The sequence below is a fragment of the Oryctolagus cuniculus genome, chromosome 6 (genome assembly GCF_964237555.1).
Source record: "Oryctolagus cuniculus chromosome 6, mOryCun1.1, whole genome shotgun sequence".
NCBI classification, from domain to species: Eukaryota; Metazoa; Chordata; class Mammalia; order Lagomorpha; family Leporidae; genus Oryctolagus; species Oryctolagus cuniculus.
The window spans coordinates 114,100,929-114,173,017 of NC_091437.1; the positions used below are offsets into that span (position 1 = coordinate 114,100,929).

A 72,089-nucleotide genomic window follows, 5' to 3' on the forward strand; every position below is an offset into this window, starting at 1 on the left:
GAAATTCTAATACATTTCAAAATGTTCTATACATTTAATACATCTAATACATAAAATTCTAATGAATTTCAAAATTCTTCACAGTCTATCAAAATCTAAGTTTCCTATTTTTACAGAATAAGCTGAACATAAAATTCCTTTAGAAATAAAATGGATCTAGAATTGCCAAGTCAATTTTGAGAAAAAAAGTACAAAGCTGGAGAATTCATACTTCTTAATTTAAAAAATTAGCCAAAAATCTATAATTATCAAGCACTATGGTAATGGAATAAAGATAGACATGAAGGTTAATTGGATATAACTGAGATTCCAGAATTGATTGTTGTTACTTAATAGGTTCTCTCCAAACTTCAGGTTTTGAAACACAATGGCTAATGTGATGGTATTAAAGATGGGACCCACAAGATTCAGATTAATGCTTTTATAATACAAGCTTTGTGAAATATTCAGCTTGTCTCTGCCTACCTCCACCATGTGAGGACCTACTATTCCTTTTCACCTGAGGATGCAGCTGTAAGACAGAACCTTGAAAGCAGAAAACAGGCTTCACCAGTCATGAAACCTAGTGTCAACCTGATGTTGAAATTCATAACCTGCAGAGTTGTGAGAAAATAAACTTCTATTGTTTATAACTTATTCAATCTGTGGTATTTTGTTGATACCAAAGCAAATGGGCTGATAGATTGATCAAATAATTTTCCACAATACTGTCAATAAATCTTAATGAGAAAGAACAGAAATGGCATTTGGATAATTAGATAGCTTCATGCAGAAGAACAAAGTAGGACCTCTACCTCACACTGTACTCAAAGTTAACTCAAACAGACCAAATATCTAACTGCAAATATTGAAACTATAAAATTTTTAGGGGTCCAGCACTGTGGAATAGTGGGTAAAGCCGCTTCCTGCAGTGCCGTCCTCCCATATGGGTGCCAGTGCAAGTTCCGGATGCTCCACTTAAGATCCAACTCTCTGCTATGGCCTGGGAAATCAATGCAGATGGCCCAAGTCCTTGGGCCCCGGCACCCATGTGGAGACCCTGAACAAGCCCCTGGCTTCGGGTCTGTGCAGTTCTGGCCATTGCGGCCAATTGGGAAGTCAACCAGCCGTTAGAAGTCCTCTCTTGTGTAACTCTGACTATCAAATAAATAAATAAATCTTTAAAAAAATTCTTAGAAGAAAATTCAGAGACAAATCTAGAGATAAATCTTTGTAAGAAGGTATTTGGGAATGGTTTCTTAGGCATGTCAATGAAAATAAAAGTAACCAAGGTAATATAAATTAGAAATCATCAAAATTAAACCAATTCTGCACTCATACTATAAAAAGTGAAGACATCAGAAAGAATGGAGGAAGTATTTTCTATTAAATATCTGATAAAAGATTTGTATCCGTACTACATAAAGAACATTTTAACAGTAAAAATACAAATAAATAATTTACAAAATGAGCAAAGGACATTTCTTTGCCAGTAGTCCATGGAAAGCTGCTCAAAATCATTAATATCATGGGAATGCAAATCAAAGTCATAATGAGATACTACTTCATATCCACTAAGATGATGGTTACCAGAGGTCACGGAGGGAAGGATAGAGAGAAAGATGAGGAAATGTTAATTAACAGGGAATAAGTTATGCTAAGACAGGAGTAAGAAGTCCTAGGGTTCTATTCAACAGTATGGTAAATACAGATAATGTTAATAAACTGTATTTTTTAAAATTCAAAACCCTGTAATATAAGACTTTGAATGTTTTCCCCATAAAGAAATACTAAATGGTTGAGATCTGGTTTATCCAGATCTGACATTAAAAAGTGTACATACACATGGAAATATCATGATACCCCATAACTATGAATAATTTTAATTTCTGTTAAAAAAATAAAAATAAATGAATATACTGAAAAATATAGAAAATAAGAGTGGAAAGGATGTGGAAATAGGAAATCTCTCACAAGTAAAATTGGAATGTAAAATTGGGCAGGCATTTTGGAAAACAGTTTGATGGTTTCTCAAAAAGGTAAAAATTGTTTTGCCATTTGACCCAGCAATTCTACTTTCATTCTCTACACAGGAGTACTGAAAGCATATCCAGACAAATTCATATTCACAAATGTTCCTAACAGCTTTATTCATAATAAGCAAAAAGTGCAAACAATCCAAATGTACATCAGTTGATGAATGTGTGAACATATTATGAATTATCTATGCCATGAATTACTATTCAAAGAAAGAAATGCTACACTGAAATGTGCAACAACAAAAATACATTTTGAAAGCATCATAATGTGTGAACAAAGCAAACTCAAAGGACTACATGTTGTAAGATCTCAGGATAGGTAAACATATGTCCATATGGACAGAAAGTAGAGTTGTGGCTTCCAGGAGATGAAAGTTTTAGAAAATGAGATAGGGACATGGAGTTTCTTCATGAGGTAATAAAACATTTTGGAATAAGATAATGGAATGGTTATACTTGTTTCTTAATATACTAATCCATTAAACTATAGATTTTAAAAAAGACACATTAGATGGTCTCAAAACTATGAGACTGCCACAGGCTTTAACAAAAATCTTTAACTGAACTTGAACTATTTAGTATTCTAGGACATATGATAGACAGTAGTGCAATGGAAACTGAAAATGTGAATTAAGGTTACCTTTTGAAGTATCCTCAATTACATGATAATTAATTCATGTCTTACGCTGTGTAAATGATGAATTTTTAAGAATTTTTAATTGAAAAATTTCTTATAATAGATTTATATGTTAACCTAACAATTTTCTCTAGCATTCAGCATGGGTTAAAAAAGAAGAGATAGCAGGAACACTAAAACTGTTCATACAGTAGTAGTTAACTGTACATTGCTATTTTAATTATTACTGATTAATAGAGAATGTTTTCAAGAGTTGTTCCCTTAACAAGAGTCAAAAAGAAAATGGACAGTTTTTGGCTAGAAGAAAGTTAAATATATCTGACAAGGCCAGGGGTCAAGCTTTTTTAAGAGCTGTAGCTAAAGGTGGAAGCACTGATTACTTGCATAAAAATAATGGTCCCACAGAGGGGAACCTTTGTAGAGTCACTAAAACTTCTTAACTCAATTTTTTTTTCAGAATGATGGAAGTAATATTTATTTTTTATAATGAAGTTTACTTTTTCATGTCAATGTAATATTAATAAAAAGAAAACAGATTTGATGTATTCCACATATACAATTCTAAGAATATAACAATATTCCCTTTCTCCTCCCACTCACTTCCCCTCCCTCCTTTCTTGCTCTCCTTCTCCTTTCCTTTCTTCTTCCCTCCTTTTTTTTTGAGTTAACATGTATTTAATTAACATTACAGTCAAGAGTTTAACGTGCTAAATACAACTGCAGAGAATCACTGCTATGAGAAGTGCACCCTTCCACGATTATCTGCCTGAACCAGAAAGAAAATATCAGGAGTCGACATTTTTACACAGTGGGTTAAGCTGCTGCTCTCCAGGCTGACACCCCATTTCAGGGTGCCAGTTCATGACCCAGCTGTTCTGCTTCTGATCCAGTTCTTAAATAATGTGCCTGGAAAGGCAGTGGAAAAAGGCCCAAATACCCAGACTCCTGTCACCCACATCGGATACCAACATGAGTTCCTGGCTCCTGACTTCAACCTGTTCCATTCCTGGTTGTTGCAGCCATTTGGAGAGTGAAACAGTGGATGTACAATCTTTGTGTCTGTCTGTCTCTCTCTGCCACTCCCTCCCTGTCCCTTCCTCTTTCATTCTGCTTTTCAAAATAATAGTTTAAAAATGAAAAAAAAAATGTTATAACAAAACAGTGCTATACCAACACATTACTTAGGATTCTGTGAATCTATTCAATCATTATTTCAAGTACTTCTCATCTTTGGCACTGTGTTAGCTATGTAAAATAGTAATTGAAACCAGGTAGAGGCCGGTGCCGCGTCTCACTAGGCTAATCCTCCACTTTGTGGCGCCAGCACACTGGGTTCTAGTCCCAGTCGGGGCTCCAGATTCTGTCCTGGTTGCCCCTCTTCCAGGCCAGCTCTCTGCTGTGGCCAGGGAGTGCAGTGGAGGATGGCCCAGGTCCTTGGGCCCTGCACCCCATGGGAGACCAGGATAAGTACCTGGCTCCTGCCATTGTGGAGCGCTGGCCACAGCACGCCGGCCGCGGCGGGCCATTGGAGGGTGAACCAAGGGCAAAGGAAGACCTTTCTCTCTGTCTCTATATCTCACTGTCCATTCTGCCTGTCAAAAAATAAAAAGAATAAAAATTTAAAAAAAAGAAACCAGGTAGAGATTATTCTTTTTTTTTAACTTATTTAATGAATATAAATTTCCAAAGTACAGAATATGGATTACAATGACTCCCCCCCATAACGTCCCTCCAACCCGCAACCCTCCCCTTTCCCTCTCCCTCTCCCCTTCCATTCACATCAAGATTCATTTTTGATTCTCTTCATATACAGAAGATCAGTTTAGCATACATTAAGTAAACATTTCAACAGTTTGCTCCCACACAGAAACAGAAAGTGAAAAATACTGTTTGAGTACTAGTTATAGCATTAAATTTCAATGTACAGCACACTAAGGACAAAGATCCTACATGAGGAGTAAGTGCACAGTGACTCCTGTTGTTGACTTAACAAATTGACACTCTTGTTTATGGCCTCAGTAATCACCCTAGGCTCTTGTCATGAGTTGCCAAGGCTATGGAAGCCCCCTGAGTTCACCGACTCTGATCATTTTTAGACAAGGCCATGGTCAAAGTGGAAGTTCTCTCCTCCCTTCAGAGAAAGGTACCTCCTTCTTTGATGACCCATTCATTCCACTGGGATCTCACTCATGGAGATCTTTCATTTAGGTTTTTTTTTTCCCCCCAGAGTGTCTTAGCTTTCCATGCGTGAAATACTCTCATGGGCATTTCAGCCGGATCCGCATGCCTTAAGGGCTGATTATGAGGCCACAGTGCTGTTAGGACATTTGCCATTCTATGGGTCTGCTGTGTATCTCACTTCCCATGTTGGATCATTCTCTCCCTTTTTGATTCTATCAGCTAGTATTTGCAGACACTATTCTTGTTTATGTGATCCCTTTGGCTCTTAGTCCTATCATTACGATCAATTGTGAACAGAAATTGATCACTGGGACTAGTGAGATGGCATTGGTACATGCCACCTTGATGGGATTGAATTGGAATCCCCTGGTATGTTTCTAACTCTACCATTTGAGGTAAGTCAGCTTGAGCATGGCCTGAATTGCACATCTCTTCCCTCTCTTATTCCCACTCTTATATTTAACAGCAATCACTTTTCAGTTAAGTTTCAGCACTTAAGAATTGTGTATTCATTACAGTATTCAACCAATAGTATTAAGTAGAACAAACAAACAAAAAAAAATACTAAGAGGGATAACATATTAAGCTGCTCATCAACAGTCAGGGTGAGGGCTGATCAAGTCACCGTTTCTCATAGTGTTCATTTCACTTTAACAGGTTTCCTTTTTGGTGCTCAGTTAGTTGTCACCTATGAAGGAGAACAAGTGGTATTTGTCCCTTTGGGATTGGCTTATTTCACTCAACATAATGTTTTCCAAATTCCTAACAGGGATCACTTTTCAGTTAAAATTTAAACACCTAAGAATAATTGTGTGTTAATTACAGAGTTCAATCTATAGTACTAGAACAAAAAAAATACTAAAATGGATAAAGTATTACATTGTACATCAACCATCAGGACAAGAGCTGATCAAGGCACTGTTTCTCATAGTGTCCATTTCACTTCAACACTTTCCCCTTTGGTGCTCATTTAGTTGTCGCCAATCAGGGAGAACATATGATATTTGTCCCTTTGGGACTGGCTTAATTCACTCAGCATGATGTTTTCCAAATTTCTCCATCTTGTTGCAAATAACTGTGTTTCGTTGTTTTTGACTGCTGTAGAGATTATTCTTTCAAAGACCTTACTGTTCTATTGGACAGACAGGGGATGATGAATGAGAATTCGATAATTATGACATTCAATATGTAGTTGCAAACTCAGATATATATTCTCAAGGGCAAACAGATGGTTCTCTGAGAAGATATAAGAATCTAATATATTACAACTTATCAGCAAATATCATCTGAAGAACTGTGGACTGAACAGAGATTTGAGGAAGGTCCAGGAATCTTGTGTTTACATTAAAAACAAAGGTACAGAGGAAATGATAACCAATTCATCATGGTCTTCATTTACTATGTGATTAACTTGGGATTGTTTTACCTTAAAATAATGATTAAGAAAATAGTTTGCAAATGTGAGAGAGATAGAGAGGCTGTGAGGGAGGAGAGAGACAGCGTGTTTGGGGGATGGAACAGTTAAGATGTAAAATAGATTGAGGGGGCCAGAACAGCTGCAGGTGGCCCTTAGAGAGTTGACATTGGCAACACAAATATGGATGGTAGCAGTGCAGCTACCACAAGGTCTCCATTCCTGTCTTTTTTATGGCCAACACTGAAAACACAGAATCTTCCCTCCTATATTCTTTTATACATTCTGCCTCATTTTGTCCTCCCATTGTCAATACCTAGAATTCTTTGCTTTGTGTCCACAATCCACTCTAAAACACATTTTTATACAGTATTTAATATTTCCTTGAAATATTAATTTAAATTTCCACCCTCTTTTTCACAAACATTCCTTTTTCTCCACACTTTTTTTTAAATAAAATTTATATTTTATTTTAGAGGACAGATTTATATTAACACTGATCTAATTTCTTTTTTTTAACTTTTATTTAATGAATATAAATTTCCAAAGTACAGAATATTGATTACAATGGCTTCCTCCCAATAATGTTCCTCCCACCCACAACCCTCCCCTTTCCCACTCCCTCTCCCCTTCCATTCACATCAAGATTCATTTTCGATTCTCTTCATATACAGAAGATCAGTTTAGCATACATTAAGTAAACATTTCAACAGTTTGCTCCCACACAGAAACAGAAAGTGAAAAATACTGTTTGAGTACTAGTTATAGTATTAAATCTCAATGTATAGCACGCTAAGGACAAAGATCCTACATGAGGAGTAAGTGCACAGTGACTCCTGTTGTTGACTTAACTAAATGACACTCTTTTTTATGGGTTCAGTAATCACCCTAGGCTCTTGTCATGAGCTGCCAAGGCTATGGAAGCCCCCTGAGTTCACTGACTCTGATCATATTTAGACAAGGCCATGGTCAAAGTGGAAGTTCTCTCCTCCCTTCAGAGTAAGGTACCTCCTTCTTTGATGACCTGTTCTTTCCACTAGGATCTCACTTGCGGAGATCTTTCATTTAGGTGTTTGTGTGTGTTTGTTTTTTTTTTTTTTTTTTTTTCCCCAGAGTGTCTTGGCTTCCCATGCCTTGTCGCTCCCCCTCTTTGTGGAGGAACGACACAGGACCCTGCGCTGTTCTTTCGTCTGCTCGGCCCTCCCCGGGTTTGCTGATGGTTCTTCCCGGGTTGGCTACCGACCCTTCCACCTCCGTGGAAGGGCGGTTCCCCCTAGCCACTTTCCCCACTTCCGCGGGGGAGCGGCACACCGCCGGCCGGCTCTCTCCGGGGCTGCACAGGTGTTCCTTCAGATAGATGTTCCCGGTGCATGTTGTCTCTCTCTTCCTTTATAGTCCTTTTCCACCAATCCCAACTCTGCTACCCACACGCCGAGTACGCTGCTCTCCTCCAATCAGGAGTAGGTCCTACAGTTTATTGGTTGAACTGGAGGCAGCTGTGTAGAAGCTGTTTCTCCCTTCTCAGTGCCATATTGTGGGAGAGCAGATGCATAGAATAAGTCTTAATTCCAGTAACAGTCTAGTATGAGTTGCTCCCCACAGATCCCCCTTTCTTTTTATTTTTGGCGTTGATACGCGCCTATCTTCAGTGCCCCGCGGCACACACTCTGCTCTGCTTGCTAGAGTTGCCCACAGGTGCTTAGAAGCCCTATCAATCAGGCAAACCGAATCCGGGTCCTCTCTTCGCCATGTTGTGAGGAGGTTTTTAGGCGCTGATGCGTGCCTGTGTTCGGTGCCCTGCAGCGCATGCTCTGCTCTGCTAGAACTGCCTACAGGTGCTTACAAGCCCTACCAATCAGGCAAACCAAATCCAAGCCCTCTCATTGCCGTCTTGTGGGGAGACTTATTGGTGTTGATAACGTGCTTGTCTTCGGTGACCTGCAGCCGGTAAGCTGCTAGCCACCAGCAGGTGCTTATCGTCTTGCTAATCAGGCAGACCGAATCCAAGCTCTCTCATTGCTGTGTTGTGGGGAGGCCTTATTTTTCCCTATTTCTCTACCTCCGGGCATTCCTATTTCTCCTATTTTACTTCTATCTGCCAGCATTCCTATTTCTCTCATTTTACTTCTAAACTTCTGTTTCTCTTATCCCTGCGGCATCCCGGCGCCCGCCCCGAGGCTGCTTCTCGGCACCTCGCCCTGCGGCAGCTTCACGGCTCTGTGCGCTCCGCGGTCTCCGTGCCCTTAGCGCCCGCACCACGGCCTTCGTGCCAGCCCCGCGTTCCCTATCTATTAGCGCCCCGTGCGCTCTCCCCATTCGTGCCCCGCGCGCTCTCTCTGCGCGCGGCAGCTTCCGCGAATCACACAGCCCAGCTTAAGTCTCCGCCACTGGTATTCACTCTAAGTTCCCCGGGCTAACCTGGCGAAATCAACCTAGCTCACGTCTGCGCCCTTTGGATTGGCTTCCCGTCCTTTGCTCCCTGGGCTAATCTGACGGATTCCAACCTAGCTCATACTTCTCCGCCTCTAGTTTTAGATTTTCGCCTTTTGCTCCCCGGGTTGACTTGACGAATTGCAACATAGCTTACGTTTCTGCCTCGGCCTGCCCCCGCAGCTTCAATTTCCCTAACATTTTTCTCTACCCGGTATGTTTCCCTAAGTTTTCTTCCAACAATATTCCTCCCTCATTTCTCCTGGCTTCTCCCCACAATCCGTATCCAAATCTGTTTGTTCTAGCTTTCACTTTCGCTTTCGACCTTAGAGATTTCTCCCAGCTTCCCCCCGTAGTCCGTATCTGAGTCTATGCCTAGGCTTTTGATAGCTTCTTCCGGCACCTTTTCCGCCCGGCTTTTCCCTAGGCTCTTTGCTAGTATCTCTCTCTGGTATTTTCCCACTTCTTCCCGTTTCTTCCCTCCTAAGTTTCCTATCCGAGTCACGGTACTATCATGTCGCTCCCCCTCTTCGTGGAGGAACGACACTAAACCCTGCCTAGGCTTCATATCCGAGTCACAGCACCATTATGTCGCTCCCCCTCTTCGTGGAGGAACGACACTAAACCCTGTCTAGGCTTCATATCCGAGTCACGGCACCATTATGTCGCTCCCCCTCTTCGTGGAGGAACGACACAGGACCCTGTGCTGTTCTTTCGTCTGCTCGGCCCTCCCCAGGTTTGCTGCTGGTTTTTCCCGGGTTGGCTACCAACACTTCCACCTCCGTGGAAGGGCGGTTCCCCCTAGCCACTTTCCCCACTTCCGCGGGGGAGCGGCACACCGCCGGCCGGCTCTCTCCGGGGCTGCACAGGTGTTCCTTCAGATAGATGTTCCCGGTGCATGTTGTCTCTCTCTTCCTTTATAGTCCTTTTCCACCAATCCCAACTCTGCTACCCACACGCCGAGTACGCTGCTCTCCTCCAATCAGGAGTAGGTCCTACAGTTTATTGGTTGAACTGGAGGCAGCTGTGTAGAAGCTGTTTCTCCCTTCTCAGCGCCATATTGTGGGAGAGCAGATGCATAGAATAAGTCTTAATTCCAGTAACAGTCTAGTCCGAGTTGCTCCCCACAATGCCTGAAATACTCTCATGGACTTTTCAGCCGGATCCACATGCCTTAATGGCTGATCCTGAGGCCATACTGCTGTTTAGGACATCTGCCATTCTATGGGTCTGCTGTGGATCTCACTTCCCATGTTGAATCATTCTCTCCCTTTTTGATTCTATCAGTTAGTATTTGCAGACACTATTCTTGTTTATGTGATCCCTTTGGTTCTTAGTCCTATCATTATGATCAGTTGTGAACAGAAATTGATCACTTGGACTAGTGAAGTGGCATTGGTACATGCCACCTTGATGGGACTGAATTCGAATCCCCTGGTATGTTTCTAACTCTACCGTTTGAGGTAAGTCAGCTTGAGCATGGCCCGAATTGCACATCTCTTCCCTCTCTTATTCCCACTCCTATATTTAACAGTGATCACTTTTCAGTTAAGTTTCAGCACTTAAGAATAATTGTGTATTGATTACAGTATTCAACCAAAAGTATTAAGTAGAACAAACAAAAAAAATACTAAGAGGGATAACATATTAAGTCACTCTTAAGAATAGGTTGTACCTTCTCTCCTAACCAAAAGTGTCAGCAGATTTAAATTCTTCTCCAACCCTATCTCCAGTACATGGTCATGTTTTCCTTCTTGATTGCATGGTCTTTCCTCCATCTTCAATGTCTATTTTCCCCTTTCCTTTCCTTACAGACACCAGTCATAATGGATTAGGACCACTAGTGACCACATTTTACCTCAATTACCCCTTAAAAGTTCAAATTTCCAAATAGAGTTATATTAAGACACTGCCTATTAGAACTTTAAAAATTTTAGAAGGCACAGAGTTCAGCCCAGAACACCAAGGTTGGATTATATATACAATGCTAGCAATGGTAGCTCACTTCATATATCTTATCTGAGACTGAAGATTCTGTCCTGGGCAGTGACTGACACTCTTGAATTACTCATTTCCGGCACATAAAACTACCATATCAGTTGAGTAGCTCAATGAATCAGGTCCATGTTAGTAAAAAACTGAGCCTTTTGTTATCATCTTTATATACTTTGCCATTCACATCAGATAAGTCCCGAACAACTTGTTTAAAGTCTCCTGAGACACCCTGAGCTACAGCCATAGCTAAGCTACTTCTAAATTCTTAATTCAGAGATTCGGTGAGATAAAACAGGGGTTTGCTAAAGGTTTTTTTTTTGGGGGGGGGGTAAGATGCAATATATTACAGGTAATTTATTATAAAAGTAATAGAAAACTCATACAGATTTTGATACCTGGAAGTGGGATTCTGTAATAAATATCTAAAATGTGAGAATGACTCTGGAATCAGGCAATAGAGAAGAGTGTTAGTGACAGCCTAGAATGCCTTGAAGTGGCTTTACTGCCTTTTATTAGACTTTAGTAAGTTATTAGGAAGGACTTACAGGAAATTGAAGTAAGAGTTAAGGAAACCTGAAAGAAAGGGGAGCTTTGTCGTATAATGACAGAAATTTATCAAGCTTCTCATTTACAGTTCTGTAAGTAGAAAATATACCATCAAAAGTAGGAAATATTCCACATTAACTAGTTAGTATTACTAAGGGCAGTTTCAGCTCGAATCTTAAATGTGCCATCTGGTTTCTTCATGCAGCTAAAACTAAAATATGAGAAAATAGAGATAAAGTAAAAGGAAAGCCCTTTAAAATTAAAGTAAGCCAGGACTCATGGTCTTGAAAATGTTCAGCCTCTGCAGGTGAGAAAGGGTAGAAAAATTAAGAAATGACTTCTCAGCAAATATCCAGTCCAGGTCACTGCCAGAAAAATACGGTTCAAAGATGAGGTAAAGGGTGTAACTATAAAATGTCTTGCTACTACCTCAAAAAGACAAAAATCAGTCAGAATGATTTTCTTGATGTGCCTCTGAAATTCTCCCAGTTTAATGATGGGGCTTCCAGGAAGCTTAAGTGCATTGCCACTCAGACATTTTAGCAGGAGCCCAAGAAAGACAGGCTAATCTCAAGGTGATTTGTGGCTGTTGCTTCTGTCTGATGGATTATGCCCTAGTAAGATTCATAGAAGACCCAAAATGATGGTTTTTTTTTTTAATGGCTTGTGAGGATTATTACCAGCTTGGACTGAAAAGCACGAGAGTAAATATTAACAATTAACAAGAAAAGCAGGGGCCAGTGTTGTGTAGAAGATGAAGTCACTGCCTGCAATGCCAGCATTCCCCAAGGATGCTGTTTCATGTTTCAGCTGCCCCACTTCTGATCCAGTTCCCTGTTAATGGCCTGGAAAAGCAATGGAAGATGGCCCAAGTGTTTGGGCCCCTGCACCCATGTGGGAGACATGGATGGATCTCCTGACTCTTGACTTTGGCCTGGTCCAGCCCTGGCCATTGTAGCCCTCTGGAGAGTCAAAAAGCAGATGGAAGATTGAACAGTCTTTCTGTTTATCTCTCTCATAAATCTTACTTTCAACATTTATTTGAAAGTCAGAATCAAGAGACGGAGAGACAGAGAGAAAGAGAGAGGGAAAGAGTTTTTTCATCCACTGGTTCACTCCCCCAAATGACTGCAGAGGCAGAAGCTTCTTCCAAGTCTCTTATGTGGGTGCAGGGGCTAAAGGATTTGGGCCATCCTCTGCTGCTTTCCTGGGCACATCAGCAGGGGCCTAGATCTGAAGTGGAGCAGCAAGAACTCGAACTGGCACACACATGGTATGCTGGAGCCACTGTTGGCAGATTAACCTGCTATGCCACCCTTGATAAATCTGAAAAACAAACAAACAAACAAACAAACAAAAAAAAACAAAAATTATGCCTTTGCCCCTCTACATTTTAATGGTAGAAAAATGGCTGCTAAAAATATAAACACATCCTTAACCACATGTTTTCATTTATGAAAAAAAAAAAATAAAGAGATTGGAATCAAGATCCCAGAGGGCAAAGCTAAAGAGACAAGAAGAATTTTTCCCAGCACTTAAGTCTTAATCAATAAACATCCCAGTTGAATTTGATAATGGCTATGGATCAATGATTCTTTGTACTTCCGATCCAGTTGTCCTCATTTTTGAACACAAAAGTCTGTATTATCCCAGCTTGCTCCACCATTTTGTATCAATTGCATTGTTTTGTATTATAAGGAAATGCAGATATATTATCTCTTTATTTCCAAGGCCAATTAGTCTATGAGCTTTTCTTCAGAAACTACACCCTAGCCATCTTTTCTGCAACTGATCCTGATTTAGGTAACAGGATTTTGGATTTTGGGCTAATGCTCTAATGGGATGAGACTGGGGATCTTAAGAGCAGGTGAGTATATTTTACATGTGGAAGGAATATGCATCACGAGAAACCAGAGAGGAAACTGTACTAGTGGATTATTTGGGGGTGATTTGTTATGCATTAGCAGGTAAAATTAATTCTTTTCTTCACATTTTTTTTTTTTTTTTTTTTTTGACAGGCAGAGTGGATAGTGAGAGAGAGAGACGCAGAGAGAAAGGTCTTCCTTTGCCGTTGGTTCACCCTCCAATGGCCGCCGCTGCAGCCGGCGCACCGCGCTGATCCTGGCAGGAGCCAGGAGCCAGGTGCTTTTCCTGGTCTCCCATGGGGTGCAGGGCCCAAGCACCTGGGCCATCCTCCACTGCACTCCCTGGCCATAGCAGAGAGCTGGCCTGGAAGAGGGGCAACCGGGACAGAATCCGGCGCCCCAACCGGGACTAGAACCCGGTGTGCCGGCGCCGCAAGGTGGAGGATTAGCCTATTGAGCCACGGCGCCGGCTTCTTCACATTTTTGTTTAGTAATTTTTCTGAAATACAAATTGAGTGAAAGATAATTGCCCATCAGTAAAGATGCTGTTTGGGATACCTGCATCCCATATCAGAGTAACTGGGTGCAAGTCCAGCTCTGCTCCTAATTTCAGCTTCCTTCTTCTACGCAGCTTAGTAGGCAGGGTGATGTCTTAGGTAGATAGGTTCCTGCCACCCATGTGGGAGACTTGGATTGAGTTTCTGATTCCTGAATTTAGGCTGGTTCAGATCCAGCTGTTGTGGGCATTTGGGGAGTGAACCAGCAGATAGAAGCTCAGTCTGTAAAATAATTAAAAAAAAAATTAAAAACAGGGGCCAGCACTGTGGCATAGCAGGTAAAGCTGCTGCCTGCTGTGCCGGTATCCAATATGGGTGCTGGTTTGAGACCCGGCTGCTCCATTTCCAATCCAGCTCTCTGCTATAGCCTGGGAAAGTAGTAGGAGATGGTCCAAGTCCTTGGGCCATTGCACCCGCATGGAAGACCTGGAAGAAGCTCCTGGCTCTTGGCTTTGGATCAGCAGAGCTCCGGCTGTTGCGGTCATCTGGGGAGTGAACCAGCAGATGGAAGAAATCTCTCTTTCTCTTTCTCTGCCTCTCCTTCTCTGTGTAACTCTGATTTTCAAATAAATATAAATAAATCTTTAAAAAATTAAAAACAAATAAAATATAAATTGGATATTAATGCTACCTAAGTTTACTCTAAAAAAAAGTTCACATTTTTTAGCCTTATTGTATATTATTTACTGAACTTTCCCTGTGTGACCTTGATATAGCTTCTAGCTGTATCCTTAAATCTCCTTTATAAATCCTGTATGAGAGCCATACAAAACTTATTATTCAAAGAATAATCTCATTCCCCCATGTCAATACAAATATCCCCTCAACCCAGAATTTCTTACTCTATTTCTATTTATTTAACTGGAAAACATTAAAATTGAACCTTCATATACCAACTGTATAATCTCTTCTCTTTGAAGTCTCCCCTAAATGTCCTTTTGTTTACTTCTTAGATGCTCCTCCAGCACCTCTCTTAATCTTAGTGATAGAATTTATCACACACAAGATAATTCCCCTCAATTAAATACAGACCAGGAACTGTCAGAGGACTAAAAATCTCATCTTCACTCTGAAAACAAAAGAATACACAGTTCTAGGCTTAGAGAGGACCTCTATGAATTAACATCAGTCATAACAGCATCCACATGAAGACAAACTCCATGCACTCAGCTTTTCAAAAAAATTTGCAAATGATTCATGAAGGAAAAGTAGAATTATTTGTTGTCTTTGATCTAAGCCTTCTGACAAATGATAAAATCCAGAGTAAAACTGTTTTTTAAGCTTAATACAAGAAAAAGCATTTGGTTGTTCTCTTTCTTTTTCCTTTCAAACCCTGAGAAAACAGAGATAAAAATCTGGGTCCAGAAGTCATTACATTTCAAGTACAAGAGATATGACAAAAAATCATACAAACTATGAGTGATATTTCCTTTTTGTAAAGACTATAAATTTCAATACCATGAATACAAAATGACTTTTTATAGAATGAAACAGAATTTTTCTTAATATTATTGTTCCACCTTCAGTCTAGACAAGGTGACAATATAATCTACTACCACTGTGCCAAACAATAATTGAAAAATTATTCTAATAAATTTGATATAAGCATATTGAAGTTTTTAAAAAATAATATCTATCAAAAATCATTGGCCATGATACTTTAAGATACACTGATATTGATTAGTATCTCCTTCCTTCTACCTGAAAAAGAAATGTTTTGAAAATCTGTTTTAGAAAAAGTGATGCTGCAAAAGCTTCCCTTTGACATGAAAATTGCTATTTTCAATTATATTTCTAGAATATTAAGATTTTTGAGGAATAGGAGTTTTTGAAGAGAAGGAAAAACTTATAAAGTGACTTTGTCTAAGATCTTTGTTAGCATGTTCAACAAGTCAGGTCCTAGCGTTGCATCAAAAATCAGAAACTTTGTTTACATGTAGTTATATGTTTTCCATGGACTAAGTTGGTAAGTACAAAAGGAAGGATATGATTCATTGCATTTTGGATGCAAGTGCTTGGATCTTATATGTACAAAAGGAGGGTGAGAACTGAAGAGTGAGTTTAACATAGTTTTTAGGGCCTCAGAGAGAAGAGGAAGGAAAAGAAGCCACAGTTACTCCAATGCATTCAATACTCCATGAATAGAGAGCAGTTTTATCCCAGAGAGGGCTGTTAGAGTCTGTCTTGAGGTCAAGGTGAAGGACTACCCTGTCCCAGAACACTAGGCCACGGGAAAGAGTGCTCACTTTCATCAGAATTATATCCCCATTGATTTTATTAACAAGTACTCACTGAGCTTCTTCTTTGCACCCACCATTTTTGTAGGTGCTGAGAAAACAGCAGTAAGCAAAACAGAATATTTTCCCTCATGAGATACACTTGATCTATTAGAAAAGATCAACTGGCCAAAGAGGAGCAACATCATCAGATTTGTTGCTCAGAAAACCCTTTCTAATTGAATGAAACCTGCCAGAGATCGGAATAATCTGAGGATTCAAAACAGCATCCACATGTATTAGGTTCTTGATAAATGCTGGAAATTAATGAATGATGAATGAATGAATATGACTGCAGATAAATACAAGATCGCAAACAGCACTAGTCGTAGGTTTAATGTCAACTGCAAATAGCAACATATATTAGGATTTTGTTTTATTGTGAATCAATATTTTAGTTTATTAAACTCCTAGGTGACTTGACACATTTGTTGGTGTACTGAGGCTAAATATTAGAGGGTTGTCAAGCAGTTTATGGGCACTATTAAAATAATTATTAAAAGAAAGTTATACCCATTTAGTGTTTACTATGTACATTGTGCCAGGTATCTCATGGATTTTGTTAATTAATCTTATGGCAAAAGAAATATTAGTTTGAAAGAAAAGAAGTGGTTTTTCCATTTATGTAGGAAATGAAGACTTTGGACTGGCTTAGTGACTTGCAAATATACATTTGGTTTAAAAGTCACAGAATCAAGGCTGGAACTCAGATATTTCCAATTGTAATGTTGTGTTACTAAAGAAAAAAAGCTATCTGTATTTTCTAAACAAATATTTTCATTGTGAAGTACAAAAATATTTATAGTGAAAAAATCTATTAGTAAACTAAAAGCTAATGGTATACAAGAAACAGTAGAGAAGAATCTAAGAAGTATGCTAAATGAAAGGGGTCATAAAGTATCGAGAAAAGAAAGTACCACCAGAACCTGTCTTTTAGTTACCTAAGAGAAGGGTAAGTTCTGGGGTTCACGACAGAGTTGTATTACCAATATATTTGTTGAATCACTTACTCATTCAAAAATCAAAGCTCCAAAAAGAAAATGAGTAAAATACGTGGCTTTTCCCTTTACTGTATGATTTGCATCAATTTAGGAAGCATTTCTAAAGTCATCAAACCTCAAGCAACTCACCTAATATCAATCTAATGAAAAGCTTTCTTGGAAATATTAGTATTAATATAAAATGTTCTTATACTTTTGCAAAAAAACATTAAGCTAGGTCTTGAAAAGACAGTGTTGGCTACACTCATATTTTTAGTAATGCTTGTCTGGCCTTTGTGCCTAAGGGGAAGTGAATCACAAGATAAAGAGACAGCATTGGATTTGGTTTCACTGTCTAAGCAGACAAAAATTCATTTGGCTCTAATATATCTCAATATCATACACTTCAGTAATGACCACATCTTTTATTACATGCGAGGCTAATTCTTTTTCCTGTGGAATATAAGTCCTACAGAAATCAGGTCATCATTTTTTTGTAATCACTATTGTTATGCACCTGACATATAAAAGTTGAATTGAGTTCAGAATAAGAAATAGTTGCTACCTTTTTTTTTCTGAAGAGGGAAGACCCCTTAATTATCTGATAGGTAGAGTTACATGCAAGTATAAACTTGAATGGTGAATTTTGATTCGTTAGGCTGCTTAATGATGCTGATTATCACCTAATTTTTATTCCCTCTGAGTGCCTCAGATCTGGCAATAGGAACACGAAAAATTCCAGAGGGAAAATATTTATCTAAAAGTAGGTGAAAAAAGAAAAAGCTTAATATGGAAGAATAAAGATCTTATTTTAAGTGCCACTGGTGTTCACTTGCAGTTGTGAAACCCTTCAATTTAACGAGAAATATTTTATTTGTCTTAATGTTTCTCATTTAAAATTATACATGAAATTCTGGTCTGAAATGATACTAGATACAAATCATCCAAACAATCCTGTGATGTGTTCACTTTAATTTCCTGTATGGATTTAAGGTAAATACTGTTATTAATTTTGGCCAGATTCTGCATTTCCAAAATATAGCAGAAATCATAGCACATTTGCGAGCATTCACTCCAGCTCCATACTGTGAGATGAGAAAGAATATCTATGAAACGGAATTGTCTTGCTTATCAGATTTAAAAAACATCCTCTTAGAAGCTTCCACAATAACTAAATTAGTTTGGCAAAGGCCTTATAAACAAGAGTAAGAGATAGACGCCACAGAAATGATTTTGTGAGAGGTGATGTTTTTCATTGCACATCATGTTCTTTTCTCCTTCTCCAAACTTCCACTAGAAATATTGCTTTTCTTCTTTTTTTTTTTTAAAGAAATATTGCTTTTCTAATCTGATTACCAGTACCAGTATTGACCTAATTCATAGTCAAAGGAATATTGTTTTAAATGTGGTAATGAATTCAACAAATAGCATTAGGTAGAACAAACAAACAAACAAAAAAATACTAAGAGGAATACCAGATTAAGTTGTTCATCAACAGTAAGGGCAAGGGCTGATCAAGTCACTGTTTCTCATAGTGTTCATTTCACTTTAACAGGTTTCCTTTTTGGTGCTTGGTTAGTTGTCACCGATCAGAGAGAACATATGATATGTACAGTTATTCTTAAGTGTTGAAACTTAACTGAAAAGTGATCCCTGTTAAATATAAGAGTGGGAATAAGAGAGGGAAGAGATGTACGATTTGGGACATGCTCAAGCTGACTTGCCCCAAACGGTAGATAGAAACATACCAGGGGATTCCAATTCAATCCCATCAAGGTGGCATGTACCAATGCCATCTCACTAGCCCCAGTGATCAATTTCTGTTCACAATTGATCATAATGCTAGGACTAAGAGTCAAAGTGATCACATAAACAAGACTAGTGTCTGCAAATACTAGCTGATAGAATCAAAAAGGGAGAGAGTGATCCAACATGGGAAATGAGATACACAGCAGACCCATAGAATGGCAGATGTCCTAAACAGCACTCTGGTGGCCTCAGAATCAGCCCTTAAGGCATGTGGATCTGGCTGAAAAGCCCATGAGAGTATTTCAGGCATGGGAAGCCAAGACACTCTGGCAAAACAAAACAAAACAAAACAAAACAAAACAAAACACCTAAATGAAAGATCTCCACGAGTGAGGTCCCAGTGCAAAGAACAGGTCATCAAAGAAGGAGGTACCTTTCTCTGAAGGGAGGAGAGAACTTCCACTTTGACTACGACCTTGTCTAAATATGATCAGAGTCGGTGAACTCAGGGGGCTTCCATAGCCTTGGCAGCTCATGACAAGAGCTTAGGGTGATTACTGATGCCGTAAACAAGAGTGTCAATTTGTTAAGTCAACAACAGGAGTCACTGTGCACTTACTCCTCATGTAGGATCTCTGTACTTAGTGTGCTGTACATTGAGATTTAATACTATAACTAGTACTCAAACAGTATTTTTCACTTTCTGTTTCTGTGTGGGAGCAAACTGTTGAAATCTTTACTTAATGTATACTAAAGTGATCTTCTGTATATAAAGAGAAATGAAAATGAATCTTGATGTGAATGGAAGGGGAGAGGGAGTGGGAAAGGGGAGGGTTGCGGATGGGAGGGAAGTTATGGGGGGAAGTCATTGTAATCCATAAGCTGTACTTTGGAAATTTATATTCATTAAATAAAAGTTAAAAAAACTAAATAAATGTGGTAATGAGTGTTTTGTATATTTGACTTTCCATCAACTTCTGGTTTTATGGTTGGGAAATTTATACTTTGTACCTTCTTCTTGTGGCACAAAGCATGCAAAGTAAGATCTAGCTGGCAGGGTGAACGCAGCATTCTTGATAGCTAGGCGGGTTTTCTTGAGAAGTAATGGAATTTTTTTACATATATTGAGAAAAATGAAGGAGATGAACTATTATAATCTTTTTTTATAAAGATTTTATTTATTTATTTGACAGGCACAGTTACAGAGGCAGAGGCAAAGAGAGAGAGGTCTTCCATCTGCTGGTTCACTCCTCAAATGGCACAAGAGCCAGAGCTGGGCAGATCCAAAGCCAGGAGCCCGGAGCATCTTCCAGGTCTCCCACGTGGGTGCAGGGACCCAAGGAACTGGGCCAATATTATTGCCTTCCCAGGCCATGGCAGAGAGCTGAATCAGAAGTGGAGCAGGGGCCGTTGCTGTGGCGCAGTGGGTTTACACCACGGCCTGAAGTGCCAGCATCCCATATGGGCACCGGTTCGAGACCTGGCTGCTCTACTTCACATCCCGCTCTCTGCTATAGCCTGGAAAAGCAGTAGAAGATGGCCCAAGTCCTTGGACCCCTGCACATGCATGGAAGAACTGGAGGAAGCTCCTGGCTCCTGGCTTCGGATCAGCGCAGCTCTGGCTCTTGTGGCCAATTGGGAAGTGAACCATCGGGAGGAAGACCTCTCTCTCTCTCTCTCTCTCTCTCTCTCTCTCTGCCTCTCCTTTTGCTGTGTAACTCTGACTTTCAAATAAATAAATAAATCTTTAAAAAAAAAAGAAGTGGAGCAGCCAGGACTTGAACTGGCACCCCTATGGGATGTTGGCACTGCAGCTGGCGGCTTTAGCTGCTACGCCACAATGCTGGCTCCAAACTAGCATAACTTAAAAATACATTTTTTCTATTCACCATTCCTAGTAATCATAATGAAATTCATCATTTTCTTAGTAATTTATAAATGGTAGTATTTCTATTATAGAGTAGTCATAACAGAGCTAATCTTTATATTCTCATAAAGGACAGAAATTTGCTTTATATAATCTTTTCAAACATAAGCAGAATTTCTCACAGTGTGCCTTAGAAAAACAGAACATAGTTATGTCAGGAAATAAAGTAAATAAATTTACAGTGTAGTGTAGTTTATTTATTGCTGAAAATCAAATAAGCATTTTAAGGAGAAAATAAGTTTAGGTTTTTATTATCAGTGGATAATCAATTAATTTGGATAACTATTAATTGTTCAGTTAATTCTAATGCCTTCAAGAGATGTACCAACCATTGCTTAGTTCCTAAATCAGTTATACTAAATTCAGGAAATGCATTTAATATCAGCTTCCTCATTTTGAATCTAAAAGTAGATGGTATAGAAATGTATCTTTGAAAAAAAAGCAAAATTTTGAAGGACTTGCACAACCTAATTTTCAAGCACTATATAGTGATGAAGATATCATATTAATGGAGCTGGCATTGTGGCATAGCTGGGAAAGCGGCTCCCTGTGACTCTGGCATCCCATATATGTGCTGGCTCATATCCCTGGTGATCCACTTAGCCATTTCCCTGATAATGGCCTGAGAAAAGCAGCAGGAGATGGCCCAAGGGCTTGGGCCCCTGCATGCAGGTGAGAGACCCGGAAGAAACTCCTGGCTGCTAGTCTTCAGCCTGAATAAGCCCTGGCCATTCTGACTATTTGGGGAAATGATTCAGTGGATAGCAGATCTCTGTCTCTCCCTCTCTTTGTAAGTCTGATTTTCAAATAAATCTTTAGAAACAAGATATCTCAATATTATAAGAATAGAAAATGTACATCAGTGGAATAGAATGTTTGAAGAATAGACATACATATATTTATATATATATATATCATAATCGATTGGTTTTCAACAAAATGTCAAAACATGGTGAAAAATACACTATTTTCAAGAACATTTCTGAAACACTTGGATGTGCAAAAGAGAAAAAAGATCTTTGGTCCTTATGTAATACTCTACAAAAATTAAATAGAAGTAAATGCTAGCACAAATATATGTTAAAAATCTAGAAGAATAAATAATAAATTCTTTCTAGTTTTGGATGAGCCAAAAATTTCTTCTATAGGGCAAATACAGAAAAAGTGACTGTTAACTTCATCAAACGACAACCATTTGTTCTACAAAAGACAACATGAAGGAAAGAAAAGAAGTGGTAGCAATTGTGAGGCAACAAGTTAATCTGCCTATATCCCATATCCAAATGTCTGACTCCAGTTTCAGCTACGCTGCTTCTGATCCAGCTTTGTGTTAGTGTGAACCTTGTAGTCCATAAGTGATCAAGTGCTCAAGTCCATTCTAACCACCTGGGAGACCCAGATGGCGCTCCAGGCTCCTAGCTTTCACCCGGCTGAGCCCTGGAGAATGCAGGTATTCAGAGATTGAAGTAGCAGATGAAAGATCTTCTCCCCCTCTCCCACTAATATATCTATACCTATCTATATCATTATATATACAATTAACTTCCACAATTTCAAAAAATAAACTATTTTTAAAACACAAAAAAGCACTGACCAAATAGATACTTATGAATGATTTATCTAGAATATATAGAAATCATTTACTACATGCAATAGGAAAGCACAGCAAAACAAACAAACAAACAAAAAAAAACAAAAAACAAAACAAAACCTACAACTCACATGTTATGAAACTGGTATAAATAAGAAAAGATTTTATTCGACATTTCCCAAAGAATATATAATCAAATGGCTATAAAACTGTGAAAAAAATTTCATCATTAATTATAAGGGAAAAATCAAAATAAAACATATAGCACAAACACAAGCATGGGTAATGTTATAAAAAATAGCACTAAGCATTGGTGAGTATGGGAGGAACTAGAAAAACAGATGAGAATATAAAAAGGCATAAATGCTTCACTTGTCGCTTGATAATCAAGGCAACAGAGCCTATATAGGAGTGACTGGGGATTGATGGATATAGGAAAGAAGGAACTATATAGGGAGATGGCGATTTTGCCGATCATGACTGTAATGGAAATTCCAAGTACATATTTTTAAAAATTATAATGAACATCTATTAGAAGTCAAACTCAATAACTGATTTTATATAAATTTATTTCTAAATTACAAGAATTACTATTTAATATCTATAAATTAAATATCTGAGGACTAAATAAAACATCAAAGTTAGAAGGGAACTTAAAAGTCAACCGATGAAATTATGTCCTCAGTAGCAGAATTTTAATCAGCAACTATAAAATAGCTTCTTGTAATTATTAATATCTCAAACATGTGATGAGAAGAATGTAAGTTATTATACCAACAATGAGACTTTCCACAGAATCTTACATGTTTTGACAGAGGATTTATATTCTATTATTTTTTTTTTTTTTTTTGACAGGCAGAGTTAGACAGTGAGAGAGAGAGAGAGAGAGAGAGAAAGGTCTTCCATTTTCTGTTGGTTCACCCCCCAAGTGGCCACTATGGCCAGCACATTGCAGTCAGCGTGCTGAGCCGATCCGAAGCCAGGAGCCAGGTACTTCCTCCTGGTCTCCCACACAGGTGCAGGGCCCAAGCACTTGGGCCATCCTCCACTGCCTTTCCGGGCCACAGCAGAGAGTTGGACTGGAAGAGGAGCAACCGGGAGAGAATCCGGCGCCCCAACCGGCACTACAACCCGGATTGCCTGTGCTGCAGGTGGAGGATTAGCCTAGTGAGCCGCAGCACCAGCCTCTACTATTTTCTTGACTGAGTGAAAATGTTAGTTGAGAGAAAATAATAAAATATATTTTAAAATGATATCTCACTAGCCTCCTAAGGCTGAAATAACTTTTAGACCAAAAACTGAGTTTATATGTGAAATTTTGAAATATAAATGATAACCATATCAATACTTTTCCACATCATATTCTGAATTATCAAGGAAAGCTCAATGTGTTATAAATGTCCTCTAATTCTAGATTTTTCAGTAAGTTTTTTTTTTGCACATTGAACTGAACCATTTAAGTTTGTATATATTTATGGGTCCTGTGTGATGTTTTGTTATATGTGTGCATTATATAATATCAAACCAGAGTAAATATGTCAATAGCTTTGAACATTTAACATCTGCTATGGTAAAAAGTCAAATCCTTTCTTCTGGTTTTATCACCATTTTGTTGTTTTTTGAGACAGAAATCCATGGTATATTATCATTATCTATAGTCACTCTACTATGCAATAAAACACTGTAACTTCTTATATCTATCTAAATATCACTTAGTTCCCATTCATCAATCTTTTCTGATCATTCTCTCTCCTCTACGTTCTCCAGTTTCTGGTTACATTCTTAATTCCATGAGATCATTTTTTTTTCAGATTCCACATATAAGTATTAAGATCATGGAGTACTTGTCTTTCTATGCCTGGCTAATTTCACTTTGCATAATGACTTCTAGTATCCATGTTGCTGCAAATTATGTTTGTATCTTTTTTATAGGTGAATGGTATTTCATTCTGCACATGTGTACATTTAATATACACATCAGTTCATGGATGTTAAATACTTTAATCCATAAATCATAATTTCCAAAGTGCTAGAAACAGCACAGGCACTTAGCATAGTAATTATGATACCCCTGGTGATGTCCACTTCCTAAATCAAGAGTGACTGGCTTCAAGCCCTGACTTCACTTTTCAATTTCAGTCCTGCTAATGTCACCCTTGGGAGGCAACAGTGATAGCTCAAGTAGTTTGGTCCCTGACATACAAGTGGGAGACCCAGATTGAGTTTCAGGCTCTTGGCTTCAGCTTGGCCCAGCCATGCCCGTTGTAGGCATATGGAAAGTAAACCAGCAGTTAGAGGTCTTTATCTTTTTTCTCTTCTCTCTTTCCTTTCCTGCTTACCTCCCCCCCCCCTCCTCAACACTGGATAACCATCATTATATTTTTAATTTCTGATAAGATTACCTATATTTTTAGACTCCTCATAAGATGTTTGATATTTATCTTTCTGTATTTATTTTATTTAATATAGTAGCCTCAGGTTTCATCTGTGTTGTTTCTAATGACAGCATTTTATCTATTTTAATGACTGAAAGTTTGCCTGTTTTACTGTTGCAAGTTTGAGGGTCTTTTCTTATCATGTCTATTAGTAGTACTATGTGCTTCCTGTACTTGGGTGCTCCTATCTTTCTCCAAATTAGGGAAGTGTTTTGCCATTATTTCCCTTTATAGGCTTTCTAATCCATTGTCTCTTTCCATACCTTCAGGAACTCCTAAAACACATATATTTTGTCATTTGATGTTATCTCATAAATCTCAAACACTATTTTCAAGTTTGTAAATATTTCTTTTTTATCTGTTTCCAACGATTTTCTTCTAATGTCGATGTTCTTTCTACTGCTCACAAAGTCTGCTATTAAAACTTTCCACTCTATTTTCTATTTGACATGCTGAATTCTTCATTTCTAACTTCGGTTAGATTTCTCTTCAATATCTCTATCACCTGGCAGAATTTTTCATCCATATTGTGTATGTATTTCCCTAACTCATTGCTTCTCTGTTTTTCAGTAATCTTATGATCATTTTTGAATTCATTTTCATATATTTCATCAATCTCTGTCTTTACCTTTTAATAGTGAATTTGGTGTTTAATTTGGGGAGTCATGCTGTCTTCCCTGTTCATGTTTCTCATATTTCACATTGATTTATACACATTTGTGGAAACACTTGGTTTTCTCCTCTCATGGCTTTTATCTGAAATATACCTCTGTGGCTTAGTGGAGTATCTGCTCCTTCAGTGGATACCCAGAGGTATGTGCTGGGTGAGGCCAGAGAGCTCTTGTCAGTGCTCAAGGGTGGGGCAAGAGTCCAGAGTGACACCCAAATTGGTCGTGGTACATTTCTTCTATTAACAGCAGTGGAGAGGATATAATCATACTGACTGGTGTGATCACAACCTAACCTATCTGCCGAGGTGATCAATGCCCAGAGTTAGCCCACAATGGCTACACACCTCATGTACAGTGGAGCATAAACCACACAGAGCCTGTGTGCAGTCCTCCATGTGAGCATGGCACTCTCTGCAATGAACCATACCAGGCACTCGGGGAACTCAGCATTTGGAGCCAGACATCAATTTCCCAGAGACCCGGGTATATCCTATGCCCTATCACACAGTCACAGAAACCAAACAGTCATAGCACAGGACTCCCACAGTCATAAGGAGAAGATTCACTCTCAGCCATGGGAGCCTGCCCCATCCACACAGATAGCATGAGCACTCCTGGAGCTAGCCCCTTGTTGGTACTCTACCTTGGCAGTTTGACTCCAGGCACCAGTGATAGAGTAGGGTAGGTGAAATCTCATGGGTCTGAGTGGGTACCCCAACTCTGCCAACTCTCCAGGCCATACTCAAAGTCAGTTGGGACCATGGATTCATCCTTCTGATAAAGCCCCCCTTGTTGCACACTTGTGTGAGCTGCTGCAGCCAGTACTCACATTGAGATGTTGTTTTCTCCCTGCTAATGCCCTTGTTGGGGGATGGAGAGAAAGACATGTGTTCTCCCTTCACAGGATTAGTGCTCCAGGCTGGACTACAAGTCAGTGTGGTCAGCAAGATTCTCCCTCAGGCAATATCACCTGTGACATGGGGTGCCACAGTTTTCTCTCACCTAGCTTCAAGAAGATGGCATCTCCTCCAGCCCATTGTGGGCATCACCTGTGTTGGCCTTGCTCACTGTTGCATGTTTGAACTGTCCACGCTGCTCCACGGCATCTCTCTTGATTCTGTAGAATTTCCACTACAAACTTATCTCCAACTCTCTCCTGGGAATGGAGTTACTCTGCTTTTACTCTGTTATTTTCAATGGTCAAATCAGCACATATTTTCTCTATTAAGCCATGTTGGATTCTCCCTCCATGTCACTTCTTCAAATGACTCCAAGTTTTGAATACCACTTCTCAACTCCATAAAGGGGATATGCAATATGAGATAATGTTTATTTCTAAAGTTCATTATTTGTAAGTACTTATATAATACTTGTGTACACAGTTAATGATTGAGAAATGTAGTCACAATATTTAATAAATTTCATTTATATTGCTGCAACTGACTTAAATATTATAACCTTTGATTTGCAAAGTGATAAAAAAGTTTAAATGATGACAATTAAATTACTTTAATTCTGTTTTTGACTTTGTCAAGAACCTTCAATGCAATGAAAGATTATTAAATTTTTAGAACTTTACCTCATTCATTTGAAATATGATAATAATGATTGAGGGTGAATGTTATGCAAAGAAGTAGGAAAGGCATCTCTATGTATATTTCCATCTGTGAGAGATTCTTGATAACCTCTGTAGTGAAGAGGGTGTGGATGCCTTTGTCATTAGGAGGGCTATCTATTCTTTTCAGCTTGAATGGACCAATGAATGTCAAGTTGGACAGGCACAGATATTTCAGATTTTTTTTTTTGCATGAATTCAAGATGTGATAACTCACATTTTAGATTTCCTAAGACATTTCAGTTACTATAATGTTCACCAGTTTCCTAAAAGGTTTTCAGCTCAAGTTCCTGAAATGGAGAATTACTTAGTCACTAGTCAGTCCTGTCCATTCATCCCATCTCTGCTTCTTTGCTGCTGTCCATTTTCATTGTACCATGGAACAATATGACTAATTTTACCTCAATGCAGTAGTATCAAGATTTAAGTGGACATAATTTCATAAGCTTTCAAACAGCATAAAATATCATTTTTTATGGAGGGCTGAATAAGGAATTTGAAATTTACAAATGATGTACAAAACAGATTTTGTCTGCCTGCAATCTATATGCTGTAGAAAGCAGTGTACAATTATCCAATCAGGTTTTCAAAGATAAATATATGTTTTCCAAGTGCATTCTGGAATTCAACTACCAAATTCAGTTTCATAGGAGCCCACTTGAATCTTGTCTTTAGTATTATTTAGATGTCCTAGAAAGTTATTATTTTAGCACATTTTAATCTTAAGCTACAGAATTTAATGCTGTTGCCATACACAAAGTTATTTGATCTGGGAAGCATTAAAAAGATACTGAGGTTTCCAATATGAAAATTACCAAAATGTGTTCAGGGAAATGGATAAGCAAACATCTGATTATTCATTCTCTGAGATGCTAACATGGATTCTGAGATGTAGACAGTTGCATTAGCACAGTTAGTATCAGAGAAACACATTCCTCATTTCATCACATTTAAACTTTTCCATGTCTTAATCTATCAATAAATGATACATCTGATCTTCAACGAACTGAATTTGAAATTATATGACTTTACATAAGCTTCAAAACTTATCTTGGTATTTCAAATAAAATGTGCCCAAGTCATTTTTTAGTATGAAATATTTGTTATCATATTTGTCACTCGAGGTAAATATGTAGATATAAATATCTAAATGTATTGTAGTGTTTCAGCTAAAAAACCACAAGTTATTCCATAATTTTTATATGGAATGTTTATGTATATATTAATTGCAGAGATTTTATCATGTGATTTCTGCTAACAGCTTAAATAGCCTTTCCCTGAGACACTCAAGAGACCTAAATGACAATGTATTTAAAAATGAAGGACAGACCATTACTGGTGAATATGTATAAAGTTCTTGCATAATTACAACTGAAGTATCCATTAGAAATATGCCTCAAATGACCTATGTCCTCTCAACACTAGCTGTCAAGGGGAAGGTCATGGCCTTTGATATCAAGGTGCATGTGGACAAGAACAAGTTTAACTTCTCCAAAATGTTCTTGATAAAAACTGGTAACTTCCAAAAATGGAGGCAACAAATGCCTGTGATAAATATTTCCTCTAGGTGTGTGAAAATGAAGAGAATCTATCCATTTCTAATTTAACTGGTGGATGATACTAGTTTTTATCCCCAACTTGAACAGATCTTCAAGAGAATGCTGCAAAACATACTCCATAAGAAAAGCATTTCTTCTGTATAGCTTTGAGTTTAAGGCTTGTCTCCCCCTTTATCCTGATGATTTTGTTTTAGCAACACAAAGAGAAATCTGTAGAAATCTATTTTGCTTAAAGCCAGGTGTGGTAACAAGAAATCAGCCATCCCTATCTCCCCTTGGATGTTCCTACTCTTAGTTCTTTAAAGATAATATTTTCTCTGGAAAAGGCAAAAACTAATGCAAAATTCGGAAGGAAAATGGACATGAAAAGAAAATCTGGCCACATTTTCTAGCTCTTAGGTTATATTATCTCTATACTTTGATTGCTCCCACTGCTCAAATCTTCCGATGCCCTGGGATACGGAAATGGAAGGTGATATCAGCCTTTTTCTCCTCAAGATTAACTAACTATATCCTTTTCTTTTCTTCAATCTCCATTTTCCCTTATTTTACCCCTATTGACTCTTGCCCAATAGAATGAGATTCTTAGGATAGTTTTCTCTATGGTAACTCCAAGTCCTTGTTTCTGAGCAAGCTGGGCTGATGAAATAAGATGAGAGACTCATCGCCATAATAGCATATAAAGAACACCTTCCAAAATGATATAAAGAAAAGGCACATGGAAGTTTTTCTTATTCAAAAAGTTACAAAGAAAATCAAAATCCTCAGGATATACAATTGAAACATTGGCAACACTCTCCAAGAATGCAGAGGTGTATTTACTTCTCCCAAATATGGATTCTCATTTTATGTAAAACAGGTTAAAAAAAGAAAAGTTAACTACAACGTTCCCATGTTGAAGAAGTTCCACACATAGGCTGGAAACAAATATATCTAACCAGAAGTGTCATCATTCCTCATATTGTCATGTGCATTCTGATCAAAGAGGTTTACTAAAATACTGTATACTCATACCCAAGAATTTTTCACACTGAACATGTCTCAGCAGTCCTGGTTAAAGGAACCTGAACTAAATATTTCTTGAATTTACAGGGGTTTATATCTATAGGACAAGATTTAGTTTTCCAGTTTTCTTTATGAGTCATGCTAATAGTTTGTAATACCAGCTACAGGTTATTAGATTTTCTTGCACTTGAAGTCATTCTATTTTTAATATATTTTCTTCAATCACCTACAAATTTATATATGAGGAAATCTTTATTATATGTACTTCATTTTAGTCAAGAGACCTTATATACTACCTGGGATATACCACATCATGAGTATACATGAGTGTACTTCAAAAAGTACATGAGAACTTGGAATAATGAAAAGATAAGTTTATTTTGGTGTAAAAGCATTTTGAAATCTTTGCATAGTTTTTAAATAATGAACATTTTCTATGATCTTTTGAAGACCCTCATATATGTGATATGCATGTATATAACTATATAATTTATATTATATATTAAAATACAGGTAATGATATAGGTAATGAATGTTTAATCTATTAATTTTAAGCAAAGTCTTATATGTAGCAAATATATTATAAAATTATGTCTATAGCATACATAACATTAATATATAATTTAATATAATAAATATATATTATATGTAGGTATCTAACTATAGGTGTAATTTTCCTCAATCTTGCAGTTGCTGAATTATTCTATTAAATCATAATTCAAATTACTGGAAAGTAGTGCTGTGGCCTGTCTCCAAAACCCTGAACTCTGAATATACATCCAAGGACATTTGATATATCTCTATATACATTAAGAAATAACAAGATCATGAAAACATATAATTCTTGTTCATTTTGTTTAAATTTTAATATTTTGGTATAATATAAATTATTTTTCATTGTAGAATTCTATGATTGTTAAAATATGTATACACACAGATATACACACACAATCATTACAACTTGGCTAAAAAGTAGTTCCATTACCCCAAAAATATTCCCTGTACTGGAACTTTTTAGTCAAGTACTCACTCCAAGTGTAAGCCCCTAATTTAATCTGTCATAATAGTTTTGTCCTTTAGAGACTTCTAGATAAATGGAATCCTGTAAACTTTTGAAGTTGATTTCATTAAATTAGCATAACCATGATATTCATTTAACCAAACTACTTACTGCTTTTTATTATTGACTAGTACTACATATGCCTACATTTCATCGAATTTTAAAAACGTTTAAACCTTTACTTGTTTATTTTTCATGTAATTTCAAGCACATGAGAGAGGGAGACAGACAGACAGAATCTTCCCCCCACTGATTCACTCCCCAAATGCTCACAACAACCAGAGATGGGTCAGGCTGAAAATAGAAGTCTGAATCTCCATCTGAGTCTCGCATGTGAATGGCAGGGGCCCAGGCATCTGAACCATCAATGCAGCCTCCCACGGTGCAGCAGCAGGCAGCCTGATGGAAAGCAGAGTACTGGCGATTCCAACCAGCACGCTAGACAACAGCTTAAGCCCCTGCACCACAACACCCTCCCCTCTTTGCCCATTTTTTATCAGGTTACTTAATTTCTTAGTTTAATAGGTCATCACATATTTTGGATAGCAAACCCTTATCAGATGTTTGGTTTTTAAAGCTTTCTCTCAATCACACCGTTATCTGTTGACTACTTATTTTGCTGTGCAGGAGCTTTTCATTTTGATTCCATCCACTTGTCTATTTTCACTTCTGATACTTGTACATTGAGGGTCATATGAGAAAAAAATCCTTGTCCAGAGTAATGTCATGTATAGTTTTTCCCAGTTTGATTCTCATAGTTTGAAAATTTGGGGTCTTACCTTTAAATCTTTAATATGTATTGAGTTGTATTTTTTATATAATGTGAGAAAATGGCCCGATTTCATTCTTTTGTATGTGTATATCCAGTTTTATTAAGACCATGTGTTGAAGACACCATCCTTTCCCCTCTGCATGCTCCTGGCATCTTAGAAATCACAAATGCAAAGATGTATTTGTGGCCTTTCTACTCTATTTATTAGTCTATGTGTCTGTGTTTATCCCAGTATGTTTATTACTCTTGAGAGTTGGACTTTATTTAAGCCTCTCTGATGAACTCTTAATACCACTGTGACTATATCTTTGGGCCATTGGCAAGAGGGCCTAAATATAAAAAAGAAAAAAAAAAACTGTTCTGATCAAGGATATTCTCCTTTCTTTAGAATTTTAGCTGACTAAGAGTTCTTGTTTCATCAGCTGTTACTATCTGAAATCCTCTTTCCCACTCCACAAATTAGATGTAGTGGAGTTCTCTTGAAGCTTTCTCTTTCTGCTTTGATATGCACACGCCATTTCTAGTTGCTGGGAGACCAGGTTGGAAAATACTATGAAGGTAAAATTAAATGGCAAATTGACTGTTATTTCAGTGGCACTTCATAATATGACCCCTCCCAATCCATCAGGTAGTATTTAATTTTTGTAGTCTTCTAATACTTGTCTAGTGCTTTTGTCAAGGTTTTATATTACTATTTGGTAAAATAATAAGATAGAGTGCTCACTTTATCTCGCTCAAAAAAATTCCCATGATTTTTTTAAAAATATAAGATTTAATATTGTCTCATGGAATGTCCTGCATATAGTAGGTGTTTACTGCATATTACTTAAATAAAATTGACCTAAGTTATAGAGCTGAAACCATTAAATTGTTACTCAAGATATTAAAGCAATTCTGCAATGCACATCTTAATTTAATGTAACTGTAGCCCAAGAATACAATAATTTTGGTGTATTCCATCTGGTGGACCTCATTTTACAATGTAGCATCAGTGTCACATAAGATTGAAACACAGTGTTCATAACTGAATGAGGCAATGGCAGCACAAAAAAAATAGGCAAATAATAGAGCAGTCTCACTTTCTGCCACACTCATTCAGATGTCAGATACTGTACTTATCACCTTGACTGAAGAAAAGGAATGAGGATGTAGCGGAGCTCTTTCTGCTTAATTTGTCAATACAAAATTGTGTCTTCTTTTCTCCAAGGAAACATCTAAGATTTTACATTTCTTGGATTGTTGACAAGAGTTACCAAACTCAGAGTTAACAATGTGCATCTCACATGACGACCAGAATCCACGCCCAGGTATTGATGTGCTCAAAATGCTGCCAGTGCACCGCTGAAAATGTACACACCTCTATTAAGCACCGGGAGCTGCCAGGAACAAATGAGTCTGAGAGAAAAATGCTAACCACAAACCTATTTAGCTTTTATTTAAAGGGGCCATTTGAGCAAGACGTATGAAAAGGTCATAAAATATGCAGAAGTTCTCAGAGTCCAAGTTTTCGAGGTATTCTATTTATTTTTCTGTGGTTCTAATCACAGTTTTCAATTATTCTCTAAGGTAGATTGATATTTAAAGACATGTCAGAATGATGCATTATTCTTTTCCATTTTTAAAGATTTATTTATTTATTTTGAAAGTCAGAAGTACAAAGAGAGGGAGTGGCAGGGACAGGGACAGGGAGAGAGGGAGAGGGTGAGGGAGAGGAAGAGGGAGAGGGAGAATATGAATGAATGAATCTATCTTCCACCTGGTAGTTCATTCCCCACATGGCCTCAGCAGCCAGCACTGCACCAGGCAAAGCCAGGAGGCAGGAACATTATCTGGATCTTCTGCATTACTGGCAGGGATCCAAATACCTATGCGATCTTCCACTGCTTTTCCCAGGCCATTAACATGGAGCTGGATCAGAAGTGGAACAGCTGAGACATGAACTAGTACCCAAATGGGATGCTGGGACCATATGCAGCAACTTCAGCTGCTGTGCACAACGTGGGTCCCTAGTGCATCATTTTGAAATAACAATCCTTTAAAAATGGCAAATAGCACATCATAGGACATTCCAAAGAAACTACCATGAATCTGTCCACAGGAAAAATAAGTTGGAATTATCAATTCATATGCTTTTACTCATATTAGGGTTTTTCAGATAAACCAACATTTTTCTTCTTATACTTGTGGTTATAAGAACACTGGATTACAGTGGCTTTTCCCCCCAAAGCTGTACTTTGGAAATTTATATTTATTAAATAAAAGTTAAAAAAATAAATAAAAAAAGAACAATGGAGCTGGGTATATGTGTGAGAAAGAGAAACAACAAACAAAAAAATTTTATGATCATTCTCATTTACATAAGACTTGTGTAAATATTTTAGAAATTTATGTATATTTCCTTGATATTTAGATTTCTGTACAATTAATTCTTGATAATTTTATTCTCTCTCTGAATATGTCTATGTATTTATATTTGCATATATATTCAGTTATAAATAACATATATGTGTGTCTATGTGAGTCTATGTATGTATATATACATGCTCACAAACAATGAAAAAATTTAAGGGACATCCTTTATAAACATCTTTCTATACTCATCCTTGTTTGCATTGTACTTCTCAGTTCATCTAAATAGTTTCATTTTTTTAAGTTTAGAAGGAGCAATATTTAAATCCTAATACTCCCAGGGTATTCTGAGTCAGTTTTAATGTTTATTCACTGGTATATAAAAATATTACTATCAGAAAAATATTAGCCCCCTCATTGATACTCTTAAATATGTGAACGTGTCCTTACAAGTAGTTAGTGTAGACAGTCCTGTAGCTGGAAATATTTGAAAGACAGAGAGAGGGATTCCATCTTCAAAAGTGCTATGCAAGTGTTTAGACACAGCTTATGATGTGCTTTCATTAATAATTCATGGCTTTAATTTGAGGCATTTATTCTAGGCATTTGTTATTAACATGAAATCACCACTGGAAGGCTAATGTCTGGAGCTATTTATCATCTTGACCCTCTTTGATCTGTCAGGATTCCTTTTCTCTGAAAAGCAAAGAACAGGTTTTTAAAAGACTAGGAATTGTGGAGTCAGGTCAGTTTTGCTGAGGAGAAAAGAGTTGTAGCCAACATGCTACCGGGAACTTTACAATTTGCCAAATGCTACTTTGATTCTGGATTCAGTTGGATAGACTGTGCCAGCAACAAATGTGAGTTAATTTCAAGATTTTCTTAGGTCTCTCCCCACTGCGGAAGACCTGAAATGACCACTAAGTCAAATTGATATGATGCTTGCCAAACACACAAAACAACGTCAAGTTATGGATCTCATTTGTTGAGATACATATGGCACTGACAGTGAACGTTTTCTTCTTCTCCCAAAAGCTTCCATTAAAATTGGCTGCGAGCCCCAGTAAGACCTAGAAAAATCAGGCATCATGCTGATGAACGAATCCTGGAACCATACACATAAGAAAAGATATACGACTCTATTATGGATCCTTTTGCAGAGTCAGCAATGTGTTACAGTTTATAGCCGGCTTAAAAAGGATTAAAGACATCCATTAGTCTGCTACAGAAAAACTTGAATCATCCAGGAAAAATCTTAGTGGAAGTATACATTTGAGGCCTGTCACTAAATAGCACTATCTGGCAGCACCTTTCAAAGGATTCAGTTCACTTATCAGCTAGGAATTAGGAAGCTGCCAATGAATCTACCAATCCTGTTTTACAACGCATAGTAAGGTGTGTCTATGAGACCAAGATTATGGTTATATTTTCATAGAAAACTGTACTACATTGTCACTGTCAAATGCATGACTCTAGAATCAAGCCCCCAACTAGATTTTTTTTTTAATTCAAAATATTTGTCACCAATAAGTAGATTGTCAATTATGGAAACAAGGGGATTATTATCACTAATTCATGTCTAACCACCACTACATTTTTGCCATTAAGATCCACCTGTACAGCCAGTTCTGCTACACAGCCAGTTAAATTCGGGTATCTCTTACTTGGGCTGAACCTGACATGCAGCGTATTTCCACATTAAGATCCCCTTAGAGACCTTACTATTAACTGGTGTCCCAGCATGGAAGGTTGATGGAGTGGATCAGCAGTTTTCTGAAAGGTCACTCTTTCCTCTGATGTCAAGTCAATTCTTCTAATGAAGCCTCAAATATATGTCTTCATCTGGCACACCATCATCGAAGCAACTCCAAGTTGCATATAACCAATGTTTTACTTCTATTGGTTATGGGTTATTCAGGAAGACTTCTCAGATTTTTCTAGATTGGCAAGCACTTCCTCAAGAAATACTTCAAATAGTGCAAAGACATGCGAGATGTTATTAAAACAATACACAAACATACAGCCTATCTTCCTGCAGGGTTCCTATCCATCGCTCCGTCATGTAAAACCTGGAGAGTCTCATGACACTTCAAGGTGAGCCCTAATTATTTTTTAATCTAATAGCAGATCCGCTACCTGTCATTTGAGCTAAGTGCCAGCCTGTAAAAGCTGGATATTTCCCAGATTCTGCTCACCACCATCTGTTAAAACTTTCTCACATTTGTGCTTCAGGAATGCAGTCATGAATGGCATCTTTTGATAATGCAGAGAATCTAACAAGCCTGAGTCACCTACTTCATATGCATGTGACAACACCTATCATGTGTGATGGCATTTGTGCTGGTGCTCCATTTTCCCACAAATGACAAGATTCCTCGATATTAAGGACCTTGCATTGCAAATGTACTGTGAGAATCAATATTAAATCCTTAACAAATATAAATATACATGAACCTACTTTAGGAACAACATACTACCTGCCAGTTTTGTGTTGCGATTTTGATCCTGTTGTCTTATCACCTGGTTCTACTCAGGGATCCATCAACAAACGTTTATCCCCCAAACTCACAGGCACAACGCATGCTTCATCCAGAACATAAGCTATACATGATTCACTTCATCCAACAATACATGAAAGTAGAGGAAAGGAGGGAACAGGTATGAGTTCCAAATTTAAATTTGTTCTAAATTTAATTTGGTACTGATACTTGTTTATTTACACAAAGAATATGGTTAGTTTTTAAATCAATGAACAATACAATTCTGCTTATTGTATCATTTATATTAATACCGTATCACTTCTCTCAAGGGCATTTTGTGATAACAGCATGAAATGCATTTCATTAAGTTAAAGTGTGCTAGTATTAATGTAATGGCTGATGGCATCTCTAATTTGAGAGCCCTGCAGAGTTGTTTTTATGGTGGCATTTTCCTTAGCAACCAAACCAGGGCTATAGATATCTGTGGGATACTGCTTCTCCTCAGGCAAGATTCATCCCCTTGGCCTAGTAGATTTTTTATAGGCTATAGAAGTACTAAACGCAACATAGCCCCCTTGCCACTTCTCCCCGGGAAATAACACTATATTGTTTTCCATTGTACAAAGGCATCTTCCAGGATTTTATTGCTAATTAGATTAATAGTGGAAAGAGGATGCTGGGGGCAGATGTGCCTTGATACATTTGTACATGAAATAAAGAATTAGATGTCTCAAAATTTAAAAGGAAGAAAAAATTTCCTAGAAAATATTAGAATGAAAATAGATAATATTCTATTGCTTTCTATACATAAAATTTATAAAAATTAACAAGCTATAGAATCAGCTTTCTTTGGTGTGTACCAATCTCAAAATTGCCCAATGCTGGCAATGCTGGGGCTGGATCTGTATCATTCTTTGATACATGATATAGTATAGAATCATATACAATTGGGGCTCAGAAAAACAATTGTGAAAAACATGTAAAAGAGCCCAAAGCAGCAGTGTATTTCTGTGAATGTACCTATTATGTTTATCTAAGAAATTTCTAAGGCTTATAGATTTTTACTCAGTATAAAAATATACAATACTGGATTACATTTGCAATTTATTCTAAAGGGCAATGAGCTCCAAGGCTATTGAAGCTGCCTTTCTCTTTGTTTCAAAATAAACCAGAAAGAAAGAAATTGTACAGCTTTTTATTTCAACAAAAATATGAAAAGCTATGTTATTGAGCCTTTTACAACTACCTTGACCAATAATTACTTGAGAACATTTATTATGCAAGACTAGGTTAGGCTTGGTGAGGGGCATGGGCCAATGAGAAGTATTTTCCCTGTCTTTAAAGACTTCACAGTCTTAAAAAGAACCATATGATAAAAAGGAATTAGTAGTGTATGTAATTATGGAAGATTATATGGGAGAAGACCAGAGCTAGTTTTCTGTGTTCCGAGAAGTTTACTTATACAGAAGTTACAGAATATTTAATACATGGTATTTTCTTAAAGAGTTCCAAATATTATATTAGACTAAGAGAAAAAAAGAATCCATGTGAGTAACCTCACATAGCAGAATGTAGAGGGGAGACTAATTATAATATACTATCCTTTTTATAGGGTTTTAAATATAAAATATGTCTATACTTATTGATACTTTTGGCTTTCACTTAGGAGAGGACAAATGTATGTATATATCAGTAATAGTAATATTACTATTACTAATATTAGTAATTCATGTGTTAATATTAGTAATATTAATACATGAATTCACACATGTATCTGCCTGCATGCATATATACAGGGATACTTCAAAAGGTTTATGGAGAAATGGAATGGATACACAAGTTTATTTTGTAAAAATGAAAACTTTTTCATAATTTCCAATGTATTTTTATTTCCCTCAGATATATGATCATTTTATAGATAGAAAGTTTCTCAGTAGTAAGAAGAAAGGGAAAGATTGTATTCTAAAGGCATAATACCCTGTAATCTGAGTTCCATTGTTCACTGGTTGTCTCTGCATGGCCACATCATTATTTGTCCTTTAGCTTCACTTTTATCATGTGCAAAAAGTATACAGCAATAAGTAAAATCAACCCATGAAATTTTGAAAGGATCAAGCAAGGAAGCTAAAAATTAAATCAAAATGCCAATAGAAAAGCATAGACCAAGAAGAAATTTTCTTCATTGTGATTTTTGGCATTGATAGCTTCATAAATTAATTCACTATTCAATTAATCACAAACTCATTCACTTATGAAATATTTACTACTTGATTTAGATGTGCCACATGTTGTTCTAAGAATTAAAAATTTAAAATCACGAGGCTGGTTTTAGTCAGCAGTTCCTTCGTCTCCTGAAATTATTCAAAATCTGAGCCACACAAGTTCTCACTCTTAAAAAAAAGTAAAGATACTGTACTTTTGTAATTTTGTCCACGTACTCCAGACCTTGCTTCTTCCCATTCTGGGTGTGTAGTTCCAGCCTCAGATTTGGTTTAGTAACCAGTGAATCCACGTGCCTAGTCACACAGGGATACTACATGTTTGCTGTGATGAGAAGTGATCACCTTCTCGAGACAAAAAGTTTCACAGGCTTCAGTTTTTACAAGATCACTTCTTCTTGGCCAGAGATCAGGACACTCAATCAGCTTCAGTGTCCAAAAGAGACAAAAATCAATGTCAATATATCCTGGTGACTTAAAACTTATTTTATAAACTTAAATGGTTTTATTAAAAGTTGCTTAACAGAAAATGAAAAACTGTTACATAGAAGCAAAAATAATGACAGCTCATGACTTCTCAGAAATAAAATTTAGGTAACTCAAATTAGAAAACACAGCCAAAATGAATACAGGTAGCCAGAGGTTACTGGAGAATAAGGTAATCATGTGCAATCTTCACTAGTTGTTCCATATATATAGCTAATAGGATATCAGCCCTACAAGGCTCTATCAACTTATTTTTAATAATATAAATAACCATAAATAATTAAGAAATTTAAGCTAATCAGATATTCAACCTGCCCTCTGATACTTCACGAACTCCTGTTCCTGATTCCTGTAAATCTAGCCTACCTGCCTCACTTTTGGTTTCTCTCTGCTTCACTAAAATCAGATATAATCTGAGTGACATCACACTATACACATTAAAATAATTTCCTTTCCTTGAGTTGTATCAGAAGTAGCTTGCAAAGCAATAAATTAAATTACCACATGTATTACTTATTTTCTATCTTTAATTTGTATATTTGTCAGGACCAACTTCCTGAAATGTACTTCTCAGAAATTAAATTTTCTGTGGAAATAAAATAAGCTCCAATAGTTATCTATCATTTAGTTTCTGTACTTTTATGGGAATCTGATACCAAGCAGCAGCCAGGATGTTTAGATATGATAAGAAAATATATCATTTGGTCTCCTAATTTTTAATAAAACCATGTCTGCTTGCTGATGAACTCTGATAACCTAAAGTAGACATTTTCCATCACAAGTATGAGTTTTCAGAGATTGGCTTAGAAGGGTTAGTTCATTTCCTCTTATGCAGTTTGCTAGTCAACAGATGCACAGAAGTGATTTCTTTATAGCCTGACTCACGGCCCATGTATTCAAGCTTCCTACAGATTTGGTTGGGGGTGGGGGGTGGGGAGGAAAAACGTTTCAGTACTCTCAACAACTATATATTAGAAATATTTATTATTTTGTTTGAGGATCTTAACCAAAGTGAAATTTGCTAATGTGTTTTACAATTAGAATAGACATTCAGTTTAAATTCAGATTATGCTCTCCTAGAATGTATCTCGATGCACAATGGCAAGTGCACCTGAAAGGAATGAGTTCTCAAAACCTTACTCAGAAATTTTAAAATCTATGGGGGTATTCTTCACAACGTGCTACATTGTTCTGTTGGATTGGTCAGGATACAGAAACAGAAAGCTAGCAGAAATGTTTGGAAGAGTGAGATTTTCATCCAATGAAATAAATGTATGTTTTTATGTGACAGTTTGTGGTTTGCGTGAGTATGTGTGTCTCAGGGTATATTTGAGTCTTCTAATACATCATGCAAAACTCTTTGCAATTTATTTGTTGCATATTCACACATGCTCTACTGTCTTGACGTATAGAAAATTTCTGTCTTGCCAAGCCATCTTTTAATCTTATTTTATTTGTCTCTTTCTGTTATAAAGCATTTCTCTTTGAGGATTCATTTAAACATTAAGCCTTAATAGTGTGCCATATTATAATAACTAATTCTTTCAAAAATTATAAGAAAATTACTATAGAATTATTGCTGAAAAATTAATACATAAAATTTAAGTCATCAATCAATTGGTTTAGACTAAATTTTATTATTCTGAATCAACTAGCATTGTATCTGAATAATCTAATTGTATGTTCAAAGTTGCAAATCAACTTGATAGTATCTTATATTAATTTTATCATATGAAACCTCAGTGTGGTTTTGATTTGCATTTCCCTGATTGCTAGTGATCTGGAACATTTTTTCATGTGTCTGTTGCATTTGGATTTCCTCTTTTGTAAAATGTCTATTGAGGTCCTTGGCCCATCTCTTAATGGGTTTTTTGTTCTGAAGTTGTGGAGTTTCTTGATTTCTTTGTAGATTCTGGTTATCAACCCTTTACGAGTTGCATAGTTTGCAAATATATTTTCCCATTCTGTCGGTTGCCTCTTCACTTTCCTGACTGTTTCTTTGCAGTACAGAAACTTCTCAATTTGATGCAATCCCAAATGTTAATTTTGGCTTTGGCTGCCTGTGCTTCTGGGGTGTTTTCCAAGAAGTCATTGCCGGTACCTATATCTTGCAGGGTTTTTCCAATGATCTCTAACAAATTAATGGTGTCAGGTCGTAGATTTAAGTCTTTAATCCATGTTGAGTGGATTTTTGTGTAAGGTGAAAGGTAGGGGTCTTGCTTCATGATTCTGCACGTGGTAATACAATTTTCCCAGCAGCATTTATTGAACAGACTGTCCTTACTCCAGGGATTGTTTTTGGATCCTTGATCAAGTATGAGTTGGCTGTAGATGTTTGGATTGATTTCTGGTGTTTCAATTCTGTTCCATTGGTCTATCCATCTGTTTCTGTACCAGTACCATGCTGTTTTGATCACAACTGCCCTGTAGTATGTCCTGAAATCTGGTATTGTGATGCCTCCAGCTTTGTTTTTGTTGTACAAGATTGCTTTGGCTATTCGAGGTCTCTTGTGTCTCCATATAAATTTCAGCATCATTTTTTCCAGATCTGAGAAGAAGGTCTTCGGATTCTTGATTGGTATTGCATTGAATCTATAAATTGCTTTTGGGAGAATGGACACCCCAGTTAGAATGGCTCACATTCAGAAACCTACCAACAATCGATGCTGGAGACGATGTGGGGAAAAAGGGACACTAACCCACTGTTGGTGGGAATGCAAATTGGTTAAGCCATAATGGAAGTCATTTTGGAGATTCCTCAGAAACCTGAATATAACCCTACCATTCAACCCAGCCATCCCACTCCTTGGAATTTACCCAAAGGAAATTAAATTGGCAAACAAACAAGCTGTCTGCATATTAATGTTTATTGTAGCTCAATTCACAATAGCTAAGACCTGGAAACAAACCAAATGCCCATCAACAGTAGATTGGATAAAGAAATTATGGGACATGTACTCTATAGAATACTATACAGCAGTCAAAAACAACGAAACCCGGTCATTTGCAACAAGATGGAGGAATTTGGAAAACATCATGCTGAGTGAATTAAGCCAGTCCCAAAGGGACAAATATCATATGTTCTCCCTGATTGGCAACAACTATCTGAGCACCAAAGGGGAAACTTGTTGAAATGAAATGGACACTATGAGAAACAGTGACTTGATCAGCTCTTGTCCTGACGGTTGATGTACAATGTAATACTTTATCCATTTTAGTATTTTATTTTGTTCTAGTACCATTGGTTGAACTCTGTGATTAACACACAATTATTCTTAGGTGTTTAAATTTTAACTGAAAAGTGATCCCTGTTAGGAATTTGGAAAACATTATGCTGAGTGAAATAAGCCAATCCCAAAGGGACAAATACCACTTGTTCTCCTTCATAGGTGACAACTAACTGAGCACCAAAAAGGAAACCTGTTAAAGTGAAATGAACACTATGAGAAACGGTGACTTGATCAGCCCTCGCCCTGACTGTTGATGAACAACTTAACACGTTATCCCTCTTAGTACGTTTTTTGTTTGTTCTACTTAATACTTTTGGTTGAATACTGTAATCAATACACAATTCTTCTTAAGTGCTGAAACTTAACTGAAAATCGATTGCTGTTAAATATAAGAGTGGGAATAAGAGAGGGAAGAGATGTGCAATTCGGAACATGCTCAAGCTGACTTACCTCAAACAGTAGAGTTAGAAACATACCAGGGGATTCCAATTCAATCCCATCTAGGTGGCATGTACCAATGGCATCTCACTAGTCCCAGTGATCAATTTCTGTTCACAATTGATCATAATGATAGGAATAAGAACCAAAGGGATCACAGAAACAAGACTAGTGTCTGCAAATACTAGCTGATAGAATCAAAAAGGGAGAGAACGATCCAACATGGGAAGTGAGATACACAGCAGACCCATAGAATGGCAGATGTCCTAAACAGCACTCTGGCCTCAGAATCAGCCCTTAAGGCATGCGGATCTGGCTGAAAAGCCCATGAGAGTATTTCAGGCATGGAAAGCCAAGACACTCTGGCAAAAACAAACAAACAAACAAACAAACCTAAATGAAAGATCTCTGTGAGTGAGATCCCACTGGAAAGAATGGGTCATCAAAGAAGGAGATACCTTTCTCTGAAGGGAGGAGAGAACTTCCACTTTGACCATGGCCTTGTCTAAATATGATCAGAGTCGGTGAACTCAGGGGGCTTCCATAGCCTTGGCAGCTCATGACAAGAGCCTAGGGTGATTACTGAGGCCATAAACAAGAGTGTCAATTTGTTAAGTCAACAACAGGAGTCACTGTGCACTTACTCCTCATGTAGGATCTTTGTCCTTTTTGCTGTACATTGAGATTTAATTCTATAACTAGTACTCAAACAGTATTTTTCACTTTCTGTTTCTGTGTGGGAGCAAACTGTTGAAATCTTTACTTAATGTATACTAAAGTGATCTTCTGTATATAAAGAGAAATGAAAATGAATCTTGATGTTAATTTGAAGAGGGAGGGAGTGGGAAAGGGGAGGGTTGCACGTGGGAGGGACATTATGGGGGGGAAGCCATTGTAATCCCTAAGCTGTACTTTGGAAATTTATATTCATTAAATAAAAGTTTAAAAAAAATATATATAAATACTGACACTGTTAATCTAAATAAAATATTTAATTATTAAAAAAATTTATCATATGAAGACTTTGTTATCCATTTTTATAGATGTATTCATGTCTGGTCATCAATTTAAGTTTAGGTCAAATGATGACTGAAGATTATTGGATAGACACAAAAGATCCAGCACAAAACCATAGCACAGGCAGTTAAAATATCAACAAATATTTTAATTTTATAGGAGAGCTTGAAATAGTGAGAACTCCCAGCTTTCAGACAAAATAGAAATTCTAAGTTTGAAAACTATTTTCTATAGATAATTTACTACCAATCATATAGTATGAAGTTTCTCACTGAGAAAGAGATAAATGGTATAAGGTGGGTATGATTCGGGGTTCCAATAGAAAGAAATCAAGGTCAATTAATGTCACAATACAAGAAAGAAGGCTGGCGCCGCAGCTCACTAGGCAAATCCTCTGCCTGAGGCGCAGGCACCCCAGTTTCTAGCCCAGGTTGGGGCGCCGGATTCTGTCCCAGTTGCTCCTCTTTCAGTCCAGCTCTCTGCTGTGGTCCAGAAGTGCAGTGGATGATGGCCCAGGTCCTTGGGCCCTGCACCCACATGGGAGACCAGGAGGAAGCACCTGGCTCCTGGCTTCAGATCGGCCCAGCTCGCCAGCTGTGGTAGCCGTTTGGGGGGTGAACCAACGGAAGGAAGACCTTCCTCTCTGTCTCTCTCTCTCTCACTGTCTAACTCTACCTGTCAAGAAAAAAATACAAGAAAGAAAATAAAACATAATTTATACAGTATATTGGGAAATCAATCTATGGTTATAAATTAAGTTTTTTTTTTTAGAAATAAACTGGCTTGCTAGTCCTATTAAAAATTTATGTGAGGTGATTTTTTTTTGAATCTATTATTGTGCTAATGAAGTTCACTAACACTTGGAAACACATGGAATTCTGAAGACCAATACTAGTGACTGAAATCCAAACTTTGTTCATACAGCAATTCTTTTCACTGAAGAAGCATACAATTTGGCTTATTCCATGCAGCCACCGGTGTGTTAGGTAGAGGAGTTATATAAGCATTCATCACTGATAAATTGTAAAGATTCCTGTTTCATCCATAACAGTCTTTTGGGTAACAGTTGTCAAGTGAGCCTGTGTAGGCCCAACTTTGTTTTCATTGGATACTGTCAAATTCACATAAATCTAAAGGATTTGTAAGGCCACTTAATACAAGCTGATGTACAGGAGAGCTCAAAACCTCCCACAAAGAACATCCAAGCAAACCGATATTTGAAGTAAACTAAGACTATTTCCAACCACCTGATGATAGACTGAAGTCCCATAGATGTTGGCAGCAGATGAGTTAACAAAAGTTTTGATTGCACAGACAGAAGATATGGAGGATCTGTATGCTTCTTACTAGAGTAAAACTTGGGGAAAGGAAATGGTTCTCTGCTAAAAGCATGTCATATTGAGAATTCAAACAGGAAGAGTCTGCGGGAACCAAGCTTAAAGCAAACAAACAAAAAAATTCTTACCCCTTACTATTCTAAATCACTGGCGTTCTGACACAGCACATCTTGGTGAAGAGAACCATTGTGAAAGGACACAAAGAAAAAATGAGGAGTAACACTTGCATTGTCTTTCAATTGTATCCGAATTATCAAATCCATAAGCAAATCTTAGCTTTTTTTTTACCACCTGTAGATACCAAAATTATATACACTAGTAAAAGATTTATTTTTTCATTTATCTAAAAACCAAAGTGACAGAAAGGAGGACACTCACAAGAGGAGGAGGGAGGGATATGGTGGGGGAGGAGAGGAAGAGGAGAGGGAGAGGGGGAGGGAGGGGGAAAGGGGGAGAGAACTAGAGACCGAGAGCAAGAGCAAGAGAGAGAGAAATCTTCGATTTGCTGGTTTACTCCCCAAATGCCTCAACAGCTGGGACTGAGGTAGGCTGAAGCCAGGAGTCAGGAACTCCAACTGGGTCTCCTACATGTATGGCATGAAACCAAATGTTTGGGTCAGGAAGCTGTACAAAAGTGCAGGAAGATATTGATCCTAGGCACTCCAATATGGGATGTGGGCATCCCAAGTAACAGCTTTTCCCACTATATCATAATTCTCACCCTTATCCACGTTTTTAAATTTCCAATACTAAAGCCAGCATTATATTTTTAGAGTTTTACACACACACACACACACACACACACACGGGGTTGAGGGGGAGAGAGAGAGATTGATTGATTGATCGTTCATCTGTTAATTCACTCCCTAGATGGCTACAAAGGCCAAGGCTGGACCAGGCCGACGCCAGGAACCAGGAGCTCCAACTAGGTCTCCCACTTGGGTATCAGGGACCCAAACACTTGCACCACATTTTGCTGCTTTCCTAGACCACTAGCAAGGAGCTTTGGATTGCAATTGGAGCAGCTGGGACACAAACTGGTACACATATAGGATGCCAGTGCTACAGGCAGGGACTTTACCTGCTACACCCTAATGCTGGCCCCATTGTTATTATTTTTTAACTAAGAGTACCCGAAGAGTTTCCTTAAAAATATCCAGCTTGTATTTCCTCACGCCTTTGTTGAATAGCCAGAGCAGTCTTTTTCAAATATAAATCAGTTACATTACTACCATAGCACCAACCAAGCACCACAATGAACTCAATGAATCCAAACCAAACCAAACCAACAAAGGTAGTCAAGTCAACAAAGGAGACAATCTAGACTCCCTCACAGTCCTCTGATTCTCCTAACTTCTTTCTGTTCCTCAAAGCGTACTTAGAATCTTCCTACCATAGAACTTCACACTCGCCTTTTGAGAATGGAAAACTTTTCATCAGAGTTCTTTTTTAAAAACCTTTCCCTATTTTTCATTAATATAAAGAGAATAGATTTCATGCATTCCATAGGTACAGTTCCACAAAGACCTGTTTCCCAATCCTCTCTACTTCCTAACTTGGTCATAACAATGTTTGCTAGAAAGGAGTATAAGGAATATCATCATGAAAAATCATTTACTTATATAGGAAAGAATTATTAATAAAGCAAAGTGAACTTTCCCTTCCAAAGGGAAATTCCTAAAAACTCATTATTATTCAGAAAATCCTTAGTCTTTCTATAATCCTTTCCCCCATAGACCTGTTCTTCTATATGATCATCAGGAAAACAGATTTCTGCTATTTTGAAAATCCAAACTCCAATGAAATATAAATATCTCCAATGTGAATACTCATTTCCATATCTTATATTGTTCTTGAAAAGCAAATTATTAAATATAGCAAAAATCTAACATCTTTATCTTAATATTTGATGCCATATTTATGATTTCTCTCTTTAAAATAAGAAAACACCTAGAAAAATAATAATCTACTGTGCACTAAAACCTGATATTTTCATTTGATCTATTTGACTTTTAAAATTAAAAAAAAATAGATTTCCTTTATACTTTCAGAATTTCAGATACAAATCGTACATTATTAAAAGTTATACAGTAGGTTAACCACAGCCTGCAATGACAGGACCCCGTATCCCCCATATCAAAGAACTGTTTTGAGTCTTGGCTGTTCTACTTACAAATCAGCTCCCTGCTAATGTGCCTGGGAAAGCAGAGGAATATGACCCAAGTACTTGGGCCACTGCCACGCACATGGGAGACCCAAATGGAGTTCTGGGCTCATAGCTTCAACCTGGCTCAGCCCTGGCCACTGAGATCATTTGAGAAGGGAACAAGAGAATGGCAGATCTCTGTCTCCCTTTCTCTCTAGAAAGAAGTCAAAAAAGGAGATTTAATTTATACTTTCAGAATTTCATATACAATTAATTATAAAAACATTAATATGTTTTAATATTTTCAAATGACATGAATTTAGAGAAAAGTTTTAATTCAGATCTTAGAAAACATTATATTTAATTTTGCCCTTGAACGACTAAAAATATATTACATTGCTGAGATATCAAAATTATTTTCTTCTATTTCCTTTCCAGTATCAATTCCCGTTTGAAGGATTCAGTCAATTCAGAAAGAAAATTATTTGACTTTATAAACTACACTTTGTCTCCAAAACAGAAACCATTGGTCTGAATCTTCAGAGAACTATTTTCTTTTTGTATTCAAGCCAGTTAAAACACAGAAAGGGTGAAGGCCAGGATAGTAAAGCAGATCATGTTTCTAGGTGTCTACTGAGGAACTAACTATCTTAGGAATTAAATCAGTATTTTTTGAATTTTCATGTGAACCGGTGTGGACATATGTAGTGCATTTATTTCCTACTTTATTTCTTTGGCATTTAAAAGTGAGCATGCTCTGTCAGTCTTCCATGATGATTATTAATAAGAGTGGCATTAATTATTGGATTTTTCAAGGTTCCTATAACCAAATATTAGGCTGCTTTTCAGATCTCCTAAGTCCTTCACCTTACCTCATCACAGTTTTTGAAAATACCAAATCAGATGTTATGGACATTTAAATATTTGTAGTGATCAATTCTAAAGTTACCAGTTTTTAGGGGAAAAGATTATTGGACATGATTTCCTACTAAAATCTTACCCATATTTGTGGATATGGAAGTTAAAATTCTTTAAAATGATAGAATAGCATTGTTGTTTTGTCTGCAGCTTTCCTATATTCAAATAAACTGTGAAAAGAAAGGGAACTTCTAGTACAAAAATCCATTCACTTCCTCTGGATACAAATGCAAATGACTTGCCTCTTCAGACTGAGATGAGTACTTTCTGTCAAGTCACCAGCAGCAATAGACTTAACAATATTATTTGATTTCTGAGATTGTTTCAAAACTGCAGTGATAAATATACAATCGAAAGTAAAAAAAAAAAAAAAACAGTAGTAGACTTAATTTACCACAGTTACAGTGGAAATATTGATCCAAATTTACAAACTATTTATTAGTGGAGATAAAATCTATAGCATCACATAAAAAAGTATATATTACTCAGTTTCTTTGATAGTGATGGAATTTTTGAGGGAAGAAATCCTATCTCTCAATAAGAAATTCCTAAAAATTAAACAAAAGCTAATTTGTAGAAGTATGCCACAGCTTGACACCTCAAAGACCTGCTTAAACACGTAAAATCAAACATCTGTCTTCCTGAGTGGTGACCACCGAGGCCCTCCTAGTAGACAAGTCCATAACTTACCAAAGCAGTTTGAAAATTTAGAAACTATATCATTAGCAAGCTTTACTACTGCCAGTGATACACCGTTAAGTTTGAAAAACACGTTATATGTAGCTCCCTCTCCTTAGCAAAGTACATATGGTATCCCTAACATATGGTCGCCTCTCCTAAACTTGAGGTTGCAATAGAAGATATAAGAATTGAGATTCTTTCTTTACTAAATGCTAGAACTATTCTGTTTTATTCTCCTCAAGGAGTCTATATTTACTTCACTAATAACTTTCATCCACCACCCCCAGTTTTATTTTCAAGTGAAACAACAGATAGGTTTCTTTATATTCTGGTGCATTACAAAAGGGAGTGATTAAACACTGACATTTTTAAAAGCAAACAATGCTACAAAGTACCCTTTTGATGCATGGAGGCAAATTTTTGCCAACATAACTACAAAACCTTCTTTGTTTCAGATGTACTCATTTTCTAACCCATCAAAGAATAGGAAATGTAAGATATGTAAATATTTTATGAAATAATTAAACATCATTTGTGCTTAAGTCCAGTTTCTATCTTTGAATGTTAGAAGTTCATGGCTGGCATTTGGCTTAGCCATTACGATACTCATGGCCTATATCAGAGTGCCTGGGTTCAATACCCAAATGCATCTCCTAACTCTATCTTCTTGCTAAGGCAGAACCTGGTGATGGCTCTAGTGATTGAGTTCATTCTTGTGGGACATGGATTGAATTCCCAGTTCCTAGCTTTGTACTGGCCCAGCCCCTTCTGTTGTGATCAATTGAGAATGAACCAACATATGAGGACATGTGTCTCTCTGTCTCTCTCTCTCTCTCTCTCTCTCTCTCACTCCCACTCTCTCTGCCTTTTGAATATTTTCTAAAAAGAAAGTTCATTGAAAAATGACATCAAAAGATAACACTTATTTTAAAAAATATAATTTCTATTACTAGACTTAGGAAGTGCTTTGGAATGTGTTGAAGAATTTATCAGAACAAGGGTTTCAGTTGAAATTTTATGCTATATATTGCTAAGGAGATCACTTATTCAATGCAAATGTTATTAATACAAAAGGCAGACTATATTCTGCCCTTGAAAATGCTGTTACTGCTGCTTTTGTTTGGTGGAATTCAGATTATTTTGGTTGAATGTGGGGCATAATCCAAATAAGCATCCAATATGAAAATATTGCTAAATGTATAAAATAAAAATATAATTTACTTTGTTGCAAAAATATGAAATATTTTTATTTGGTGAGTCAAAAAAAGCTCAGGGGAGAGTCTTATTGCAAAAAAAGTATGAATTTCAAAACATTTTTTGCACCGAAATAAATCTTTTCATTCTATTTTTTCCATGAACTTTTTAAAGTACACTTGGATTTTATGAGATTCATTTGATGAAACCAGCTACTGAAAACTGTCTTTCTTCTGGGATTTGCAGGTATCAAAGGAAGAAGAATATAAAATGAAAAACTTAAACTAAAAGTACAGTAAATTCAGGGGTTTAGGTCTATTTTATTCACTAATATATCCCAACCAAATAAAGCAATTCTTGAAAAACTGTAGAAACTTAGAAAAATTTTATGTAAAACCACATTCTGTAATTATAAATTTGTGCTAGCTTCAAACTTATTTAGTAGATATACATGATATTCAAATGATAATTGGTAGAAAGGTAAGTCATAGGGGCCAGAATCCCATATAGGCATGGGTTCAAGTCTAGGCAGTTCTACTTCTGATCCAGCTCTCTGTTAATATTCCTGGGAGAGCAGCAGCAGATGGCCCAAGAACCTGGGCCCCTACACCCATATAAGGGACGAAAGAAGCTCCTGGCTCCTGGCTTTGGCTTGGCCCAGCCCCCGTCATTGTGGCCATTTGGGGAGTAAACCAGCGGATGGAAGATCTCTCTCACACTCTCCTCTACCTCTCTCTGTGATTCAGCCTATCAAGTAAATAAAATCACTCTTTAAAAAAATACTTCTTTTGCCTGTGTCTATATCTTGCAGGGTTTCTCCAGTGTTCTCTAATAATTTGGTGGTGTCGGGTCGTAAGTTTAGATATTTAATACATTTTGAGTGGATTTTTGTGTAAGCTGTAAGTTAGGGGTCTTGCTTCATGATTCTGCACGTAGAAATCCAGGTTTCCCAGCACCATTTATTGAATAGACTGTCCTTGCTCCAGGAATTGGTTTTAGATCCTTGATCAAATATAAGTTGGCTGTAGATGTTTGGGTTGATTTCTGGTGTTTCAATTCTGTTCTGTACCAGTACCATGCTGTTTTGATCACAACTGCCCTGTAGTATGTCCTGAAATCTGGTATTGTGTTGCCTCTGGATTTGTTTTTGTTATACAAGATTGCTTTAGCTATTTGAGGTCTCCTGTGCCTCCATATTTCAGCATCATTTTTTCCAGATCTGAGAAGAATGTCTTTGGTATTTTGATTGGTATCACACTGGATCTATAAATTGCTTTTAGGAGAATGGACATTTTGATGATATTGATTCTTCCAATCCTTGAGCATGGAAGATTTTTCCATTTCTTGGTATCCTCTTCTATTTCTTTCTTTAAGGTTTTGTAATTTTGGCGTCATTGGTTAAGTTTATTCCAAGGTATTTGATTGTTTTTGTAGCTATTGTGAATGGGATTGATCTTAGAAGTTCTTTCTCAGCCGTGGTATTGCCTGTGTATACAAAGGCTGTTGATTTTTGCGCATTGATTTTATATCATCTACTTTGCCAAACTCCTCTATGAGTTCCAATAGTCTCTTAGTAAAGTTCTTTGGATCCCCTAAATAAAGAATCATATCGTCTGCAAAGAGGAATAGTTTGAGTTCTTCCTTCCCCATTTGTATCCCTGTAATTTCTTTTTCTTGTCTAATACCTCTGGCTAAAACTTCCAGAACTATATTGAATAGCAATGGTGAGAGTGGGCATCCCTATCTGGTACCAGATCTCAGTGGAGATGCTTCCAACATTTCCCCATTCAATAGGATGCTGGCCATGGGTTTTCATGAATTATTTGATTGTATTGAGGAATGTTCCTTCTATACCCAATTTGTTTAGAGTTTTCATCATGAAAGGGTATTGTATTTTATCAAAAACTTTCTCTGCATGTATTGAGATAATCATATAATTTTTCTTCTGCAATTTGTTAATATGGTATATAACATTGATTGATTCACAAACGTTGAACCATCCCTGCATACCAGAGTTAAATTCCACTTGGTCTGGGTGGATAATCTTTCTGATGTGTTGCAGCACTCTATTGGCCAGAATTTTATTGAGGATTTTTGTGTATATGTTCAGCAGGGAAATTGGTCTGTAATTCTCTTTTTTTTTATTTGATAGATAGAGTTATAGACAGTGAGAGAGAGGGAGAGAGAGACAGAAAGAGAAAGGTCTTCTGTCCCTTGGTTCACTCCCCAAATGGCCACCACAGCCGGCACTGCTCAGATCCAAAGCCAGGAGCCAGGTGCTTCCTCCTGATCTCCCATGTGGTTACTGGGCCCCAGCACTGTACTACTGCCTTCCTGGGCCACAGCAGAGAGCTGGACTGGAAGAGGAGCAACCAGGACAGAATCTGGCGCCCCAACCAGGACTAGAACCCTGGGTTTTGATGCCGCAGGCGGAGGATTAGCAAAGTGAGTCGCCACGCTGGCCTGTAATTCTCTTTCATTGCTGCACCTTTTTATGGTTTCAGAATTAAGGTGATGCTGGCTTCATAGAAAGAATTTGGGAGTATTCATTCTTTTTTGATTGTTCTGAAAAGTTTAAGAAGAACTGAAGTTAGTTCTTCCTTTAATGTCTGATAGAATTCAGCAGTGAATCCATCCGGTCCTGGGCTTTTCTTTGTTGGGAGGGCCTTTATTACTGATTCAATTTCTGTGTCATTTATTTGTCTGTTTAGGTTTTCTATGTCTACATGGTTCCATTTAGGTAGGTTGTATGTGTCCATGAATCTATCCATTTCTGATAGATTTCTCTGTTTGGTGGCATACAATTATTTTTAGTAATTTCTGATGATTCTTTTTATTTCTGTGGTATCTGTTGTTACATTCCCTTTTTCATCTCTGATTTTATTGATTTGGGTCTTTTCTTTTTTTACTTGCTTGCGCCAATGGTGTGTCAATTTTTATTATTTTTTCAAAAAACAAGCTTTTGGTTTTGATGATTTTTGTAATTTTTTTTGGATTCAATTCTGTTGATTTCCTCTCTAATTTTAATTATTTCTCTTCTACTAGTTTTGGGTCTGATTTGCTGCAGTTTTTCTAGATCCTTGAGATGCATTGATAGCTCATTTATTTGGTGCCTTTCCAATTTCTTAATATAGGCACCTATTGCTATAATCTTTCCTCTTAACACTGCTTTTGCTGTATCCCATAAGATTTGATATGTTGTGTTGTTATCCTTATTTACTTCCAGAAGACTTTTTGGAAAAGGCCCTGGAGGCACAAACAGTCAAAGCCAAAATTAACAATTGAAATTACATCAAATTGAGAAGTTTCTGTACTGCAAAAGAAACAGTCAGGAAAGTCAAGCCACTATGGAAGTCAGTTTTGAGATTGCTTAGAAACCTGAATGTATCCCTACCATAAAAACCAGTCATTCCACTCCTTGGAATTTACCCAAAGGATATTAAATTGACAAACAAAAAAGCTGTCTGCACCTTAATGTTTATTGCAGCTCAATTCATAATAGCTAAGACCTGGAATCAACCTAAATGCCCATCAACAGCAGACTGCATAAAGAAATTATGGGATATGTACTCTATAGAATACTATAAAGCACTAAAAAAAATGAAATCTGGTCATTTGCAACAAAATGGAGGAAGCTGGAAAACATCATGCTGAGGTTAAGAAAATACATATTTCAAATAGTTCCTATAGAAAAATAATAATTAATGAACAGATATTCATTAAGTACACAAAATATTATATTTAGGTTTTATTCATACTTGCATTCCATTCTTAAATGCCCTTTTCTCAGATCTCCCTTCTAACCTATATTTTCATTCATAATCTTATTTATTTTTGTTATGTTTTATTTTTATTTTCTCTGCATATAGTTTCACTCCAGTTATTTCCTGAATGTTTATTTTGGATATTTAAGTATGAAACTTATATTTCATAAGGAATATTTTAACAGTGTACCAAAGCTGTTTTTAATAATTTTCCCATGAGCATGGAAGATTTTTCCATTTCTTGGTATCCTCTTCTATTTTTGTAATTTTTTTAAGGTTTTGTAATTTTCATCGTAGAGATCTTTAACGGCTTGGTTAAGTTTATTCCAAGGTATTTGATCGTTGTTGTAGCTATTGTGAATGGGATTGATCTTAGAAGTTCTTCCTCAGCCATGGCATTGTCTGTGTATACAAAGGCTGTTGATTTTTGTGCATTGATTTTATACCCTGCTACTTTGCCAAAATCTTCTATGAGTTCCAATAGTCTCTTAGTAGAGTTCTTTGGGTCCCCTAAATAAAGAATCATGTCATCTGCAAAGAGGGATAGTTTGAGTTCTTCCTTCCCAATTTGTATCCCTTTAATTTCTTTTTCTTGTCTAATACCTCTGGCTAGAACCTCCAGAACCATATTGAATAGCAGTGGTGAGAGTGAACATCCCTGTCTTGTACCAGATCTCAGTGGAAATGCTTCCAACTTTTCCCCATTCAATAGGATGTTGGCTGTGGGTTTTTCATAGATTGTTTTGATTGTATTGAGGAATGTTCCTTCCAAACCCAGTTTGCTTAGAGTATTCATCTTTCTCTGAAGGGAGGAGAGAACTTCCACTTTGACTACGAACTTGTCTAACTATGATCAGAGTCGGTGAACTCAAAAGGCTTCCATAGCCTTGGCAACTCATGACAAGAGCCTAGGGTGATTTTTGATGCCATAAACAAGAGTGTCAATTTGTTAAGTCAACAACAGGAGTCACTGTGCACTTACTCCTCATGTAGGATCTCTGTCCTTAATGTGCTGTGCATTGAGATTTAATGCTAAAACGAGTACTCAAACAATATATTTCACTTTGTGTTTCTATGGGGGTGCAAACTGTTGAAATCTTTACTTAATGCATACTAAACTGATCTTCTGTAAAAAAAAAAAAAAGAAATTATCAATTATCAATTCCCAACTTGACTCTCACTGGGATTAAACATGACAATAGGTCTGATCTGATTTCATCATCATTTAAAAAAATCATCTATTATTTTTCACTTTATGTTTCTGTGTGGGAGCAAATGTGGGGAGCAACTCGGACTATACTGTTACTGGAATTAAGACTTATTCTATGCATCTGCTCTCCCACTGTGGGGAGCAGCTCGGACTATATTGTTACTGTAATTAAGACTTATTCTATGCATCTGCTCTCCCACAATATGGCGCTGGGAGAGGAGAAAACAGCTTCTACGCAGCTGCCTCCAGTTCAACCAATAAACTGTAGGACCTACTCCTGATTGGAGGAGAGCAGCGTACTCGGCGTGTGGGCAGCCGAGTTAGGATTGGCGGAGGAGGACTACAAAGGAGGAGAGAGACGGCATGCACCAGGAACATCTAAAGGGAACATCTATCTGAAGGAACACCTGTGCAGCCCCCGAGAGAGCCGGCCGGCGGTGTGCCGCTCCCCTGCGGAAGTGGGGAATGTGGCCAGGGGGAACTGCCCTTCCACGGAGGTGGAAGGGACAGTAGCCAACCCGGGAAGAACCAGCAGCAAACCCGGGGAGGGCCGAGCAGACAAAAGAACAGCGCAGGGTCCTGTGTCGTTCCTCCACGAAGAGGGGGAGCGACATAATGGTGCCGTGACTCGGATATGAAGCCTAGGCAGGGCTTAGTGTCGTTCCTCCATGAAGAGGGGGAGCGACAAGCAAACTGTTGAAATCCTTACTTAATGTATACTAAGCTGATCGTCTGTATATTAAGATAATCGAAAATGAATCTTGATGTGAATGGAAAGGGAGAGGGAGTGGGAAAGGGGAGGGTTGTGGGTGGGAGGGACGTTATGGGGGGGAAGCCATTGTAATCCATAAGTCGTACTTTGGAAATTTATATTCATTAAATAAAAGTTAAAAAAATAATTTTCTTAGCATTTTTCCTATCCTTGTTTCAAGTAGATGTACAGGGGGCTGGGAAGACTATAGATAAGGGTTAAACCATGTAAGTCGAATTAGTGAAAATGAAGAAGTATATTTCATAAAGTTTTCAACTATAGAAAGATGTATTTGATAAAAATTACCATCATTGCTGTTGTCAATTTTTGCTTGATCATCCAATGAAAATACACCCTATTTCCCATATAAATAAATCAACTTCATAAATTAATCTAATGGTATTCCAAAAAGAGAATAACTTTATATTAAAATAATTTATATGGGCTGGCTCCGCATCTCACTAGGCTAATCCTCCACCTGTGGCACCGGCACCCTGGGTTCTAGTCCCAGGCGGGGCACCGGATTCTGTCACGGTTGCTCCTCTTCCAGTCCAGCTCTCTGCTGTGGCCCAGGAAGGCAGTGGAGGATGGCCCAAGTGCTTGGGCCCTGCACCCGCCTGGGAGACCAGGAGGAAGTACCTGTCTCCTGGCTTCGGATCGGTGCAGCACAACAGCCGTAGCAGCCATTATTAAAAAAAAAATCGTGTATATGGCTTTCAAGTTCCATTGACACAACGTGACAGCCACCACCAGCCCAAGGTGAATAAAGTCCCTGTGATTTCTGAGTGTTGGAAGAACTCGAAGAAGGAGTAGAAGATGGCACAGTTTGCTGGAGTCTTGAAGATGATGTAGACATGACACTTACAAGATGGACAAGGATGATAATTAGAACTCTAAGAAAAATTTATGAAAAACAAATACACAGGCTTAAAATACAATGCAGATATAAACATCCAGAAACACCGGACCTGTACGATTTGTAACAAAAAAGAACATGAATGGAATTAATCGTTCTAATGAAAAGCTGGACCCAAAAGCTCTATCAAAGTGCTAGCAACACAGTAGGATTCTTGTAGTATTAAAGTTGTCCAGCAGGCACTGCAGTGCTTAATGAAGTTGAGAGAAAACATGGCACTCCCTCAGCCACCCAAAAGGGATTACAACAATTAATCGAAAAGGAAAACCACAGGCTCTCCCCCCATCCTCCTTCACTTCTTTGAGCAGTTTTCATTTTCCACAGTAGCAATTTTTTTAGATGCATCTTATAGGCCTCAAAGTACTAGAAAGGACACTGTCATTCAAAGGCACTATAACTGTAAATGATGCTAATATTTTCCCCATTCGTAATATACAAGTTGTGCTATAACAAATCATCCTGTCAAGTGTAATCACTGTTCACACAGTTGAACTTCTGAAATCCAGAAACTAAATTTAAATTGATTCCCAACTGCTTTTTCTTTCCTCCTCAAGTCCCTTTGCGTACCATCACCACCTAACTCTTTCTGTGTCAATGCCTTGCTTTGGCCAGAAGCCATCAGGTACATTGGAAAGAGCCCCTTGTTTGCTTTGGGAACCAGTTGTTCCCTCTCCACCAGCCCGGGAAGTGAAAACTGGGTCCTCAGTCTTGTCACCCTCTGCTCTCATCATCCACTGGTGCGCTCCTTCAGCTCAGATTTTGAGGAGGTGGAAAGAATTACACTGGGTTTCCTCAGATCTCCAAGTTCTCAAAGTCCTTGATTGTTAAGCCTGGGAAAAGGCCACATGGAGACACTTGTATGCATACACGAGTGCTCTGAATTGTTCTCTTTTCCTGTAAATGCTTTCGATTTTAAACACTGAAGAAGCTTTAAACAGAGCTCTCACATGGTCATCTTGCAATCCATTGGGTCTAACTTGGTAGCTGACAACAGGGACAAAAAGAACTTTAGATCCACACACTTTAATTTATTTGAAAATTGGAGCTACAGAGAAAGGAGAGATAAAAAAGAGAGGCGTTCCATCTGCTGGTTCATTCCCAAGTGGCTGCAATTCCCCAGGGCGGGGCCAGGCTGAAGCTGGGAAGCAGGAACTTCACCCCAGTTTCCCACGTGGGTGCAGGGGCCCAAGCACTGAGCCATCTTCTGCTGCTTTCCCCAGGCCACTAGCCGGGAGCTGGATCAGAAGTCTAGCACCTTTGATATGAAGCACTGCTCACATGGGATGCCAGCATCACAGGTGGCATCTCCACTGCCACTCCACAATGCCAGAACCCCACGCTCTTTTCTTTTTATGCTGCTGCCCCTCATGGTTGGCTGCAGGGATTGAAAAAGAACTCCCTGTGCGGGGCAGATGCTCAATATTGGCAGGCTTGGCTCCTGGCAAGCTGCTGCATTTTTCCACTGTCCCTTCAGGATCAATAATGCTAAGATAATAAAACAAAAGCAAGTCACTGCGTACTAAAATATTTTTTAATTTAGTATTTGTGTAAAAAATCCACTTGATATAGCAACTATCAAGTCTGAGAAGCAAATGACATTTCCATTCATCCTCTTCTGTAGAAAGCTTTACTTCCAAATAGTTAAGGTCCTGTCAGTAAAGTCTAACATAAAGGTATTTAATAGGCAGATGTATTATTATCAGACCATTGCCTGATTTTAATAAAGAAGCATGTATAATAAAGTTTTAAAAAGTAATTTTATAAAGAGAGAAACATCAAGTACTATGAGTATGTCTTCAGTTTACGGAAGAGACCCATGAGACATAGCTGGTTAAGCTGCCATCTGTGATGGGGGAAACCCATATGGGCACTGGTTCATGGCCTGGCTCTTCCACTTCTGATACAGCTCCATGCTAATGGCCTGGGAAAGCATCAGAAATGGCTAAAGTACTTGGGCCCCTGCACCCATGTGAGACGCCAGAATGAAGTCCTGGCTCCAGGTTTCGGTCTGGCCCAGCACTGGCTGCTGTCATCATCTGGCAAATGAACCACCAATGGAATCCGTCTCTCTTGGTCTTTGCATAAATCCTCGTGTATCCATCTCTCTCTGTAACTCCGACTTAAAAATAAATTACTTAACCTTTTAAAATTATAGAAAGTGTGTATTAAGAAAAAAACCTCATGGGCTTCAACTTTTTTGTAACAAAATATGTCAATTTGTTACATCATGTCTAATTAGGATATAGACACTAGGAAGGGTAATTCATCAGTATGAAAAGAACCCTAAACAGAGCATCATGAATTCTGTTAAAATTGAACCAGAATATATATATATATATATATATATATATATATATATATATATAATTACTTGTGAAGCTTGGGTGAAAGAATGGTGTTACTGATGATTAATGAAAAGTTTTTAGGGACATTGTTCCAAAGATATCACCAGTTTAGAGATAGATACTAATTTTAAGAAGGAACAGGATGATACTAAAGATGAAGCCTGCAGGAGCACACCATACAAAGCAATATGCAAGCAAAGACCAATCTTGTTCATGTCCTAATTGAAGAGGAGCAAGAATTAACAGACAAAACAATAGCCAGCACCATAGACATTTCAATTTGTTCAACTTACTCACCTATGATTAAAAAGGAAAAATAAATAAATAAAATTGATATATCATTGACCAAAAACAAACAAGCAAAACAAAAAAGAGGCAGTAGACCCAAATCAACAAAATCAGTGATGAAAATGGAACTGTAACAACAAATATGACAGAAATAAAAAATAATCATCAAGAATTACTACAAAGTGCTATAAGCCAACAAATTGAGAAACCTAGAAGTAATGGATTGATTTCTGGACATATACAACCTACCTAAATTGAGTCATGAAGACATAGAAAACGTAAACAAACCAATAAATAAGACAGAAATTGAATCAGTAATAAAGACCCTCTCAACAAAGAAAAGGCCAGGAACAGACAATTTCACTGCTGAATTCTACCATGCATTTCAAGACAAATTAACGCCAATACTTTTCTCAAGCTATTCAAAACAATTGAAAAGGAGGGAATCCTCCCAAACTCCTTTTGTGAAGGCTGCATCATCGTAATTCCTAAACCAAAAAATATACAACAGAGAAAGAACTAGAGACCAAAATTTCTAATGAACATACATGCAAACATCCTCAACAAAATCTTAGCTACTCTAATCCAACTAACACATCAGAATGATCATTCACCTAGACTAAGTGAGCTTTAGCCCTGGTATGCAGGGATGGTTCAACATTTGCAAATCAATGTGATACATCTGATTAACAAACTGAAGAATAAAATCCATATGATTATCTCAGAAGTTGCAGAGAAAGCAATTAATAAAACACCCTTTCATGATGAAAACCTTAAGCAAATCAGGTATAGAAGGAACATTCCTTAATACAATCAAGACAATTTATGATAAACCATGGCCAGCATCTTATTGAATGAGGAAAAATTGGAAGCATTTCCCCTAGGACCTAGAACCAGACAAGGATGCCACCTCTCACCACTGCTATTCAATATAGTCCTAGAAGTTTTAGTCAGAGCTATTAGGCAAGAAAAAGAAATCAAAAGGATACAAATCAGAAAGAAGGAAGTCAAACTATCTCTATTTGTAGATGACATGATTCTATGTAGAGGTGATCTAAAAGACTCCATTGAGAGACTATTGGAACTCATAAAAGAGTTTGGTAAAACTCTTTTTTGGCAGGATATAAAATTAACCTATAAAATCAATAGCCTTTTTATACAGAGATAATTGCATCACTGAGAAAGAACTTTAAAGGTCAATAGCATTCACAATAGCTACAAAAAAATTAAATATCTTGGAATAAATGTAACCAAGGTATCAAAGATATCTATGATGAGAACTATAAAACATTAAAGAAATAGAAGTAGAAGCAAAAATAGAAAAGTCTTCCATGTTCATGGATTGGAAGAATCAATATCATCAAAATATCCTAAATACTGAAAGAATTTTGCAGATTCAATGCAATCCCAATCAAAATACCAAAGAAATGCTTCTCAGATATAGAAAAATTAATGTTGAAATTCATATGGAAATATAGGAGACCATGAACAGCTAAAGCAATCTTTTACAACAGACATAGCTGGAGGCATCGCAATACCAGATTTCAAGGCATACTACAGGATAATTATAATCAAAATACCCTGGTACTGGCACAAAAACAGATGCACAGAGAAATGCAACAGAACAAAAACTCCAGAAATCAATTGACACATCTACAACAAACTTATCTTTGACAAAGGAGCTAAAATCATCCCTGGAGAAAGGAAAGTCTCTTCAACAAGTGGTGCTGGGAAAACTGAATCTCCTCATACAGAAGTATGGAGCAATACCCTTACTTTATACCTTACACAAAAACACACTCAAAATGGATTAAAGATCTAAATCCAGGACCTGATTTCAAGATATACTATAGGGCAATTAAAACCAAAACATCCTGGAACTGGTACAAAAACCAATGGATAGATCAATTGAGCAGAAAAGAAACTCCAGAAATCAATCCATATATCTACAACAAACTTATTTTTTCAAAGTTGTTAAAATCAGTCCCTGGAGCAAGGACATTCTCTTCAACAAATGGTGCTGAGAAAATTGGATTTCCATATTTAGAAGTAGGAAACTAGACCCCTATCTTATTTTACACACAAATGCTTTAATTGGTTCAAAAAAGTAAATCTACAACCCAATAGGATCAAATTACCTGAGGAGAACTTTGGGAAAATTTGCAAGACATTATCATAGGCAAAGACTTCTTGGCAAAAACCCCAAAGGCATCAGCAATCAAAGTCAAAATAGACAAATGGGACTACATCAAATTGAAAAGCTTCTACACTGCAAAAGAAACACTCAGCAAAGTGAAGCCACAATTGACAAAATGGGAGTAATTATTTGCAAACTAGGCAACTGATAAAGGATTAATATCCTTAATCTATAACGAGCTCAATAACTCAACAACAGCAAAACAAACAATCCAGTTAAGAAATGGGAAAAGGACTTGAACAGGTATTTTTCAAGAGAGGAAATTCAAATGGCCAGCACCACTAATCTCAGCAAAATGCAAATCAAAACCATAATGAGGTTTCACCTCATCCTAGTTTGAATGGCTCTCATACAGAAATCAACAAACAACAAATTCTGGCAAGGATGTGGGGAAACTGGTAACCTAATCCACTCTTTGTGGGAAGATAAACTAGTACAAACCACTGTGGAAGTCAGAATGGAGATACCTCAGAAATCTGAAAATAGAAATAGCATACCACAGCAATCCTGCTATTGCAAATTTACCCAAGCAAAATCAAGTCAGCATATGAAACAGTAATATGTACCTCCATGATCATTGCATCATTGCAGCTCAATTCATAATAGCTAAGACACTGAATCAACCCAGATGTCCATCAACTGATGACTGGATAAAGAAATTATGGTATATATACACTATGGAGAAAAAAATGAAATCCTGTCTTTTGCAGCAAAGTGGATGCAACTAAGTCAGCCCCAAGAAGACAGGTAATCATGATTTCCCTGATCTGGAGTAACTAATAGAGTACCTAAAATGTAATGTATTCGAGTGAAATGGACATTTTGAGATTCGATGATTGTTTACAGCCCTTGTCTCTTCTGTAGAGGAACAGTGTTTTTTTTTTCATACTATTGTTGAACTCTTTATTTCGTGTAGGGTTAACCTTATGAATATAAAGTAAGGTAAAAGTTGATCTTAGTAAAAAATGAGAGTGGGAATTGTTGAGGGAGGAGAAAGAAGTGTTGGGGAGTGGGCTAGAGGAATGGTAGGATGGGAAGTATCACTATGTTCCTAAATCTGCATATATGAAATATGTGAAACTTGTATAACTTAAATAAAATAAAAAAATTGAACAAACTTTTTACTCAATGAATACCAAACTTGTTTCACCCAGTCAGCTGCAGACAATATCACAGATTTGAGGGGAAATTTTAAACAAGAAGGATTAAGATCCTGACACATTTTTCTGAAGAATTGTACCAGGAGACGATGAAATACAGCTTTATTAGTATGATCCTAAAGACAAAGCACCACACAAACAATGCCAACAGAAAATGGAAGATGTTCAGTACATGTAAAGGAGGACTGAAAGACCAAAGGTCATGACAACAGGTTTGTGCAATGTTCAAGGCATTTTGCTCATTTACTTTTAGGAGGGCCAAGGAATATTATCATCTGTTTCTTAGGAGAGTACTTTCAGGAAAGTAGCCAAAGTTTCAGCAGAAAAATGGTAGGAAAGCATCATCTGATAAGCCTTTTCTAACCAGGATATTCTTCTTGTGAATATTCAAATGAGAAGACATTAGGCAACCACCTTATGTTCTAATTGGCTTCCTTTGACTTCTTTTTGTTTGTTTATTTTTTTTAAATATTTCTTCTATGTGAAATTCAGAGAGACAGTGAAAGAGGTCTTTCATCTACTGGTTCACTCAACAGCAGCAAAAATAGGCAGGGCTGAGCCACGGTGAAGCCAGCAGTGGGGAACTCCATCCAGGATTACCACAAGGGTGCAGGGGCCCAAGCACTGGGACCCATCTTCCACTGATTTCCCAGGCATATTAGCTGGGAACTGGATCAGAAATGGAGGAGCCAGGATGGAAACTGGTACTCATATTGGAGGCCAGCACAAGTGGTGGGTTAACCTATTGCACTGCAAAGCTAGATCCTTCTTTTTGTTTCATAATATTTTTAAATGATTTTATTTAATTATTTGAGAGGTAGAATTACAGACAGAGAGAGGGAGAGACAGAGAAAAAGGCCTTCCATTCACTGGTTCACTCCCCAAATGGCTGCAATGGCTGGAGCTGAGCTGAACCAAAGCCAGGAGCTTCTTCTGGGTCTTCTATGTGGGTGCAAGGGCCCAGGCACTTGGATCATCTTCTCCTGCTTTCCTAGGCCATAGCCAAGAGCTGGATGGGAAAAGGAGCAGGCAGTACACAAACCAGTGCCCACATGGGATGCGGGCACTGCAGGTGGAGGCTTAGCCCACTATGCCACAGTGTGGGACCCCATTTCTTATATTTAAACTGCCATCAAAAGGAAGCTATTTTTCTTCAGTTAGTGATAAGAACAAGTCTGTGTCAGCATGGTTAAATTCCCAGGTCTCTCCGCTCTATTGGGGTTGAGTAATTGTTTGATATCATTGCTTGCAAAGGAGTCTACTACTTTATTAGCTCATGTTAAGAAATAAAGCTTAGAGGTCAGCACTGTGGCAAGGTAGGTAAAGCTGACTCCTGTGGTGCTGGCATCCCATATGGCTGCCTATTCTAGTCCTAGCTGCTCCACTTCCTGTCCAGCTCTCTGCTATGGCCTGGGAAAGCAGTAGAAGATGGCCCAAGTCCTTGGGCCCCCTATACCTATGTGGGAGACCCTCTGGCTCCTGGCTTGGACTAGTACAGCTCTGGCCATTGTGGAAATCTGGAGAGAGAACAGCGAATGGAGGACCTCTCTCTCTCTCTCTGCCCCTGCCCCTCTGTAACTCTGTCTTTCAAATACATAAATAAATCTTTTTTTAAAAAAAAGAAATAAAGCTTACATTTTGTATTTTTAAATTCTATTTTCTATGAACTATTTGAAGTCTTCATGTACTTCCTAGTGTCCACCATGGTATAACCTTGTGACATTTCTGGAAATTTAATGGACTTGGAAAGGAATTATTTCAGTCTTCAAAAGAAAGTGCATTTTTCCTCCTTGAGAACCTAATCTTCTGATCACTTGAAATGACATGTAACTTCAAATGCTACCCAAATCTGTATGCTCCATAGTTAAAAATATTTCCTATGCTAGGAACTGTAGCTAGTTCCCATGAGACAACATATTCAGGAGACCCGGAGTATCTCTTTCCATTAACATCCTAGTCAGGGAATTAGTGTAAATATAGTATGTCTGCATTTCAGAAAGGCTTTTAACATTCACTTATCCTTATGAGTAAAATAAATAAATATAGACTGGGTAACAACAGAGTTCACTATGTCTGCGGTATATAGAATGAAAGTGCCCTAAGATAATTGATTATTGATTATGTTAGCAATAAATTAATAATTATTATTATATCACATTTTAAGTATTTCCTACATGCCATATAGTGTTTTTTAAAGATTTTTAAAGTTATTTAAATATATATTTATAGAGAGGCGTGAGAGAGAGAGAGAGAGATGTCTCTAGTCCACTGGTTCATTCTCCAAATGGCTGTATCAGCTGAGGCTGTGCCAGGCTGAAGCCAGGAGCTAGAAGCTTCATCCAGTTCTCTTATATGTGTATCAGGGGCCCAAGTACTTGGGACATCTGCTGCTTTCCCAAGTACATTACAAGACAGTTGGATCAGAAGTGGAGCACCAGAGACAGCTGGGATGCCCGCATTGCAGACATGCAGCAACTTAACCCATTACACCACAATGCCAGCCTCCATATAGTATTTTCAATATGTATATCACCTGACATAATGGCAACATGAGTGAAAAAGAGACTTCAGTTCACAGAAGTCAAATATGTGATGGGCTAGCCAGAAGAAAATGTAATACAGAATGAAGCTATGGCAGCAATTCAAATTCTGCACATCCTACTTTCAAAAGCTCTTGGGTGACTAGGGTGATGTGGGAATTCAATTCCAGGCCATGTGAAAAGCAGGAAATGGATGGTAGGACAGGGCATATGCTGAATCCCCTAGCAAATGTCCTTTGTTTTAAAAATCATTTAACGGGACAAACTCCTCTCTCCCTAGGGCCCATCCTACTGATGAACATTACAGACAAGTTATTTCCTTTGAGACAAGAAGCATATGGAGTGAAAACTTAATTAAAGCACCGACAGAGCAGTAACCAGCTAAGAAAAGGCAAACAAAGAGGCAGACAGCAGGAGATGGTGATGCAGAGGCATTGAGACAGAGGAAGAAAGATGCCAGAGGAGACAGTAAGAGAACTGCTGACAAGGGAGGAAATCCTGGTCTCCTACCCATCTTCCCAGTGACAATATTTTCAGTTCTTGCATAGCAAAACTATCTTAGAAAATATATTCGGGGCTGGTGCTGTAGCGTAGCAGGTAAAAGTCGCCACTTGTAGTGCTGGCATTCCATATGGGTGCTGGTTAGAATCCCAACTGCTCTATTTCCAATCCAGCTCTCTGCTAAGGTCTGGGAAAGCACTAGAAGATGGCCCCTGCATCCAAGTGGAAGACCTGGAGGAAGCTCCTGGCTCCTGGCTTCAATCAGTGCAGCTCCAGCCATTGTGGCCAATTGGGGCGTGAACTAGCAGATGGAAGACCAAGCCCTCTCATCCTTATGTTCTTATGTGTCTACAAATTATATTGAATCTGTTTAAAATTATTTACAACTAAAATAAAAGTGAAATAAAAATCAAATTATAAAAAATAAATGCACACAGTAAATAATGAGAAGAGTAGTGGATTTGAGATTCATTTATGTAGGTAGGAGCAAAAAACCAACGTGGTAGACGTGAAAGGGTGACCTACAGTATTAATCAAAGCATTAGCTATCATCAGCTTGAATAACCAGAGAGGTGGCGATGCCATGTACTGAGATAGAGAAAGATCAAGAATTGGAGAAGATTGCTATATGGCCAAACTTCATCTATAAGATATGGACATCGAAGTGACACTGAGAGATCAGCAACTTTATGAAGGAATCTGGAACTCAAGGGCATTCTTGGATTGGAGAATCATATTTGGAAGTCATTCATTTGTACGTGGCATTTGTGTTTTCAATAGAGAATGCGGTACAAGACAGAATTCATAGCCACTCTAAAGCATAGAAGTCATCAGCAAATGAAACCTAAGGAGCTCAAGAATTAGGAAGGAAACTTGATTAGTGAGGATTCCCAGAAGCCAAGAGAGGACCATTCCTCAAGAAAATAATCCTCAAATATGTCATATGCTTCTGAGAAGCCTGGTAAGAATTTGAAAGAAGTAAAGAATTCACCATTTGGGGCCGGTGCTGTCCCATAGTGGGTTAAATCTTCACCTGCAGTGCCAGCATATGGGTGTCGGTTCTCGGCCTGGCTGCTCCTTTTCCGATCCAGCTCTCTGGCATGGTTGGGAAAGCAGTAGAAGATGGCCCAAGTGCTTGGGCCCCTGCACCCACGTGGGAGACCTGGAAGAAGCTCCTGGTTCCTGGCTTTGGAAAGGCACAACTTTAGCTGTTGCAGCCAATTGAGGAGTGAACCAGTGGATGGAAGACCTTGCTTTCTGTCTCTCCTTGTCTCTGTAACTCTGTCTCTCAAAGGAATAAATAAATCTTATAAAAAGAATTCACCATTCATTTGGAATGATATGCATGTCATTGGTGACTTGAGAGGAGCATTTTTTCAGTGGTAGGAACGAAATAAAGTCTGACTGAAGTAGATTTTGAGGAAAGATTATGAGGGGAGAAAGAATATCTATCACAGATACTTCTTGTAGAAAGTTTAATGACAAAGCAGAGAACTTGATCACAGCAGTGTATGTAGATTGTTGATTTGATTCTTTTTCTGTAAAATCAATGAAGCAAGGACATGCTGTGCCCTTATGGACTGATGGGAACAATCCTGTATAATTATATTCCTGTGCATAAACTGTTGAGAGGAAATGGCTTAAATTCTAAATGAAGTTAATTATTATTTTGTGACCACACAGGAAATATTTAGATATTACATTTTCATTGGTTCTACTTCATTGAAACAAATTATGAATGAATAATTGCCAAAAAACTGTATATGGATGGTCATTTATAATATCAATTATTGTTTATAGCCATTATCTGTGTTACCACTAAACTAGGGGTTTTTTTTTGTTTTGTTTTTTTTTTTTTTGCTTTTTACTTGTTGAACTTCTTATTCAGTGAAGTCTTGAGCCTTTTTATTGCAATGCATATTTAAAATATATTATCTCAAAAACTAAAAAAAAAAAAAAAGATGGAAGGAGGTAGGAAGGTAGGAGGGAGAAAGGAAGGGAGGAAGGCAGCATCTTTATGTTCTTATGTGTCTACAAATTATATTGAATCTGTTTAAAATTATTTACAACTAAAATAAAAGTGAAATGAAAACATCAAATTATAAAAAATAAATGCACACGTGAATGGAAGGGGAGGGGGAGTGGGAAAGGGGAGGGTTGTGGGTGGGAGGGACGGTATAGGGGGAAAGCCATTGTAATCCATAAGTCGTACTTTGGAAATTTATATGCATTAAATAAAAGTTTAAAAAAAAAAAAAAAAAAAAAATAAATGCACACAGTAAATAATGGCCAACAGCAAAAGTTCAGAGAAAGGAAGGAAGGTAAGGGGAAAGTACACACAGGTCAAGGGCAACATTTGGCCTTTGGCAAAAACAGGAAAACTTTGTTTAGAACAAGAAGAAAGACACAGGAGGGAAAAGGATGACAGAATTGTGGAAATTCTCACTATCCAAAACCGGACAGTCTCTTGCTGTTTGTTCTTCTGGGGGTTTGTTCCTCACAACTGTCATCTTTCCATCATTGCATAACCTGGGAAGCAGAGTTCTGTAAAGGCCTAAGAGAAAGAAAGGAGTTCAGGTCAAATCACTCCTAAGTCAACCACTGGAGTGCTCTAAAGAACTGCCGCACATTTGGCCCTAACTATTTACCAAAGGATTACAAACGAACCTGAGACACAAATATCACCCTCAGTGTGCAACATGGGGAGTAAACTGGCTCATGTAAAAATGCTCCACTTTGAGAGTTTGAATATGGGGGAAAAGCTGATAAAAAGAGAGTCTTTTCCTATATTTTCTATGCCAATTGTTGCAACAATTCTGTGAATTTATATGGCATTTTTTTATCCTTCACTTTACAAATAACAAAATTAAAGCCAATAATTTTTTTCTCCTCATTTTACTGAGAAGCAAGGACCAGAATTCTGGTCTTCTAAGATTTGATGAACAACCCTTTTTTTTTTTTTTTTTTTTTTTTTTTTGGCAGGCAGAGTTAGAGTTAGACAGTGAGAGAGAGAGAGAGAGGTGGGGGGTGGAGGAGAGAGAGAGAGAAAGGTCTTCCTTCTGTTGGTTCACCCCCCAAAATGGCTGCTACAGCCAGCACACTGAGGCTGGCATGCTGTGCCGATCAGAAGCCAGGAGCCATGTACTTCCTCCTGGTCTCCCATGCAGGTACAGTATCCAAGCACTTGGGCCATCCTCCATTGCCCTCCCGGGCCACAGCAGAGAGCTGAACTGGAAGAGGAGCTACCGGGACAGAATCTGGTGCCCCAACCAGGACTAGAACCCAGGGTGCCGGTGCTGCAGGTGGAGGATTAGCCCAGTGAGCCGTGGCGCTGGCCTGACCCTGTTCTTATTGATAACACTGTTAACCATCCTTAAAGTAAGGGACAATGAATTAGTCATCAATTTATTTGGAGTGGCTAATGTAGAGTCTGAAATACTCAGTACATGCAATGTGGTTAAGATAATGAATATAGAATAAAGTAGTAATGAACTACAGTCTCTAAAATAATTAACTTTTATAAGTAGAAACAAATTCAATTTTACCATAAAAATAGTGAATTTTGCTACCAATGTTCATCTAAAAAGATTCCTCCTGAATGTACAATAGTCATATTTGGCTTACGATAACTGCTTTCATTTCTTCAGCATGTAATTTACTTAAAAGCCCTCCTGTAGATGATGGAATTTGCTTTTTCTCACAGTCAGAGTTCAGACTCTACTTCTAAGGACTTCAGGAAAAAAAAAAAAGGACTAAAGTCTACACACTGGATCCTCTGCCTGTCTTTATCTCCTAAGTAGCAGCTCACTGCCTCTGAAATGATAAATGAATGAACAAGAAGGCATAGCTAAGTCCTATTCAAGTATACAAATGTATTTATATGTATAATGACAGGTCTTACTTTTAGAAAACTTAACCTGTCCCAGATGTCATATGAATTAAGATATAATTGTTAAAATATATCTTTTGATAATAAGAATTTTAAGATACTAAATTTCCAATGAAAGTTCAAAAGATATTAAATTTTTAAAAGTTGAGTTCTGAATAATAGTTTAGAGACATATATAGAACATGTGGATTGTAGTCAATTATTTCTATTATTCTACATGTATTTATTATGTGTTCCTAAATGGCAATGCCTCAATAAGTCCTACAGAAACAATAATGGGCAAGATAAATTGGTGTAGAAGAACCAATACACAGTAAGGACATGTAATTTCATATAATGGTAACTTCTAGGAAGATAAATTAAGCAAGGCAAGGGAATAGAAAGTGATTGAGAGAATGGGCCGAGGGAGGATACTTTAGAAAGTCATTATTGACATGACCATGCAACATGGAGTCTATCACACTGACTGTTGCTCAATCAACATGTCATTGTGGGCAGCCACCACAAATCAACTGCAAGGCCCTCCCTGTGCTACCAAATCCTGTGCAGTAAAATGTAGAAAAGTCTAAGATAAAAAACAATGAGTATAGTAAGGAGTTACATTAAAAATATCACATGATTCTGTAACAGAATGAACGAGGAAGGAAGATGTGGATTCCCTAGATGATCTCTAAAAAATATAATAATTGTAGTTACAAAGTACATTTCTGTTTTTAAAAGATTAATTCAATGTACAATGTTCAGACAGATACTGAGAAAAAATTGTGTCTGCAGAACACGATAAAAGATTTCTTCTCATTTGGTTTATGATTTCACTTTGATTTTAGACTTCTGTGTACACCTTAAAATAGAATCTACTAGTCCTCATCAATTTATTCAGCAAAAAAATACAATGTATAATCCATATCATTTATTTATATATTCCCTGTTTGTTTCTCATGTTGTTTAAATAGTTTTTGGTATTTGAATTCTATTGATTTCTTTTTCTTCCTCTACAGAATTCTTACAAACCAAAAATGATTCATTTCTCACAGTGAAAATGTTTCCATATTCAGAATATACTGCCATAGAAGAGTGAAAATCAATAGAGCAATTCCTGTTTAGTGAGAGTTCTCAATAAGAAACATTACTCATTTTAAATATATGATATGTACACTTATTAACAAAAGCTTTACCATAGCAGCACTATAATTCTCTTTAGGGACTGACACATATTTCTGTTTAAGAGCTCTTTTCAGGATTTAATTACCTGCATCTAATTATCTCATAAGCATATAGTTTATTTAAACATGATATCAGTATATAGGATAATAAATAGTAAAAAATGCAAACAATAAAATTTGAATATTCTGGAAATCATACATACTGTTATCAATTTTCATAATGAAAAATAAACATTTAGAACAAAAGGCCAAGTAATATTAAGTAGGACTCGAATTACAAAAAATCAAATTAAATGTCAAAGAAATCATGGTTTTTAAACATAAAAATGAACACAGATATACATACCACCATCAAAAGGAATAGACAAGTTCACTGTCATTTTTTTAACCCATGGAAGCATGGGGAATTGGTACATTACAGTGAGAGTAGAGCAGGAATTTGTTAAACCTGGACTGATTATCAAACCTTCTGAGTCCTCAGTAAGGTAACAGATTTCTGGACCTGACATTTGAAATTGGCAGATTGCTGTATATGGAAAGCAATGATCTAGGATATCCTGCAGAATCTTTTAGGATGATCCAGAAACATTGAAAGTACATACCATGGCACATCTAACACTCTGAGATAAAAGAGAAATAAGCTCCCAATATCTTAAGAATGAAATTATCCTCTAATTCTCTTGAAATAGGGTTTTCATCCTTTTTTCTCATATTATCAACATTCTAAGGAGAATTTTCAGACATTGTTTAGTTAATTGTCCCCCACTCCATGAAATGTTAATATCACAGATAAGTGTCTATGTCTGTGCTGTGATTACACCAAAAATTCAGAAGAGTTACTTCTTCCTACTCAAGAACCAATTTCACTCCCTTGGTCTGTGTGCGGACGCTGTTTCGACTGCATGTCGGGAAACACTCCAGCTTCAGGGTGTGAACAGCAGTACACTCTCGTAGCTTTGTGGACGCTGAGTTTATTAGTATTCAGAGCTCTAACAGACTTTTGAAAGCTATGAGGGATGATGATATTCTCCAAGGTTCCATCCCAATGAAAATCCTCCTTTAACCATATGTATTACAGAAGGCAGAACTTTCTTCAGCTTCAGAGAAATGGTGGGAGCAAAGGGCAGGCAGAGAATATGGAGAGATGAGGTGGATGGAATTGTCAGAGAGGTTTACGAAGACTATGTGATTCACCATTGCTAGCTTTGAAGATGAAGGAGGCCATGAGCCAGGAAATATGGATGGGGATGAGAAGCTAAGAATGACCCCTTACAGCCAGCCAGCAATGAAATGGATACATTAGCCTCACATAAGCATTTAAGTGAATTTTGCCAATAACCTGAATGACCCTGGATGTGAATTCTTCCCTACAACCTGCTAGTAAAAGCCCAGCTGACTGAGACCTTGAGTTCTGCTTTCTTGGAACCAGAGAAAAGAAAAGTAGCAAATATATTCATTAATAATCTGCCAATGGATAGGAGAAAGCTTCATGTAGCAGACTGGCAAAACTTAGTGGATCATATTCATGGAACACAACTTGAGGGAAGTATTTGCAAGTGGAGAGCTCAGATCACACTCAAAACAGAC

At 37.5% G+C, this 72,089-nt stretch overlaps 1 pseudogene; it reads left to right on the forward strand.

The window, feature by feature from the left end:
- The first annotated feature begins 25,846 nt into the window (after positions 1-25,846).
- LOC108176560 (ubiquitin-conjugating enzyme E2 variant 1 pseudogene) lies at positions 25,847-56,673 on the forward strand (annotated as a pseudogene).
- Positions 56,674-72,089: the final 15,416 nt, after the last annotated feature.